Below are 60,948 nucleotides of genomic sequence, written 5' to 3' on the forward strand. Positions count from 1 at the left end.
ATTATTTCTTGATGCACTTTTTTTCAAAGCGTGCGCTCCTGCTACCGAGATTCCGGATAACGGGAGGTTATTAAAGATTTGTTTCATATTTTAACCATTAATACCCTCCACCGTTACCGTCACCGTTACATTTTAGATTATGAGACTCAGACGGTTGTGAAAAATAGTTGCAATCAAGAGTGTGAATTTCATGGACTGCTAGTTGTGTAGTTTACTTCGTCGTAAAAAAAAAGAAAAAGAAAAGTGAACATGGGTGGAAATCGGCGTAATCGACAGAGACAGTGCAAGTGCAAGTGAATCTGGTGGTGCGGCCATGTCAGACTCAGATAAAGTAGTGTGTTGTGAGGACCCAGCTAGAGATTAGTATCATGTACAATGTTGTCTGTGTGATCGCTGGTTTCACCGCGTGTGTAGTCAAATGACAGAGGAAGAATGGAATGCTCAAAATGAACTTGAGGATGATGCACCCGTTGAAGCATTATGGAAGTGCGGACAGTGCAAACCACACAAGGTGATGGAGAAGGTAGAACGTAGTTTGTCTTTGAATGCGATGGAGCAGATGCTTATCCGTATGTTTGAGAAGTATAATGAAAAGGGACAATGTGAGTTGAGGTCAAAAATCAAGGAAGATTTTCAGATGGAGATTAAGGTTATTCAAGAGGATTTACGGGATAGTAGAGAGCAATTGGAGAACAAGATTGAAGAGGTTAGCAGGAAGTGTGACAGCAAGTGCGCCTCGTTAACTCATCAGGTAAATGAATTGTCACGAAAGATGGACGGAACTCAGCAGAAGATTCAAGATTTGAAGAATACCGTTTTTAAACTCGAGGAAGTGGCAATACTAACAGAGAAAAAGGTGAGTCAGCAATTTGAAGAAGTAAATAGAAGAATCGATCAGGTATCGAAGACCTGTGTAGCAGGTATGGCACAATGTCAGGACAGGATGCAGGATGAGATTGAAGATGTGAAGCATGAGGTGTTACAGATGACTACCGCGCAGATAGAAGATCGTTTGGCCAAAGAAGAGTTAAAAGTCATGCAGAAGACTGATGAATGTAGAAAGGTGATAGAAGAGGTGTCTGGGAGAATGATTAGAGCCAACGCGGTGATAAATAATCAACTGCAAGACTGTCGCGCGGAAGTGAGTCAGTCGAAGGCTGTCATGTGGCAAAACACTTCGGAACTGTGGAAAGTACAAGAGAAGTTGGCTTGTCAGGAGGTAGCAATGGCGTCACTTCAACAAAGGATCGAGGAGGAATGGCGAAGACATAGTTCAGGCGTAGAAGAGGAAACAGAAGTGAAGAGGCCATACAATCCTGTTCAATCTCCAAGCTTAGATGGAAGGCGCAATAGAAGTGATTCCAGTGGTACCTGCTGTGGAAGAAGTGCCTTCAATAGTACGGCGGCTTCTCGGAGCAAGGAACCTGAGGTGCACCCAAGTTATCGAAGAAGACGAAGGAGACGGATCAAGACCAGTTCGTCTGATGAGAGCGGGTATTCAGAAGATGGATGGTCCCCGAAGACGGAAAGAAAAAGGAACCGACAAAGAAGACAGCTTTCTTCTAATGGAAACGAGAATGGAAACGCCAGAAGGCTAACGAACCGTCGCGGAGCCTATTCGGAAGCAGTTCAGGACTACAGGGAGGAAATGGAAAAGGAAGAAGACGAAGAGGAATTGAAATTGCGATTAACGGATATAAAATCGTTCACGCACTATCCACCAGAGAGAGGTGATTTGTCAGCTCAAGCGTTTATCGTACAGTTTGAACGAGAGTGTGCTCTTATGGGGGTGCGACCTAGTCAGGCGCTTAAGGTATTACCGTTCGTACTAAGAGACGCAGTGCTGTCATGGTATTACTCCAATGTGAATAAGTTCCTCACGTATGCCGACTTCAAGCAAATGTTCTTAAGGCACTATCATTCAGAAGACGTGACATGTGCTAGGTTAACGCGCCTTAAGACTGTACCATTCAACCCTAAGGTTGACGGGAGTGTTGAACGTTTCGTTACGAATCGATTCTGTCAGATTAGGGACTTGGATTCACAGAGCAGTGAAGCCCAGATTTGCAACACTATCATTACCTTGCTACCAGTTCAGTATCAGAGACAGTTGGTTTCATCACGAGGCCAGGAGTTAGCAGAAATTCTTGAAACAGTCCGACGACTTGAACTGATTCATGACACATGGGAAGCAAGACGAAAGACAGGAAGAGATGGCGCTAGAAGATGGGAAGACGGTGAAGAGGTGATTACTCGTAAAGCTAAGGTAGAAGCTATATCGAAAGACCAGGAGGATAACAAGACAGAGCCTGCGAACAGAAGAGAAGAATCACCGTACGAAGGACGAGATGGTGCAAGAGGACGCGGGAACTATCGACGCGGCAGACGAGGTGGTCGTGCACGTTCTTGGAGAGGAAGAAGACGGCCAGAAAGGAAGTGGTCCACACACGAAGAGTATGAAATAGATGACCCGAGATCCTCCCAAGAGGATATTCAGCACCGTTGGGATCCTCGGGGAAGTCCAGATTCAAAAAACTAAATGAAGTATCCACCTCGCGGGTCGGAGGTAGGTGCGATTTGTGTTGTGAGAAGACCCATGAGAAAAGTGTAAGTGAGGATATACCTGAGGAAGTGTATAGTGATGTATATAGTCCTTTATGTGTACGTGAGTTTGAGTGTAGGAATGAGGTAAATATTTTTGAATTAAATTTCAATGTATAGCTGGACAAGAGTGGGAGTATAACACAGATTGTGAGAATATTGATGACGTGAAGACTGACTTTGAACGAATAAAAGAATGGTCTGGTATCATACGAGTGAGTGTGTTGGATGAAGTTGTACAAGCACTTCTTGATAGCGGTGCTGAGGTGACATTGTGTAGTTTAGAGTTCTGGAGAAAGGTTACGAAGATTATATCACATCCGAAATTGAAACCAGCACCCCACGTAGTTCTTGTCGATTATAGTGGAACCAGGAAGAAAATGGTAAAAGGAGAAGTATATCTTCCTGTGACAATTAACGGAATACAAACGGATGTTCGAGCTTTTGTGGTGGACGGGCTCAACCAAGATCTTTTACTGGGTCGTGATTACATGAGCAAGTTTCAAGTCAGAATGAATTTTGGAAATGGCATGGTAACTGTTCAAACTGGGGAACAAGAAGTCGTAGTACCCATGGTTCAAGCGAAGGAGGAAGAAAATACGTGTAATAATATGATTAATGAGTTGAGTGTGGATGACCATCTTCCTGGAAACGTCGTAGAAGAATGGAGTGAATGCGAATGCCATCCAGAGAAAGTATGCAGCTCACAGGTATGTGGATGCGATCATGAAGATCTGAAAGAAGTTTTTAATCAGTGGAACAGCGTATTGATGCAACAAGAAGATTCGTATGATGAAGCTAGGTCAAGGCAAAGAGATGATTGCAACCTGAGACGAATTACGCTGGCACAAATACAGGATCAAGCTCTTGTGGAATCCTTGTATGACCCGCTTGTTCAGGAGATTCAATGTTCGGCTTGCTGCCCAAAGAGAGTGGAAGTCAGGGAAGAAGCGACTGAAAAGAGTCTGTACGCTACCCTAGAAGAAGTGACAGAAGTGAAAAAAACTCCTATTGCTCCGGAACACAAGGAATTGTTGTTCAATGTGCTGATGAAGAGAAGAAAAGTTTTCGCCCATTTCCCAGGAAAATGTAACAAGTTTAAGTATACAATCCAGGTTACCACTGAAGATCCAATTGTGAAACGACCTTACCCAATTCCACTGTGTTATCGAGATAAGGCAAGGAAGCAGATCCAAAAATGGTTGCGTCAAGGTATCATTGAGCCTGCAGTGTCAAAACATCATCATCCGCTGGTAATAGTCAGAAAGAAGAATTCGGATGAGGTTAGAGTCTGTCTTGATTTGGTCCAACTTAATAAATTCGTATCGTTAATAAATCTGAAGGTCGAACGCCTTGATGACCTCTTTGCAAAATTTAATGGAATGACCTGTGCAACGTCCCTTGACTTGGTGCATTCCTACTGCCAGATCGAGTTAACTGAAGACTGTAGGGATCTTGTAGCATTCTCTTTTGAAGGCCAGATGTACCGGCATTGCAGAGTACCCTTTGGTTACAAGAATGGTGGAGCTTGTTTGATGGCAGCGTTGCAGAGGGTATTGGGAGTTGCTATTCTTGAAAAGATCTTACTGTATATAGATGACATTTTAATTCCAGGGACTGATCCAGTAGCTCATATTGAGTTGTTAGACCAAGTATTGTATAAGTTAGAGGAAGCAAATATGACGGTCAATTTAAAGAAATGTACATTTATGGTATCTGAGGCAAATTTCTTAGGTTTTGTGGTAACACCTGTAGGGATAGCGAAAAATCCAGAGTACGTGGATCTAGTAAAATCATTGCCACGGCCAACAACTATAAAAACATTGCAAAGGACCTTAGGATTTTTTCAGTGGTGCTCCAAGTTTATACATGATTTTGCTCGTAAGTCAGCACCATCATACCAGCTGCTTAAACAAGGGAAGAAATGGACCTGGTTGCCTGAACATACGAATTGTTTCGAGGAAATAAAACATGAGATCTGTAAAAACATACTTTTGGTGCATCCAGATATGTCAAAAGACTTCATTATCATAGTCGACGGCTCAACTATTGGGACTGCTGCTATTTTGACACAAGATTATGAAGATGGGAAACGAGTTATTGGTTTCACTGGACACATACTTAAGCCTTGCGAATCTCGCTATACCATTACCGAGATAGAGATGTTGGGTGTTGTGAAAGCTATTAGAAAATGGCGTAATCTATTAATAGGGCATCATGTGATCGTACAAACTGACCATCAAGGTTTAGTGCATTTTAAGAGCATAAAATATTGGAATACCAGGTTATATCGGTGGTGTATTGAAATGCAAGATGTGGAGTTGGAAATCCAATACATACCTGGAGTAACCAACGTAGCAGCGGATACTTTGTCTCGTATTACCGTATGCCAATCACCTAGAATTGTTACAATTTTGAATTTTCATGTCCTTCCAGGAGATTTAGCAAATATGACCAGTGAAGATTGGAAGCAATACCAGCGTGAAGATCCACAGTTAATGAAGTATATTGATGCTCTGGAGCAAGATCAGACCAATGTGCCAGAAATAAGTTGGGGTAAATCTGTACGTCTCTATTACAAGATCCAACAAGGTGTGCTGTTAAAACGTGATTTTCATTTGAAAGATAAATGGAGGATAGTTGTACCCAAAAGTTTAGTTAGAGAGTACTGAGATGTTACCATGACGACAGGGGTCATTTTGGATATGCGAAGACACACACGATGCTTCTAGAAAATTTCGTTTGGGAAGACATGTATACTGATGTGCGACAATACATCCGCAATTGTGTATTGTGTATGAGACACAAAGCTGATCCTCATCCTCTCTCAAGGAAGTTACAGTCGGTCACCGTCTCGAGAGCCCGAGAGTTACTATCAGTTGATGTGGTAGGGAAGCTTCCAACAAGCAAGTCAAACATGTCATACGTGTGCACGTGCATGGATGTGTTTACCAGGCATCTAGTAGCGTATCCAATGAGACGAGCTACAACTGCTGCAATTCTGAGGTGCATCGATTTGTATTTTATGCATCTAGGTATTCCGGACGCCATTATATGTGACAACGGTCCATGTTTTGTATCTAGTAAGTTCCTAGGATCAATGGCTAGTAAAGGAGTTAAAGTGTTCACCCCACACCATACCATCCTCAAGCAAATCCCGTGGAGATGATGCATAGAGAAATGAATAGGCTTTGGAGGTTGTATTGTGCTGGACAACATGTGGATTGGAGTAAGCACTTGTGGAATATCGTTATGTTACTGAATTATACTATTGTAGAGAATCTGAACGTTGCTCCAGTCCAAGCACATCTAAACGTGAAGGATGTAACGCCTGTGATGAAACGACTGTTCCAAGAGGAGACTGATGAAGACGGAAATTCGTGGGACAACCGGCTACTTATGATTGCACACCGTAAGAAGTCTCAGATGGCGAAGAAGAATCAACGTACCAACGAAAAAATGACATCGGATCGGCATGCTAATGTAGGCGATCTTATATTCCTCAGGGCACATCCCATCAGTGATGCAGCAGCACAGCAGATAGAAAAGATGTTCGATCTGTACTCAGGACCGTACTTATGTGTTCGTAAGCCAAGTCTTAAGGTTGTGGAGCTGATTGACCCGAACAATGGAAAATCGATAGGACACCGATCCGAACACCAATGTAAATTATGGAAGCCCACTAAAGAAGAATACTGGAAATGGCGGAAGAAGGCAGAGGAGAATTGTGCCAGTCAACTTTTGAAGGACTTGCCTGATGAATACTGCGAATAGATTGCAGACTGTACGTATTTCGAAATATTGTGTATATATGTATATAAATGTATGTGTCAGGTTTCATTTGTTTGTGTATTATCTTACTTCTATAAGTATCTGTGGAACTAAGAAAAAGTTAATCTGTGAATGCTTTGTGACGGCGCAGGGATCAACCTATTCGGACGCCATATGTGACAGGACACGCTGCCCCATCAGCATTTGTGCACCCGTTGTTTTCGCGAGTTTTGCGTTTCGCTCACTTCAAGCGGTGTGACTGAGCGCTCCGCTCAGTAACCTTCTGAACTCTACCTTAGCTGTCTAAACTTTACTGGCAACATTGACAACACATGATCGGGGAGCAGCAGGTTGAATCGACAGCAGGAGGAGCAGGTTGCAGGTAGACAGAAGAAGAAAATGCAGTGTAATAAGAACAAGTGGGAACGTATACAGAGGAGAATAATAAAAGAAGAATGCAGCGATGAAGAATTAAGAATATAGAACAAGAATTGTTAAAGGACTTGTTTTGTTTTAACCTGCCGGTAAAGGTAAGAAAACTGAATGTGCTCGAAAAATAACAAGTAAGCCATATTTGTGAAGAAGCCAGCCACTGCAAGTAAACATCGCATGTCACGTACTAATGTCAACGAAAAGAATTAAAACAAGTGATATGTGTATACGATATACGACACATTAAAGCATGCTTTGCACTCGTAACATTATAGAATTCTTTTGACATTACCGTAAAAACATATGCGCATATAAAATGTAAATCTACAATATTGATTCATTATTTAAGCCGGTATAATATTATTCATTTCAAATACCTCACTCATAACCTAATCTATTTTATTGGATACTGCATATAAGTGCTACAAAAAGTAAATATAAAGTTTCTTGCGCCAGTCAATCTTAGTAGAAGTTAATAATTTGTATACACTCTAAAGGATCAGTAAATATAGAACGTCGTGTATATAATGAGCGCACAATATGAACGTATTACTTTGCATTGAATTCTTTTATCCTTAAGCTCAAGTTTGAAACATATATCGACAAAAAGCGCTTGAAAGAAAATCAATCTATATTTGATATAGGCCTATATAATAGCGGAATATTACTTCAAATTATAGCTATAAAAATATCTAACAACCACAGTAGTGATATAACATCGTTATATAACTGCATTATTTCTGAAAACTGTGCTAGCTAACATATTTATCTGTGAAGAATGTTTGAAATATCAGTAATAAGTCGAATTCAATCTAAATAAAAGTTCGTCAGTCGCGACTATCAAGTGTCAATCAGTTAGTCACTTTGCATTCAAATTAGTATTTCACTAGTGAATAATCTGTTCAGGCAAAGACAGAACTGAAGATAGAAACAATTATACCAAGCGGCAAGTATAATATAATAGTTTAGTGCATCCGTAAAAAGGAAACAATTAAAAATATTAAATAAATAATAAATATAAAAATAAATGAGAGATCAAGCTTCTCTAAAACAATTCTTTCTGGACTTATGAAATAACATAATTTGCTACTGTCGTCTGGACTTTCATTTATTCTGAAAAGACTTAGAAATATAGTAGAGAAACCTTATTGCATGTATTATTATTATTATTGTTGTATATAGTATTTTGTATGTTTCCTTGTTCTAAATATCATGCTTCTTTTAATTACTTGTCAATCTCAGTTTTATGTTGAACGGTATCAATAATTAAAGTGAGTGACGTTACCAAGTCATTATTGAAGCGACTATTTACGTCAAAAGATTGTTTATTTGTGGCGAGCATTATCTGTTGTGTATATGAATACTAGTTAGTGATAGAATGTGGTATTATAGAAACAAATATAGTAAATAAATACGTATGGTTTTTAATAACAAGTTTACGCAAGTGTATTCTGAAACTTTTGAGTCTAGATTTCATCATCTTTCTACGTCCACGCTACGTCTGACAACTTCGTGAATCACAACATTGTGAATATTTGTATTGAAGGCTCGAATGGTAAGTTGCCGATTACGACCCAAGAGTGTTGTAGTACTAATATTGGTATTCTTATTTGAGTTCATTATTTCTTGATGCACTTTTTTTCAAAGCGTGCGCTCCTGCTACCGAGATTCCGGATAACGGGAGGTTATTAAAGATTTGTTTCATATTTTAACCATTAATACCCTCCACCGTTACCGTCACCGTTACATTATTTTGCCATAACTTCCGGTCTTTACTTATTAATTATGTTCCTTGTTATCCCACCTTAAAGTTCCAACTGTGTGAAGCATATATATCAACATGAAAAATATGTATAAACGTCTCGAGCCACGCATGCATATTCAAAGGATGAATAATTGGTTTAATTTTAATAGGATACTAATGAAAAATGTAAACTACTTACATCGGAGAATCTTTCCAGCCCCGAAGCAAATCCTGAGATGACATCACTGTGTTGTGTTATAATATTGTTGTGATTTCGCATTTTTATGATTTATGAATTATTGTGATGTTATGTATAAAAATGTACCTAAATCAAACCTAAAAACTATTGCCGCACTAACTTCAAAACACGAGAGAAAGTGACCGATAATGTTATTAAATGGCTGAGAGGCGATTAACTTGGTTTCTCATTGTTTGCGACTAAGGACAAATAAAACATTATAACCGAATAAAGTTTTTCTGTCTTTGAAGTTCTCCATTGCGTTCTAAATCTCTCATCTGAATTGAATAACATCCCAAGTCTATTGAGTTCCGATGTTATTCTATTCAGCTGAAATTATTTTATATTAAAAATAAGATTTTGAGTTGGACTTAGGCTGTATTATTATGCAGGATGACTTTGGAACACAGGTGCTGACGAATAAAAAACTGAAAAGACGAAAAAAGGTGAACTTGGGATGTTGTTCAATTCAGATACTGTAGGTAGTCTTTAATGACATTTCTAAGTTTGATTTTGTAAGCATATTATTAATAGTTAAGTCGAGCTTTGTCTATCACTTAGTTGGCTATATTATTAGACACTCTCCAAAATTCATCTCGTGCGTACTTTGCAGCAGATCTGTCTGCAATGAAACACCAACAAAACTTGATTCATCTTTTACTAGGATAAAAGACAGCGGATCTTGCAACGATTCACTTTTAATTTATCCTTCAGAAAGTATCTATCATAAGTCGTGCTTTGTCTATCACTTAGTTGGCTATATTATTAGACACTCTCCAAAATTCATCTCGTGCGTACTTTGCAACAGATCCCTCCGCGGTGAAACACCAACAAAACTTGATTGATCTTTTACTAGGTTAAAAGACAGCGGATCTTACAACGATTCACTTTTAACTTATCCTTCAGAAAGTATCTATCATATTTTCTTACAACTAGAAAGTAAAATTAAGGAGAAGTTGAGTGTTGCCGATGCTCTTTGGGGTTACATTTTTTACAAGTGTCTTGATAACATAGACAATATTTTTGTAGAAAATACTACAGGATTGTGATGTTGTCTTGACCACAGTGTGGACATATTACCTAAATTGTTGTTCCATTATATGAAGTATAGAATCTTCTTTCGCACAAAAGAAATTCGGAGAGAACTAAAAAAAAATCGAAGCTTTGTGAAGTCTAATCGAAAACTTTCTAAGATGGCAGGAAACTAATTGTGGTAAGTGTCTTTTATTATCATTAATAATTATTAGATTTAGGTTTGTTTGTCTTTATAATTGTTTATCATTCCTAGTGGCGTATTTACGATATTTTCAGAGGGGGATTTGCTAACTTTATTACTGGAAACGTGAAAATTCTGCAAGATATTTAATTTACTTTAATATAGAAAATAAAATTTCGAGGGGCTTCAGCCCGGAATCCCCCCTTAAATACGCCACTTTCATTCCACACAGTACCTTGTTAATATAAAATTATACGTAATATGCAAGTAGATTATTGAAGCTTTCTGTTACTAGATGAGTAAATTAAAATAGAAGCTATTTCCTTATACTGCATACGGGTTCGACAGCTACATTGAGGCTACAGCGCCGCTAGTGCCATCTTAGCGACGGCCCACAGAACTACGAGGAGTAATCACACTTTTTCTTCTATTCGCTATGGTTTCAGCATGGTAAAAACCTCGCTTTGAAGTATTAATGAGCTCGTGTAGCTTCCAAACGGGAGAAAAATGACAAAGTGTTTCCACTCCAAGTTGTTCAAAATTTAGCAATTGTTTCAATGGTGGAAAAATAAATACATGTTTCCATTTAAAAACTTGAACTTGTCCCCCCGTAGAGGAATTTCTGAGACGCCCTGATGTCAGGAACATCACCATGTGAATTCGGCATGTGCACTTTGGTAATATTTTTCTTGTTTCAAAAAAAAGAAAAAAAAATCTATGGACTAAGACCTGAGTTAAGGCACTGTTGCGGATTTCGTGAATCACCCTGTATAGCCTGAAATTGGTGTCCCGGTTTTTCGTTTACAAAATCTGGCAACCCTAATCATAGGGAATTTTGAGGGGGTGCCGGTTTTTTATTTTCCAAAGTTGTCAACCCTAGTCCCATAAATGGTAATAATTCACATAATCTCTAGATTCTTAATAGATTATTTTATTTTTATTTGTCAGTGTTATCCTGTCATAAATCTGTATTAAAGTAAATAGATAAAAATCCCTCCATGGTTTCCACATCAATTCCACATCAATTCCACATAAATACTAATACCACATCAATTCTATACGCGGATGACACTACGCTACTTAACATAAATACAAGCTTTGAAGAAGTGTATATAGAAGCTCAAGGCGCATTAAGAGAGGCAGCGACCTGGTTTAAAAGAAATGGTTTTGTGCTAAATCAAGATAAAACAAAAAAAGTAACCTTTAGTCTCAATCACTGCAATGATAGAGGAAACTATGATGTATCTGAGGTTAAATTTCTTGGTATACATATAGACAGCCAACTAACCTGGGAACAACATGTCAAATATGTATGTACAAAGCTCTCCCGAGTGCTCTTTCTGTTAAGAAAATTGAAAGATACAGTTCCTTATGAGTATCTGAGGAATTCATATTTTGCATTTTTTCACAGCATAATTGGATATGGGATTTTGCTTTGGGGTAACAGTAGCCAAGCACATGATGTTCTAGTTTTGCAAAAGAAAGCCATCAGGATTATTGTTGGAACACATGATAAAGAACACTGCAAACCACTATTTATCAGGCTTAAGATAATGACAGTAGTTAATGTATATATTTATCAAGTGCTACTTTACACTAAGAAAAACCTGGCAAATATGACACTCAGAGATGAAGTACATACATATAATACTAGATTGTGTAAGAAAATTGATATACCCTTCACTAGATTATCGAAGATCAAAAATAGTTATTTAGTTATAGGACCAAAGCTATTTAATAAACTAACATCCTCCATACAACAGCTGCCATTTAAGGTTTTTAAGAAAAAGTTATATGACTGGTTAATAACGAATCCATTTTACTCAATTCAAGAGTTTAGTGAATGTCAAGACATTGTGTCCTAGTTTGCAGTATCACTTTATTTCAAATATTATTAGGTTGTTCATAATAATATTAACCAATAACTGATTGTCTGTATGTAATGATTATTTTATATATATATTTAATATTAACCAATACTGATTGTCTGTATGTAATGATTATTTTATATATATATGTAATATTAACGAATAACTGATTGTATGTAATGATTATTTTATATATATCTGTATCTGTATTTTATATATCTGTATCTATATGTATATTTCATTCGGACGTTGTCTATTGCTTGTAAAGCTCAATGACAATAAAATATTCTATTCTATTCTATTCCTCGAAGCATAATCTCACAATTTTACGTAATTCCCAAGATAATGATTTGCAAGTAAACTATAACAGCTGATTCAATGACAAAAGAAGATCATACGCGTAACTCTTTACGGTCCGACGTGCAAATACCCTGGACGCTGGAATTAACCGTGGACCTGGGTTCGAATTTAAATACTTTTATTGTGGTATAGATGGAAAGTGTTATGAACTACAATGCGTAGATGAACGTTGTGAGTCTTCTTTTGTGAAACTTGGATCACGATTAGTTACTTGAGAAACTGTTTTAGTTTGAATTAAAAGAAAATGTCACTGTTGTATAAGAAGTCAATGGCAGTGTTGGACAAATATGTCCCACAGAAATTTCAGCCGTTGTGGAACCATCCTGCAGGTACATGTTTTTACAAAATAATAGCTGTTTTTCAATAGACATAAGAAAATGCTAAATATCTCATTGTTCATTTAATGGAACTGAATTAATAATTCATGACCTTGAATTACCGGTTCTAGAAGACTAAGCATATAACCATAAACGGTAAGGAACTGTTTATGGTAAAACTTTACATATGGCACAGTTCTTATGAAATTTACGTTTCTATATCATATCTTTAGTCGTGAAGTAAACTTTAGGCACTCCACCTGAAAAAATAGTTGAAAAATTAATTATTTTAAAACTAATGTCCTTTTTATTGCCCATCAAAACATTTGCGTTGAGTGACATAACAATACTCCACTTTGCATTAATAAAGTTCAATAGGGCCACCAAAAATAATACCGGTAGTTGAAAAACAGGCAGGTTAACTTTTGGCGCTCCACTCGAGATAATTGTTGAAAGCTTAAGATTCTTTCACTGATTTCCTTCTTATTGTTTCCTAAATAATTTGCACTAGTTGACATGAAATTATCTCACGTTGCATAGATAAAACTTAATGGGGCCATCATAAGCAACTGTTGAAAAACTACAATTCTTTCACGATTTGTATATAAAAGGCGCCTGTATGCTAAATCCTACAGTGCAAAAAGCAACAAACACCCTGTATTAGGTGGCCACTAAAAAAGCACGAATACTACCTAACCGAGTCAAGGCTGAGCAAAGCTAGGAGCCCGAGCGTTAGCGAGGCAGTGCGTTGGAAGGGAACAGGCGCGTCAGCGGTGGGCATATGCGTAAGCGAGGGTATTGAAAACTAGTTGATTTTGGCAATGATACGAGTTTTAATAGCACTTGTCATTGTTTCATACTAGTAGCGCTCCACTTGTAAACATACAATACAGCTTCTGTACACTGCAGAAATACGCCGCCAGTGGAAAATAGTTTCCAATATAGTCATCTTTCATATGTATTCACTTATTTTATCCGTCGTAAAGCACTTGTAATGATTTTATACTACTAACCCTACACTTGTAAATATAAAATATAGATGTATTGCTTTGTATTTAATTCTATCGCTTGCAGAAATTTATTCTTTTTAAATATGTATTTTCATGCGAAATATTGAATTTTACCTGTGAATCTTCCAAAATGTGGTGCTCCAAAAGTAAACCAGCACCAAATCAGCCTGTGTTAGGTGGCTACCTATAAGCATGTTCACTATCGAACCGAGTCAAAGTAGGGCGAAGCTGGTAGGCCCACACGGGGTTAGTCCAAAGGGAGCAATCGTGTCATCGACGGTGTATATACATTTAAACAAAGGTGGTGGGATTTTCGCAGTGATATGAGTTCCTGTAGCACTTGTAATGGTTTCGTATAACGCTACACTTGTAAAATTAAAATGCAAATCTCGTACACTGTGCAGAAATACTTTGCCGGCGGAAAATTGTATCTAATGCAGTCATGTTTTATATGCACTCACTTATTTTAACCGTTGTAAAACACCTATAATGATTTTACAGTAGTAATTCTACACTTGTAAACATAAAATACATCTGTAAGAATTAGTATTTAAGACATTACTCGAGCAGACGATTCTATCAAATTTTGACACATTTCTTACATTTTTAGGTTAGGTTAGTGCTTTGTATTTCTTTTTGCAGTGTGACCTCAGGACGTAAGGTTGCCAGATTTTGTAGGCGAAAAACTGGCACACCAATCTCAGGCTATATACATATAAAGTACTCATTTGGTCAAAATCTCAGGGCTTTTACTCATTGGGTCAAAATTAATTATCTGTCTTGTCCAGGCTACTACTCACAATTTTCCAGTTCATTCTATACACAGTTGACACAAATGAAGCCTCACAAGGGATGTATAAAGAATGTGAAAAGGTAAAAGAAGAACTGTCTCGCGTCCCTTATTTCAAACTCCGATTTGTTGGGTTTAACAGGTCCTAAATATTATGTAATCGTGGGATATAAAACTCAAAGACTTCATTTCATTTTTCCTAAATATTGCGCCAATTACGACAGATCCTCCTATTTATAATTGAAAAGAGACTTTTTTCTTTGTTTCGTAATCATCTGAGTCAGAAACTACCCTAACAAAAATACAAATTTATCATTTAGCAAGAAGAAATACATTTACACTAAATTCAGAACAATAAACAAAAAGTAAATATCTCACGAGACTTACGCAGGCCCTTCAAAAGTTTTGTAGATCACAAAATCGAGTATCAAAGTTAAACAAGACACATACCTTTATGTGTTTAACTGCCACTTCTTGTGCCAGAGTAAGTTGTTACGGAATTTTAACCTAAAAATTACTGGAAATTTTATCAGATAAAGTAAAAACATAAATTCAAAACTATTGAATGCGTGCACAGCACCTATAGAGATATTTATCCACACATGGAAAAACATATTAAAAGGCAACTCAGTTCTGTAATCGTTGAAGTGGGGTTTAAAATGAAACTTAGATGTAAGACTACGGATCTAAATGCGACCGGCACTCAGATAACCTTCCATATTATTATTATTATACGTGTGTCAAGTTAGCATACACACATTTAGCCAACACGACCAAAAGTATACAATGGTTAGTGCTACGTTAGTGCTGGTTAGTGCTAGCTTCCCAACGTTAGTGCTGCTATACATAAAAAAATATAGCAACTTTTTTTGTTGTATGCCAACTTGACGTCAAGTTAGCATACGCATACACAAAAATTAATGCACTAACGAAAGTAGCTATACCAATCGTTAGTGCTACGTTAGTGCTGGTTAGTGATAGCTTCCCAACGTTAGTGCTGCTATACTTAAAAAAATAGAGCGACTTTTTTGTTGTATGCCAACTTGACGTCAAGTTAGCATACGCATACACGAAAATTAAAGCACTAACAAAAGTAACTATGCCAGTCGTTAGTGCTACGTTAGTGCTAGTTAGTGCTAGCTTCCCAACGTTAGTGCTGCTATACTTAAAAAATAGACCGAGTTTTTTGTTGTATGCCAACTTGGCGTCAAGTTAGCATGCGCATACACGAAAATTAAAGCACTAACAAAAGTAACTATACCAATCGTTAGTGCTACGTTAGTGCTGGTTAGTGCTAGCATCCCAACGTTAGTGCTACTATACTTAGAAAGATAGAGCAACTTTTTTGTTGTATGCCAACTTGACGTCAAGTTAGAATACGCATGTACAAAAATTAAAGCACTGACAAAATTAACTATACCAGTCGTTAGTGATACGTTAGTGCTGATAAGTGTTAGCTTCCCAACGTTAGTGCTACTATACTTAAAAAATAAAGCGACTTTTTAGCAAAATTAACTATACCAACCATAAGTGCGAATACGAATCTGATATTCTCTAACTTTAATAGAAAGTTACTTTTTGATAGGTGAAATTTTAAAAAATAACATTTTGTTAGTTTGTTAGAAATGATTATTTCATTTATTAAATCTAATTGTTGAAAGAATGGTTTTATAATATCTTATTTTTGTCAAATTTCTAATGCTAATTAAATTTGAATGTTAGAAATTTGAATGATTCCCTGGGTTATAACAATATTTGATTGTTAAATTTTTAGTGTAATTAAGCAAAAATCGCTTTGTTGTGATTATAAACAAATGAATGGTAATTAAATGTATTTTAATTATGACAGTTATATATCGAAGCTGACATTAATAATATATATCATAACGTAAATAAGTTGGCCCAGACCAAGGCGATAGTTTTAGCGTAAAATCAGTATTTTAAAAATATAAAATATCCATTTTTGGTTTCTTTATTCCTGGTGGACAGATTTACCACACACATCTAACATAAAGTTTGCATAATGGTTTAGTATTACTGTGAACGGATCATTTTATGGAGATTGAAACAGTCTCGTGCGATAATTTGGAGAACGATCATCACTAATCTAAAGCTTATTTCTCTACTCACGTGAACTTGATCTCCACATGCCACACTAAGGATCAAATTAGTGTCAATCGTTACTGCTTCTTAGTGCACCAATCTCTAACGTTAGTGCTTCATTAGTGTAAGTGGTAGAAGTAAAAAATCTTTGTGAAGGCACGTTCACGCTGCCACCCACTTCATGCATTAATGGAAAATTTAGTGCCAGTCGTTAGTGTATCTTTAGTACTTGTTAGTGCACCAGCCTCTAATGATTGTTTGGCTTCATTAATGTAGCTGGTACAATTAAATAGCTTTGGGAAGCCAGCGTGAACTTAAACCTCCATCTTAACCCTTTCACAGAGGAAGTCGACTTTTGTCGACAGAAAAAAAATTCGTTAACATGCGAATGTCGACTATAGTCGACGTGTTAAAATTTGTTTGTCCGTATCTTGGCTTTGTCGAGAGTACTCGCCAAAGTTGTACCGTTCAATTTTTTGTGTTCTATTGTTTTCGATAAACAATAGACATCACACAAAAAACCTTTGGCGACTACAATCGACAAAACCAAGATACAGACAAATTTTAACACGTCGACTATAATCGACATTCGCAGGTTAGGGAAATTTTCTTTCCGTCGCCTTCCACAGTGAAAGGGTTAAGCACTAACGAAAAAATTAGCGCCGTTCATTATGCATTGTCAATGCTTCTAGAAATCACTGATAGTTTCATTAGTGCTTCAGTATTGATGTAGTTATGGCAAGTTACACGTCACGAGACACGCATAAGAGATACATGGGGTAGTTATCATTGTGTCAAATCCCCGCTAAATTCAAAAGTACTAATGACCTCTTCTAGTGCAATCATTAGTGAATCGCTACTTATTGTTAGTGCACCAACCCCTAACGTTAGTGCTTCACTAGTGTACGTGCTACAAGTAACAAACCTTTGGGCGGCCAAGTTCACGCTGGCCCCCTACTTCAAGCAGTAACGAAAAATTTAGTGCCATTCGTTAGCGTATCGTTAGTGCTTCTTAGTGCACCAACCCCTAACGTTATTACTTCATTAGTGTAGGCTCTAGGGCCAAAACAATTTTACGCGCTGGCCCCAACTTCAAGCACTAACGAATAAATTTGTGCTAGTCGTTAGTGCATCGTCAGTGCTTCTAAAAAACACTAATAGTTTCGTTAGATATTCACTATTAGTGTAGATATAGACATTTATGTCACGAAACTCCTATAATAAATACATAGGAAATTTTTCATTGGGTCAAATTCCCGTCAAATTCAAAAGCACTAATAATTTCTTCTAGTGCAGTCGTTAGCGCTTTGTTAGTGCTTCCTAGAGCTCCAACTCCCAATATTGGTGTTTTAATAGGTTAGACGCTAGAAGCAAAAAGCTTTAGCCACCAAGAAAGCACTGACGATGAAACCTAGTGCAATCGATAGTGCTTCGTCTAGAAAACACTAATAGATCAGTTAGTGTTTCAGATATTGCCAATTATATGCCACGAGACTCCCATAAGAAAAACATGGGAAATTTTTCTTTGGGTCAAATTCTCGCCAAATTCAAAACTAGTAATGATCTATTCTAGTACAATCGTTAGTACTTGCTAGTGCATCAACTTCGAACATTATTGCTTCTCATCGTGAATGCTTTTGTGGGGAGGGGCAAGCGTGTAGTTAGCTTCCCCTAAGTTTTATTTTCTAGCGTCCATAGTATTGAAGCATTAATGATGGGAGTTCTGCAATAAAACCTACTAACGAAGTAATAACCATTTTACTATATATGGTCATTAGTGCCTTTAAATTTGGCGTGAATTCAAGTTAGCCCCGCACGCTTCTTAAATGCTATTTTTTTTACATGTTTAATGCTTCGTTAGTGCACATTAGTGCACTAAACACTAACGTTAGTGTTATGATACTTTAGAAGTTATTAGTGAATAACTCGGACGGGGCTAACTTTTGATTTTTTAACTTTTATACAATTTTACATAATTGTGGCACAAAAGTGAGACAACCACCAGCGATTAGTGCATTGCTAGAGCTCTATGAAACACTAAGCTCTAAGGTTAGTGTTGTCATAGTTTAGGAGTTATAAGTGAATAACTCACTCGTGGCTAAATTCAAATATATATTGAATTTTACAATAATTTTCACACAAAGTAGGAATAAACGTCAAAGGCTAGTACTTCGTTAGCACTCCAAAAAGCTCTAACGGTAGTGCTATCGAAACTCTAACGTCAGTCTATCGTAGTTTGGGAGATTTTGATGAATAACTGGTGCGGAGCTAACTTGAGATCTTTCAAATTTTCTGCAATTTTACACTAATTGTCAGACAGAAATAAGATAATCACTAGTGGTCAGTGTATTGTTGGTAATAAATAACTCGGCGGGGCTAACTTCAGGTGTTTCAACTTTTACCCAATTAGTGTAAAATTCGATAAATTTTAATTGAGATACCTCCTTTTTAATGTATCACCTACACTAACGAAGCACTAACATTTTGGATTGGTGCACTAAGAAGCACTAACAAGTGTCATTTTATCGTTAGTGCCCTAAGTGAGGGCCAAGTTCACAGACGTAGAAAAATACGTTTTGGATTCGTGATGATCGTTCTCCACATTATTGCATCAGGCTGTTTCAATCTCCATAAAATGTTCCGTTTACACCAATACTAAACCATTATGCAAATTTTATCTTAGATGTGTGTGGTAAATCTGTCCACCACGAACAAAGAAAAAAAAAGAATTTTTTATTTCTTAAAAATAATTATTTTAAGCTAAAACTATCGCCTTTGTCTGGGCCACCTTAATTTATTTATGTTATAATAGATACTATTACTGTCAGCTTTGATATAACTGTCACAATTAAAATATATTTAATTACTATTTGATTATAATCACAAACAAACGGATTTTTGCCTAATTATTTTACATTTCAAATTAAACAATCAAATATTGTTATAACCCACGACCTCATTCAAATTTCTAACATTCAAATTTAATTAACTTTAGAAATTTGACAAAAGGGATATTATAAAACCATTGTTTCAACAATTAGATTTAATAAAATAAATAATAATTTCTAACAAACTAACAATATGTTATTTTTTAAAAAAAATTCCTTTACCAAAAAGTATCTTTCTACTCAAGTTAGAAAATACAAGATTAGGATTCGCACTTACGGTTGGTAAAAAGTCGCTTTATTTTTTAAGTATAGCAGCACTAACGTTGGAAAACCAGCACTAACGACTAGTATAGTTACTTTTGTTAGTGCTTTAATTTTTGTACATGCGTATGCTTTGGTATAGTTACTTTCCTTAGTGCTTTAATTTTTGTATATGTGTATGCTAACTTGACGTCAAGTTGCCATACAACAAAAAGTCGCTCTATGTTTTTAAAGTATAGCAGCACTAACGTTGGGAAGCTAGCATTAACCAGCACTAACGTAGCACTAGCGATTGGTATAGTTACTTTCGTTAGTGCTTTATATTTTGTGTATGTCTATGCTAACTTGACGTCAAGTTGGCATGCAACAAAAAAAGTCGCTATATTTTTTTGTGTAGCAACACTAACGTTGGGAAGCTAGCACTAACCAGCACTAATGCAGCACTAACGATTGGTATAGTTAATTTCGTTAGTGCTTTAACTTTTGTATATGTGTGTGCTAACTTGACGTCAAGTTGGCATACAACAAAAAAGTCGCTCTATTTTTTTAAGTATAGCAACACTAACGTTAGGAAGCTAGCACTAACGATTGGTATAGTTACTTTCGTTAGTTATTTAATTTTCGTGTATGCGTATGCTAACTTGACGTCAAGTTGGCATACAACAAAAAAGTCGCTCTATTTTTTAATTATAGAAGCACTAACGTTGGGAAGCTAGCACTAACCAGCACTAACGTAGCACTAATGATTGGTATAGTTACTTTCGTTAGTGCTTTAATTTTCGTGTATGCGTATGCTAACTTGACGTCAAGTTGGCACACAACAAAAAAGTCGCTCTATTTTTTAAGTATAGCAACACTAACGTTGGGAAGCTAGCACTAACCAGCACTAACGTAGCACTAACGATTGGTATAGTTACTTTCGTTAGTGCTTTAATTTTCGTGTATGCGTATGCTAACTTGACGTCAAGTTGGCATACAACAAAAAAGTCGCTCTATTTTTTAAGTATAGCAACACTAACGTTGGGAAGCTAGCACTAACCAGCACTAACGTAGCACTAACGATTGGTATAGTTACTTTCGTTAGTGCTTTAATTTGTGTGTATGCGTATGCTAACTTGACGTCAAGTTGGCATACAACAAAAAAGTTGCTCTATTTTTTATGTATAGCAGCACTAACGTTGGGAAGCTAGCACTAACCAGCACTAACGTAGCACTAACGATTGTATACTTTGGGCCGTGTTGGCTAAATGTGTGTATGCTAACTTGACACACGTTATTATTATACTAGCTGTGAATTTTTCTAAATCACAAATCACATCAAATGTATGAAACACGTAAGAGATCTTTCGGACTCTTACATTAATTTGCGAAAGTAATATAGCGAGCAGAAGTTTAAAATACTCCTTTGCAAGAAGACTGGTTTTGCTATTACACAATATTTTTCCACTGGTGTAAATTTCTGCTGGCAAAATTTACGGTAATGTTCGCAATTACCCTCCCTTGCTACGGTAATGTTCGCAAACTTCTTGAACTCTTTTCGCTAGGTTGGGGGCCGTGGTGGCTCAGTGGTAGAGCGTTCACCTCTGGTGCTTGGGGTCTCGGGTTCCAACCCTGCTCCCGTTAAGTGATCTTTGTGGTGGACAAACACCGTGTGCGTGGGTTTTCTCGGGGTTCTCCCGTTACCTCCCACTTTATTCATTCCACCATGTCATTCATCTCTCATCATCACCGTCTCCTTTAGCCTAACTGGCATAAACGTGGGACGTAAAACTCAAAAATTTCATTTTTTTCTTTTCGCTAGGTTGTAATATACAGGCGCAGTTAGTGAGATTTCCAAAATAAAATTCTGAAGCTAACGATGTTTTTTGTCTCTGTAACCACTGCTGGAAAATAATAATGAAAGTAGAAATTTAAAACCACGAGTCCACCTCTTTTAAGCACGTCTTATAAAAAATGTCTGATGTACAAGAAGCAGAATGAAAGTTTAATCGAATATCATATGAGTTTTTTTCAAATAACAAGTTTAAAGAAACAACATTACACCATCTATAATAAAGTCAATAAGCTACTCACAGTCAAGTTGTTACTCTCATTCGAAAATGGATTTTACTATCGCTGTTCTTTAGTTCTTCCTAAAGCGAAGTTTAATGCTGTTTTGGAATCACTAAAAATTTTAAATTTTAACTTACTAGTGCAATCCATAGATATAAATGACATATGGTGTTATTGTATGTAATGTTTCATTATATGGAAGCACATTGTTAATCAGCTGCTCATACCGATTTTTCCTGTTTGGAAGATTTGGGAACAAAACTGTGCAGTCTTTTTGAAGTGCTAGCAGAATGCTTTTCGCATGCTATGTGATCTTTAATACCCGCTCTTGTCTCGTGCGCTATATTAAGGCAACACTTACACATTTTACACTCCACTTCATGGTCAAATAGGATGTGATTTTAACTCCCTGAAAAGAATAGATGTGATGTTTAAACTCCCTTGTTGTTTGTTTAGTAAAATAAATTGGCTACACAATTGTTAATTCTTTCATTGAAAGCCGGGACGTCTGGCAACCCTACTCAGGAAGGCTCAGTTTAAATACAGTGTAGACGTATGGCATAAAAATTACTGTGTATAAAACGCGAACCAACTTGTGCTTGGTGGCCACTAAAAAGCACGGATGCTATCAGGCCGAGCCAGGGAGCGAACGTAGCATGGGGGCCCGAGCAGTAGCAAGGGGGGGTGTCCTTAGGGAGCAGGCGCGTCAGTGACAGGGGGTATACGCATAAACGAAGATAGTGGAAGAGCACACTTACACATACAATACTTTCACTATAAATCAAAATTCATTTCAATATGCTGTGCGCTGAGAGTGATTGCTTATATTCGCACTCTCGTTCCTCCACAAGAAATGTTTTACGAGGGTCACTACAAAAGTTTTGAGATGTGAAATGACTTACATACTTAAAATCAATTTAACACTTACATTTTCTCAAAATATTCACCATTACACGGTACACATTTTTGCATCCTCGAAAACCACTTTTGGAAGCAGTGTTGCCAGTCTTTTCAAGTGTTAAAAGTTCATTCTCGTGAGCCACTACAGCTTCTTCAGGGCTGCAAAATCTCTTCCCACGCATGCGATCTTTGATCCTGGGGAGCAGAAAAAAATCACACGTGGCCAGGTCAGGGCTATACGACGGATGAGTCATAAGTTTGACCTCCGTAGATTCTAAAAACTGAATTGTGATGTTGGCCGTGTGTGCGGGCGCGTTGTTATGATGAAGCAGGACCCTACGCAATCCAGTTCTTGGACGCCGTTCCCGAAGCTTCTGAAACACTTTTGTTAGGCAAACAGTGGTGTACCACTGAGCAGTAACAGTCCTTTGTTCTTCAAGTGGAACAGTTGCAACATGGCCAGTTTTGGAGAAGAAAGTTGCGACCATCTTCTTCCTCACACTTCGCGGTCGCTTCACTTTCGTGGGTGGATTTTCGTCTGGAAAGATCCAAACTATAGACTGGCGTTTATTTTCAGGGTCAAATTGATAGATCCAAGTCTCATCACCAGTAACAATGTCAGAGACGCGTCGAGAATTGCGTCCATTAAATCTTGCAATCATTTCTTCACGCCATTCCACACACATGCGCTTCTGCTGTTCAGTGAAAGTGTGAGGCACCCAACGAGATGAAACCTTCCTGAGCCGAAGATGATCATGAAGAATTTTTGTTACTGCTGGCGATCCAATGTTCACTGTAGATTCAATGTCCTTGAAAGTTGTTCGAGGATTTTCTCGGATCATTTGTTCCACAGCAGCAATGTTTTCATCTGACAAAGCTGTTGCCGGATGTCCAGCTCTCTCTTCATCTTTAAGCGATGTCCGGCCTCTTCTAAATTCACCAAACCACCTAAAAATTATACCACGGGAAGGAGCAAGGTCCCCAAATGTCCCCTGCAAACGGTCAAGGCTTTGTGTCTCGTTCAAACTACTTTTTGAAATCGTAAAGTACAACAGTACGTCTGATGAGGATCTTGACTAGAAGATCGAAACGTCACGTGTAAATGTGTTTTTATATTAAATAAGTGCAGTTTTGTTCAGCAGTGTATTTACTTTTCTGTTGTTTCATACATCGCGAATACGAGAAAAAGTTTTAGTTCGAATACAAGCAGTACTGAGTTTTATGTGCTCCCGTAACTAATAATTGGCACTGGTGCTCCCGAAACTAATAATGCTGGTTAAGATTAGCCCGTCAAAAAAATTGTAATTTTACGGTTAAAATCAGTGAGTGCACATTAAAGAGGATTGTATAGGATATCAATTTCCACTGTCGGAGCCTTTGTGCACAATGTAGGAAATCTGTACTTTTATGTTTACAAGATTAATGTTTTAGTGTCAAACCATTAGTATTACCCAATAGTTATAGTAAGGCTATAATGAGTTGTGTTTCTTGCATTATCCTTGTTTATACTGTAAGGATCCCCACATCACTACACAAGCACATGCTCATAACGATACGTGCTGATATTTACGAACAAGCAGACGATACACTAAAGAGGAAGACACGAAGGAAACTGAAAGGAGACGGACCACACGAAGGAAACCGAAAGAAGACGAGCCACCCGAAGAGGACAAATAAAAGAGGGACCACGGAGGAACCAGACCACTGATCAAATAACCAATACCTGCTTCGAGGTCGCACTGGACTAGGGGTACACCTTTTCCTAAACCTTATATCGCACTTGACTAGGGATCCTAACTACAACTAAAACCTCGCGAAGCTGCTGTGAGCTGACAAGTCTCACCTAAACCTCGCTGATGCTCTGGATACTTCCATGAGTTAGGAGGGGCAGCGAGCAAAACACCTATCTCCATCATGTCACTTAGGAGAAAAAAGGCACTATTGAATTAGTCTTTCAAAAGACATTGTAATAAAATTGGTAAAGGAAAAAAAAAAAAAAGACACCCGGACCGTTATTTGACTCTACGTATAAAACATCATTTCAATATGAATACCCTCTAACACTGACGCATCTTCTTCTACGTAGCCACCCGAGCCTCTCCCCTTCCCTTCCTTTTTTGCCATGACTCGGTTTGGTAGCATTCTCGTTTTCAGTGGATACTTAGCACAAGTTATTTTGTATTTCTTGCAAAGTCTTTTTTAAGACGTCTGGGCGCCCGTAAGGGCAAGTCCTCTTAAAGTGAATCTGCACCTATAAAATTCTACTTCTGCTCTAAAGAACAACTTCTAAGGCACTAGGAGTGAATTTTATGATGAAAAAAAAATGCATATTATCAATGTGTGCACGATTACTTGGGCATGCGGCAGGATATTAACTATTCAGAGCGTTTTACGGAATCATTTAAAGAAAGAAACGATAAAACTTATATGTATGTATGTATAAAGTTTCATGGACTATTCTTAACCTTCATCCATACGTTGTTGCCATCCTAGAGCAACAGTTTGAGGGGTCTAGTTGAATATTGAGTCAGCAGCCTATATTAATTGGTACTCAAGTAAAATTTAAGTAGGATAAAATTTGGTGAGATTAATTTATCGTTGAAAAATTATTTATAGAGTTTCGTATTTCGAATACTTCAATAGCAGCCAATTACTAATATCAAAATTAAGAAGTACGGTGTTACAACTGTTCACTGATTGATTGATTTGTATTGTGTCGTAAGGAAAAACTCGTATAAGGATCCTGTAATCTTGTACAAGTAAAAGAGAAGCCAAACAATTAGCACTGTGAACTAAAGGAATATATTACCAGTGGCGTAATGCTAGAATTTTTCGCAGGTATACGCTCGATCGTATAAAGTATAGCTTATAGGCAAGACTACTTCGAGTATTTATTTATTTATTTATTTATTTATTTATTTGCCTGTTTTGCATACAAATGAGAGTATTCTCGAGCACGCATACAGTTGTCAAAATTACAAAATAATTACATATATGGTATAGAAAAAAAACTTAGATAAAATAATACATACATAACTATGACTTTTATAAGCTTATACAATCATAATATAATTAACAAAGAAAAAAAACATTTATACATTATCTTCAAAAAACTCATTTACCGAGTAGTAACATTTATCTACTAAGAACTCATGAAGATCCGATTTAAACATAGAATATGATTTGTTTTGTTTTAGAAAGTCAGGTAACTTATTGAAAATTTTTGTACAGTTAATATATACGCTTTTTTGAAAAAACGAGAAATTTTGGGGGATAACATGCAAATTATTAACGAATCGAGTATTGTATTTATGGACGTTACTGTTTTCTATAAATAAGTGTTTGTTACTTACGGTAAACAAGATAACTTTATATAGATACGCACAAGGTAATGGTAATATTTTTTGTCCTCGAAAGATGGGCTTGCAAGAAGATTTTGGTGACAATCCAAACACAACCCTTAGTGCTTTCTTTTGTAAGCGAAACGTGCTAATACATTCAGTAGAATGACCCCAAAAAATAATACCGTAAGTTATTAAAGAATGGAATTTTGCATAGTACACCGAAACTAAGGCCTCTGTTGTGACATTACCTCTTAGTCTACGGAGGCCGAAACAAATACTACTTAATTTTTTGTTGAGTTGAGAAATATGCTCATTCCAAGTTAGTTTCGAACTTATGGTGACACCAAGAAATTTAGTTGAAATAGAAAAGTCGACTTTTTTGTTATTTACCATTACGTAAGGAATAAATTTATTTTGAAGAGGATAATAAAAATTTAGCAAGGAAGTTTTATCATTGTTTAGAACTAACTTATTGTTACTTAACTAGTTACTTAATCGTGAAAACGCAGTGTTTAGATTATATTCAATATCATGTCGTGAGTTACCTGTAATAATAACATTGGTGTCATCAGCAAATAAAACACATTTATTAGGCAACATTTCATGTGTCAAATCATTGATGTAAATAAGAAAGAGCAATGGACCAAGCACTGATCCTTGAGGTACACCAGTTAGTATTGTACCTTTATAACTACTAAACTTACGCATTTCGCCATTATTTTCGTTCGTAATTTGAACTATCTGATACCTATCCTTCAAGTAAGACTCGATCCATTTATTGGCAGTTCCTCTTATACCATAAAAGCTTAATTTTTTGAGTAAGAGATCATGATTTACAGTGTCAAATGCTATAGTAAGATCAACAAAGAGTCCAATTGCCCATTTTTTATTATTTATTGCATGCATAACAGTACTAAGAAAATCGAAAATTGCAGAATCAGTAGATTTGCCACTTAAAAACCCATGTTGAGATAATGATATTAGATTATTGGAACGTAAGTAATTCCTTATCCTATTTGACATTACCGTCTCAAAAATTTTTGAAAATACAGATAAAACCGAGATAGGGCGATGGGTATATGCCGTATACTCCCGTATACACCTTCCTAAATCCCTGTGTACTCCAAAGGAAAACTGATTATTACCGATTATATGTGGTAAGCCCTCTCACCTTTCTCAGAAAGAAAATTAAAGAATAGGAACTGAAAAAACACCACAACATGTGAAGAATTTATTAGAACAAGGATAAGCATTTGTTTCTGAACAGAGGTAACCCTTTTCAGCTCGTCGGAAAATAGCTCAGCGAATTCTGTCGGAAATAAGTGTTTTCAGCTAAGAGATCAGTGATAGATTATACTAATACTCATACGCCAAACGTGCTTTGCGCGCCAAATATCATACATGAATTAATGACGTCTTAATTTGGATCCGCTTGTGCTTATATGTATTTGTGTTGGACTGACAAAAACATTTTATGAAAAGAACATGAATTCCACTACATATTCGCATACTCTAGAATGATTTTGCAAAGAATTTAGCAAGAACATTTTGAAGATATTTAGCAATAATTATGCTATGTATTCTATCAATATAGTAAGAATAATTCTAATTTTCTACTTTTAGGTCCGAAGACGATATTCTTCTGGGCGCCAGTTTTCAAATGGGTTAGTATTATTTATACGTTACAGACAATATTATGTTAAGAACGTCTTGTGTTAGCTGTCATTTCGCTACTGTATATTTATTTACTGTACGTTAGATTTGCAAGATTTTCATCTCTTTTTTTAAGTTTTTTTTGTGTAATATTTGATAGTTATAAATCTTTTCAACACGGAAGTATGGTTAGTATGTGACTTTCGGAATGAATAGAATGTAATGGAAAATTTGAAACTAAATGGAAGGTGACAACAATTAACGGGAAACTTTACCCGGTTTTCCAGAACAGTTTTGAAATTTTTCCTGATATGTAATTAGCCACATAGACTTTCCCATGTTCATGGAAAAATAAGACCAGGAAAACATGATAACGATCATACATGAGTAATATATTTTTAGCTCTTAATCAGCTAGAACATGAATAATATACAGTGAAACCTGTCTATGTTGGCCACCATCGGTTCCATTGGAAAGTGGCCAACTTAGACAGGTGGCCAACTTACAGAAAATAAGTGTGATTGGTGTATTTTTAAAATAGAATTTCTAATATTACTTGATTGTAAAATTTTAATAAGCAATGGCACGACAGCTAGTTTTATATAATGTATATACAATAATCATAACAATATACAGTACTAGAAAAAATTACTACAGTATGTTTAATATATGTATACTTTTACCTTCCTGAAAACTAGTCTGGTACACTTAGTTATTCAGATTGAAAACACAATACAAACAACCATAAAATAGCAACATATGTAGGCAGTTTATTGAAATTGATATTGTAGCACACTGAGGTATTCAGACTGAAAACAGAAAAGCAAAATTATAAACTGAACAATTTATGTGCAGTTTATATGACTTTTTTCGACAGTAACGAATATTTTCTGTAGATACCTTTCAAAAAAATAGCAAATCAGTTATTATACAAATTTATTCATGGTGGTTCATTCTAAACGTACTTCTTTTATTCCTTTTGGCACATATGCACATTCTAATTTTGTAGTTAACTATCTTTTGTTAATGAGCTACAAGTGTTTCCCTTGGATCAAAGTATGTTTTGAGGGAATTCATATCTCAAAACCCCCGCTACCTTTCGACAAGCCGTCAGGTGCCAATAGTTGGCAATTGACATGGTTAGCTTTAACCTTGAAAATTTTCCGGAATTACTAAAGCTTCCCACTGATGAAAGACGCTGATATAGCTAATGGTTTTACCAAAACAGACTGGATAAACAAATACGTATAACCATTTCCTGAATTCCTGTACGTGCTTTTTCATATTCACATCTTCTTTCACCACCCCTTTATGAGGATAATCTTCTGGTCATTGACCTCCAAGAACAAATCGTGCGAATCTATGCTTCTTTGTGTTCAGTCACAAATACAAAACATCTGCCTCTCATATGGGAACACGAAAAAGTTAAGAAAATAACAAAACGGTATTTTGCGTGGCCAAGATACGCAGGTAAATTTATCATTATCATCATAGGGTAAACATTGCTTCAATGTGGCCAACTTCCAAGATAGACAGGTGGCCAACTTACAGAGTAATAAGTAACGAATGTCTTATGGGAAAATGCAGGTTCAACACGAACTAGGCCAAGATAAGCAGGTGGCCAACTTAGAGAGGTGGCCAAGTTCACAGGTTTTACTGTAAAAACAAATACAACGTATTTTATTATGAAATTACGGAACACTTACGTGATAGAAATTGCTGCACAAAGCAAAAAATTAAGTATCTTTCGTGAAACTTTAATCTGTAACGTTAATCACACGATAAAAGTTTCTTCATATGTGAAAGGAAGAAATCACAGTGAAACATTCAACGAAAAAGGGTGGTTGTATGAACATAAAACTGGCTGTTATATATTATCGACATATCTTTAGAAAAAAGTCGATAGTATTATGTCATTTCACTTCTCCAAACGCTTTATTTCCTCATCAATATTGCGCATATCTTCCATTATTGTAATCTTCTTAGCTTCAAACTCGATTAGATTGATCCTTATTTTCCTGTCTTTAGTTCTTTTTGTTTCTTTTCTTCTTCTCGGCATGGATTTGTTGTTTTTGCAAAACGAGTATGAGCATTTCGTGCGTAATGGATCATGAGTTCCTTATGAATAGTTTCCCAAGATCACCAGAAGGTGATATATCGTACGCAAGTCTGCGTGCTACTATAATTTGTTCTTTTAAGTAATCTGCTAACCATTGTGCACTGATTGAAAATCCTTTTTCTAGATCTGAATTTTCATGAGAGATCAAGACCATTTTAACAACTTCTCATAAATTATTGTTCTCTGAAATATCCAAACTGTTCAGCCAAAAGTCATCCAAACGCTAACCAGTTCTAGAATGCTGACTCATAATTGTTTTACAATATAGGTTCGAACAAAACTCTGTGAACTCTCACAACTCCATTTGCCCTGGTGCCATCTAACTAATTATTTTCAACTAGTTCAGCTAAGAGACTACATGCGATTCACTCCATCAAATCCTGCAGAAACATTAAAATTCGAACAAAGAAGGCTCTAGTCAAATAATTTAAAGTTTAGGATTAAGGGGATGTCTACCCACTTGCAAGTGTTTCAGGATCCCTATAAGATAACACGTAGATATTTCTATGTGAATATTTAACAAGATATTGCACTTACCGTCTCAAAATTTTCCATGATATTTTCCAACAGCAATACCTATATGTTCATGGTTTCTGTTTTTGATTTAATGCCCCAGATCAATTTAGATTAATTATAATGTATACTTCCGTTTACACTTGGCAACGTAGAGGATAGAATTTCTCCAGGAATTGAGAGCTCTCTGCTGAACCTCTAGCCCTATAGTCTTCGCGTCACGTGGTAGTGATTTATGAGAGCTTCTGGCTAAAAACAAATGTTGTCTCTGTTTCTTCCTTTTTTTTTTTTGTCAAAAACTTGTTTTGGGCAGCTTTGTCCTCAGTTTTGTCCACTGCCTCTATCGAGATAGCAGTTATACAATGGAGATCGTTTGCAGATCTCATAGCAGATAATGTAACATTCTTTGAAGAAACTCGAAGACTGACATACGAACCGCGTGACAATTTGGGTAGGGAATCTGGAGCGTTGCAATTTTGTGTTCTGAAGTCCGCCTTATCACACAAGACGAAATGACCATAAACAAGAGACTTGTGAAGGAAGAAGGAAAATGTTCTTAGTAATTGTATCCAATTGTTTCCACATTTTTCACCTTTCCCCCCGAAAGATCCCTTCGAAAAGGGAAAGAGGGGAGGGTGATTTTGTGACCCTTGAGTTTTAGAATAGTCTTGAAACAAACTGCAAAGTGCACTTACTGGAAATTCTACTGTCGTTGTGCTATAATATCTGTGTTGCAAGAAGTGTGACAAAATGAAGGAATCAAAGAGGAAAAGAATTTGGTACTCTCTTCTTCCAAAAAAGAAGTCTCGCCAAGCTAATTCATATGTGTGGTCGATCTCAGAGTATGGAGTTCAGAGACTGGATAGTTAATATTTACCATTCAGGATTACCTTACAACCAATTAAATTCCATTTTCACCTAGCTTGGGCTGGGTTTGGGCAACTCCCTCTTGTGCAGTCGCCTGGACCCAGATCAGGCTCGTATTTATGGACATGTGTCTATTTCCGGATCACTTCGGAATTGATCCTTCGTTAATAACCATTCAAGTTCATTACTATATTTCCTGAATTATCCAGTAATCCTTTCTCCTCCAATCCTTTATCTTTCTTCATTCTTTCTCTTTTTCTTTTCTTCTCTGCCTCCCTCTGCTACTCTTCTTTCTCACTCTTCTTTTTCCTAACACTAACAAAACTGAAAAACGGTGTCGTGACGGGGAGTAGTCGCTATCAGCACGGTCAATAAGTTGTTTCGATAGTTTTTTTTTTTTTCTTCGGGAGTCCGATATGGAATGATTAACTCGAAAATGAACATATACAGAAAGAATAATAATAATAAAATTTATTCATGATTTCAATTATCAGATAGGAGAGTATTGTATTTCTTCCTTACTTCGGGCGACTCCTCCTTCCACCCGCGAATAAAATTACCCGTATACATGACAATAGGAAGGTATTTCGTTGAAAAATATGCTTTTTGTAGGATCATTTTAATTTCAGGCATATAGTCATTCTACTCCTTTTCATTTAATATAGATGTATGCACAGTATAAATGTAATGTGTTAGAGATGTAATAAACTATTTCGTTGATAATTGTTTTTGGTAGAATCATTTGAATTTCAAGCATAACGTCATACTAAGGGGTTCCATAGTCTTGTGGTTAGAACTTTTGACTCCTGTTCGCGTGATTCTAGGTTCGATTCCCTACTAGAATACTCAAATCATTGGCGTTTGCTCATCGTTGTGAGGCAAGCTGGGGAGCCACGTGATTAAAAGACGTGACAGTCTATAGAATTAATATAAATGTATACACAGTACAAATGTTGTTTGACAGTAGTAAGGTATTTCGTTGATATGTATATACTATTTCTAGGATGTATACATTTCTTTGTATACGACTTTTATAATGTATAATGTATTCTTATAATCAAGAACGAAATTTTAAAATTATTCTTCTTCTTATTATTATTATTAAGTATTCTGCCTTTTGGCCGGTCCTGGGACTGATGAGATTTTTTTCGTTTCTTCTTAATTTTCAGTTTGGACCTTGAAATATTTCTTCCATGTTTCTCGATTTTCAGTTTCTTCTTAATAATAAGTAATTATTAATGCTTAATAATAATTAGGCATAACAATGTTAGAAAACTGAAATATTTTAACAGAGCAGTTGATTTCCACGAATGTCTAATAATAAATTTTACCACCCAAGTGAGATTTATACCACTTGACACTATGATTCGGAACTCATGACTATCATATTTGTGTTACAATGTTATTTTCTAAAGACAGCTGTTTATTAGTCTAAAATCTAAACTCAGCAATACAGCCCATAGGGGCCTGGACATGCCAGCTGGTAAACATTCACAACCTAGAAGATCGTGATCAGTGCAATGACATCAAACAATCCTTTCGTCTTTCTTGGCCAGAGATCGCTACCACTTTATTCGGATAGTTCTCCATTTCTTTCACGATGTTGACTCAACTTCGGAAGTTGTGAGCTTACACTGGCAATCGAATCCTATTCTACGTACAATGGAGACACAATATAACGAGATTCAGCTAAGGAAAAACTCCTAAATAGTCATTAGTAGGAAAAGAAGCTGAGTACTATTCAGGAATGAATTGTTGATCATCTCTTAGGGGGAGGATATTTTCGAGAAAATGTACGCATGGAAAATAATAATAATAATAATAATAATAATAATACAGCTACACAAAAAGAATAAAAGTTCTGTGCACCAGACCCAAGGGTATGGATTCAAAATATTTTGGTACCCAGAATCCAAATTTCGAAACCCCAGGACGATTGACCGTGATATTTTTTTAAATGGGCGATAAACATAAGCAAACGTACAACAGCACTTACGTTCTTCGCCCATAAAACAAAGTTGACACGGTCAATCGTCCTGGAGTTTCGAAATTTGGGTTCTGGGTACCAAAATACATCGAATCAATACCCTGGGGTCCAGTGCACAGAACTTTTATTTATTTTGTGTGGTTGTGTAATAATAATAATACTGTATAAGGAAAAGGAATGAAGACGTACTAAAGGAAGCTAATGAAGGAAGACAGATCATGAAGATAATAGGAAAAAAAAGAAACAGCATGCTTGGACATCTTATTCGGCACTCCGATTGGATCACCGTGCTGATAGGGGAAAAGGCAGAAGGAAAACCAGGAAGTGGAAGATCAAGGATAGAAAAATCTATAAGTTTTACGTCCCACAGTTATGCCTGGTAGGTTAAAGGAGCTAGTGATGTTGAGAAAAGAAGGAAATGCTGGAATGCAGAAAGTGGAAGGAAACGGGAGAACCCCGAGAAAAACCCCACACATGGTGTTTGTCCTCCACAAAGTTCACTTGGTGCGAGCTGAGATCGAACTAAGGACACCATGCATTAGAGGTGAACGCTCTACCACTGACCCACCGCGGCCCGATCAGGGATAGATGCAGTTACGAAGAAGAGACCTTATCAAATTATAAAACAGCTCTCCCAGGGGAGAGAAAAGTTTTAAAATTTCCTTCTTGCGCATCAACCTATGATTGAAGTGAGAAAGATTATTATTATTATTATTATTATTATTATTATTTATTATTATTATTATTATTATTATTATTATTATTATTATTATTATTATTATTATTATTATTATTATTATTATTATTATTATTATTATTATATCGAGAATGTACTTCTGGGTTTCCTCCTTAAAAAATACACACACTATTTCCAATTATGGTTATCCTACTTTTTACAAATTTGTCGTTTTTTCCTCTGTCTTTCATTCCCATCATGCGATGGGTGGGCCATAGAAGGTGACGCCTTTTCTGTGGCCAGAGTGATCAAATTTGTCTAATTCAATATTGGTTTAAATAGTATTAGTTTTCAAGCTACATATATGAGTTCTTTGACTAACTGAATAGTGCACGCCCCTTCTGGCTCACTCGCCACTATTTAACATTAAATTTCAGATGCCTCGATATACTTGCACAAGTTTATTATTTGTGCCTAAATCGATTTAGCACTCACTTTTGTCGATGCAACAATAGAAACAAATATGAATTCGGACTTAATTACAGAAAAACAATACGCTTCAAACTAACTTTTCATCTATTCGTATATATTAGATCGCTAGCATACGCGACAGGCGGCGAGTTTATTTTAAAATTGCAATAATGAATGTGTATAAGTCTTTATCGTTGAGATGAATTGTTTTCGATAAATTTTATTATAATTAGCAATTTTTAAAAAAGGGGGCAGGAAGGACTCGTAAACCTTATTCGCCTTCTGTGCAGATGGTATGGTAAAAATCAATACTGGATAATGAAAGTGTAAGTGTAAAGGCTAATATGGAACAGAGAAACAAAAGAGAACTTCTTCAGAAGGGAATTGGGAGGGGAGGGGATGAGAGTACAATGCTGTGACACTTAAAATGCGTCTTGATTTGTGTACTTCAACAAACTTTTCTTATTAGATTACGCAATTTCTAGTTTCTTACTCCGATTATTCAAAGTATTCAAATGTTCTCGGAGGGAGTGACCGCCCCTCCCTTTAATCCGTCCGTGGTGTCATTGTTTGGCTTTTCGCTACTAATTCAAAGTGCTTTCCGAAACAAGTTGTCTTCTTGTGACAGCAGGGGGTGGAAGAAACAAACAAACCGTGAAAGGAAGAAAGAAGAGGTTTTGGGCTCTTCCAGTCCAGACCATTCTAACCACTGAGAAGTGAGAATCACAACGTGATTTTTCTGGTAAGAGCGTCCTTTTAAAAGCAGCTAACAAGCAAACAGATGGTCAGCCCTCTCCCCTCTGCAGCATACTTTTTATTCTTTGTTGCCAAACTTACTGAAGAATATATTGCAATTAATCTAACGCATGTAACGTAAATTGGAGACCGTGGTTGGATTTATATGGGTCTTGTGTATTTGTATTAAAAATTTCAAGTTATTACCTGCAATACTTTGTTAGAAATTACCATATTAAATTTTACATGTTATCAAATGGAGAGTTAGAAACCTAAACGGAGATGGTAGAAGATCCCCTTAAGAATTAGATTTCTGAGCTTTAGACCTCTATGTCATGTTAGCCCATCACATATGAGAGATGATGTCTCAAGGAAATTGGGGAGAAACGAAGGGAGCCTGGGATCAGTATGTTAGGTACCATCCCGGCATTTGCCTGATGTGAATGAGAAAAACCTCTCAGGATGGCTGGTCTGAAAAAGCTTTTACACTTTTTCGACCAAGTGACCCCACCGAATATAATTTAAAAATGACTTCTCCAGAAGTTTAAGAACAATTTTCTGCAATTTCGACGAAAATAAAAAAATATCCGAATCCATCATTGGTTCACATTTCTTAAATTCAGTATGTGTAGCAAAAACCAGTGTCATCGTTTTTTCACAGGAAGATTTTCTTTATTTTCCACATCAATTCGTGTGCACGAACGAAAAGAACTAAACGCTTCTAGTTTTACAAACTTTTTCTTCACATTTTTTATCACATCTGTTAAAATTGTGAAGAAATGCACTGAGATGAGCGTTGTCTGAAATTGAGTACTGAGAAGTTCTCTTTCTGAAGCAAATGCTTTTAAAAAATATAAGTTTATAATTAAGCATTTTATTTTATTTCAACACGCCTGACATGAACTGACAGCTGGAAGAGCTTGGGACTATCGTATACTTCCTAACACCTTGAATATACAACAGAAGATGTCAGTGGCTCGCTGAGCAACACTCTATTTTCAAGCCAATACTGAACAAAACTTCAATGGAAAATCTTATGAACCTCTGTAGGTTACTCGTAGAACATCCTTAAATAAGTTATGCAGAGCTTTTTGAAATTCAGTGCTTTTCCAGTTCATTGCCTTAATTGCAACTTTAAATGCTTGCAAAATAAGTAGCCACAGCTTCTTATATCAAGTATCACAGGGTCATTTGGCGATGTGTTGATATCTGGCTTGAAGGTATGCACACATGCAAAGTTTACATTGGGGCCATCGATTTAAATTCAACGGTCAGAAGCTGTAGAATTGTGTAAAAGAGCTTATGTCAAATAATGCGTGCACACTTACCCTTTCATAGTACTCCAGAATCGCCCATTTATGTTTACTTCGATAGCTGAATTAGTTCACTTCTAAAGTATAGTGATAACCCATAAAAAGAAGAAAAAAAAAAAAAAACGAAAGTGTATTTTGTCACATTGAACCTGCATTTTCCTGTCAAACTCAATGTCTGGAAACATAAGTTTGAATATTTTGACTTATTTTGGCAGTAGTGAGCATTGATCTGTCATTAACTTGTGAGTACATCTTAGTAATTCTGTTTTCGTTATGGGGGCCGCGGTGGCTCAGTGGTAAGAGCGTTCACCTCTGGTGCTTGGGGTCCCGGGTTCGATCCCAGTCCCCACCAAGTGAACTTTGTGGTGGACAAACACCGTGTGCGTGGGTTTTCTCGGGGTTCTCCCGTTTCCTCCCACTTTCTTCATTCCACTGCTTCACTCATTATTCATCATCACCGTCTCCTTTAGCCTAACCGGCATAACCGCGAGACGTAAAACTCAAAGATTTCATTTTTTCATTTCTGTTTTCGTTATTCCATTTTTTTTTTTTTTTTTTAAATAACTAAGAATCCCTGTAAACTATTTTGTTTCTCCCCGAACTTGTACTCACTTGCATCGATAATCCACAGTTTTTGAACATGCAACGCCACTAGAAGCCCAAGTTGTACACAGATGAGGTAGAAATAGGATGTCACTCCAAGTAAGAAGGTGCAGCTTGTTTTCTTGATTCACACAGGCATTAACTGTTCTCAGTATTGAGATGGACGCGGCAGTCACTGCGTGTGGTTTTTATCTTTCATGTGACCATTTACCGCTTCCCGTCCGATGTTACTCAGCGAAAAGATGTTCCGGAAAATGTAGCGAGCAGAAAGTATTTCCCGAATCATGATAAAAGATATTCAACAACCAGGAAGAATTGAGCGTAGTCTTAGAATGCTTGGAAACTAACATGTTTGTTATCTGCACAGGAACACTGGATACACTGAACACAGCAACTACAATACGTTTTCACTTTCGATCCTGTCTCTGCAACTTGAACAACCACGCTAAACAATCAGAAAGCTGTTACTATGCACTCCCCATCCCGCTTCTCGATCGACTTCCTATAGAACAATATGCTGTCGTAAATAAAAGCCTGTTGTTGACGATTGTGTAAAATATTTTTCATTTGCCACATACGCTGCTTCAAATCAACTTGCATTAGGTACCTCTTCTCCTTTTTCGGCCGTATGCACCAACGAAGTTCAACTGTTGAACGAGGGTCATAACCAAGGTCAATGTAAATGTCTGTTGCACCAACAACGTTCATGGTTAAGTCTCGATCAAATGGTGGATAAACTTGGTTTTAGTTTGAACGGTCGAATTTGGGGGTTTAAACTTCTTTGATCCAAGTAAGTCCATTAACATCCAATAGTGTCTTTGTATTTTTCCACTAATGAAATTAAAATACATTCCCCGTGTTCGGAAAATTTTTTTGCTCGTGGTTTCATTATTTTTTTCCTAGATACAATGTGCAAAAAATAATAATAAAATAAAATAAACGGTGTAGATTAGGAATACGGCTTTTTTTTTTTTTTTTAATTTTCAGGTAAAGTGTTAACTCGCAAAAAGAAATAAGGAGGATATGGAGGCAGAAAACCTGCGAGGCTGTAGCTTTACAATAGAGAACCCACTAGAAATAAACTACATATACTGTGCGTTTTTTTTTTTTTTTTTTTTTTTTTTTTGACAAAATCAGCTCATAGTATTTTCGACAATGTATTTCCTAAACAATTTTCCAGTAAAGGTTAGCCTTAGGATGGCATAAAAGTTATGTCTGTAAATACAGTGTTTTCTTGTCAAAATTCCATGCAAACAGCGTAAAACTTATTATCCAGTTATTCATAATAAAACTTAATATCTAGTTACTCCTCGAGTGGTATCAACCAATTGCGTACGATTGTATAAGACACATACAAACTTAGCTACATATAGTAAAAGCCACACGTCTCAAAACCATGCACCAAACTTTGCAAGCTGCTCGTTACAAGCTATTTTTGAACCTTTTAAGGTTTACGCCAATGTGAAGCTGGAGGGCTATAGTCGAAGAGCGTCCGTAGGGAACAGGCGAATTTGCGATGGTGGGTATACGTGTAAACAAATGAAGGGTTCACTCGAGCAGACGGTTCTACCAAATAGAAAATTCATAGGTAAACTACGACGTGAAATATTTTTCAAGAAGGATGAAAGTGTGAATATAAGTAATTACCATCTATCGCATCATATTGAAATGAATTATTAGTGATATACAGAGTAGTTTTTATGCTGTACGTCCACACTTTATTTATACGATACTGAGCCATCCTGAAGTCAGTTCGCAAGTAGTAATGGAGCTCTTCATTTAGTGCATGCTCTGCTAAAAGAAAGCTCTAACCTAATCTGGGAATGTAAGAACGTGTCAAAATTTGGCAGAACCGTCTGCTCGAGTAATGGACAAATCAGAACAAAAAATACGTACCAATCTGTAGTAGGTGATCACTACAAGTTAGTTTTGCATTATAATTGTATAATTATGAATCATAAATTTTAATGCCATTTATATAATCACATATTACTTACATGTGTAACCAATGTATTTTCGGAAATTACACCGGAAAACAGGAGGAGGTTAGTTTCCACGCTTTTCTTTCCTTATGCAAATACCATCATCGCTGATGTGGCTCCTTTCTCAGACAAGATCACGAGAGATTCCTCAAATTGTGCAGTGCTTGGAATTGGAATAGATCAGGTTATGTTGGCCACTTAGCACACACGCGTGCATATTTTTTTGCAGGTATTGTATTTATAATATATAAGATTGCAAGCATATTATAAATGTATACGCAGCTGGTGGACAAGTGAGAAACTAAGAATGCAGAAGACGTTAGATCATAAATGAAAAGAATAAATGGTAGCGTTCCTCAACTTTACCTATGCTGACTGGGAATTGTAGGGAAACGCCAACAAGGAAAAGATGTAAAAGACATTAGAATAACATTTTCACGATGAAATATATATAACTGTTAAATCAATTTTTCCCATCGGTTGATTCGAGAAGTTTTTATTTATTTATTTATTTATTTATTTATTTTCTAGTGGTGGCGAATTTCAGTATACTGGGGATGAAATGTATTAGTAACGAAAATACTGGGAATCCACATTGAGCATAGGATATATGGTCCCGAGGGAATATCATGGTTCTCGGGGAGAAGTTTTCTCCGACCAATTCCTGAAATCACCACTGGTCCACATTATATTTGTTCTTTGTTATAAGTTTAGTGTAATCTTAATGGTGCAGTTTTACTATACGGATCACAGATTGTGAAATATACAGAAAAAATTTGCAGAAGTCTTTAATTTGTCAATTTTATGTCGAGAACAGCGTGAAGTTTTACTCCACGTATCCATAGTATAAGTAGTAGTAGTAGTAGTAGTAGGGACGGGTTAGAAGCTCCGCAGGGGTTAGTTAGGTTGTGTTCTGGACATAAAATGAGCAAATTAAAGACTTGCCCATATTTTTCTATACATTTTACAATCTGGGTATCCGTATAGTAAAACTGCACCGAGAACAAAACCTAACAAACTCCTGCGGGACTTCTAATCCTTTCCTACTACTAGTAGTACTCCTACTTATACTATAGACCCGTATAGTGAAACTACACGCTACAATCTAATCTAAAATCTACTACCAATATTGCAACCCCAAGTATCACTCGTTTATTTCATTACAGGTATAATTATTATTCCATTCTTTGATGTATTCAGTCGAGATGCACACAATCTCGAAAGTCGAAAACCCCGGCACGCGGTATGCTTTCTTCATTTGCCACTTTGTTAAGCGAAGGTTAGAGACAAAAGACGACAACCAATCAGACTCGATTTTACAAATTGACCGAAGTTTACTTAAACGAGGTTTACTGAACTTCGATTTTCAATGCTGCAACAAAAGTCCGGGAACCACGTTTAAACTTGAAAGTTTAATTTTTAACGCGTTTAAGTGAACGCTCGTTTAAACTTCGTTGGTGCACACGGCTGTTTGAAACACAGTCAGTTTTTGTGTTAGGTATTCAAGCGTTGTTAAGTTTCTTCTTTTTCTTTTTGAGACAGCCAGCTTTTTGAGTAGGCATATAAACATTGTTAAATTTCTTAAGAAATGAAAATGACGAACTAATACATATAAACAATGAAACACGACTTCGTTCGTAATAAATGAGAATAAAGCATATACACTCATTCTCAGGTTGCTAGCTATTCATTTGGAGTATCTTGTAATAATGTATTTATTACTTTGTATTAACTATGAGTTTGGCATATTTGAGAATTTACAAAATTCCATTTTCAGCCACGAACAGTATCGCGAAAGTAAACTAAATTTTTGTGCAGAAAGTGAATAAACAACAGCTTATACCTGAAAAAAATAAAATCTTGCCCCGGAACATTATTTATACGGGTAAAAAAAGTCAATCATTGCATGAAAGAAGTCAGTCATAGCAAATTCTAGTTTCACAATTCCCGAAGGCGTTTTACAGTTGTTGATCGGCGAAAGCTTGTCGCTTAACATTTATACTTCACATTAAATCATTAATTTAACGTCGCAGAAACGAAATAGCAATTACTGAGCTAATGATGTAAAATACGAAAAAATTGCAAATAGGGGAGGAACCTCAAGACCGCCCGTTACGTAATTTTATTTACCACAAAACCAATATCGCGCACCCATGGTTTGAACGCAGAAACTTTGGCGCCAGACGTGAACGCTCTACCGATTATGCGACAGAATTGTGTTTTAATATCAACATGCAGAATATTTTAAACCCGCATAACATGTGAAACATGCTCGTTATCTTAGATCAGTTGCGATAATTCCCCCTCCTGTTTCGCATCTGTCTCAGATTTTCTTGGCCAAACATAGCATTCCCGTCATGTTCTATATTCCCCTGACATGGTGCTGTGTGACTTTTGGCTCGTTCCTAAGTTGAAAGTGCCGTCGAAAAGGACCGATTTGATACCGCAGAAGACATTATGTGGTCCAGCTATATACTATTCTGGAAATTTCTGCAACAGTGGCAAGACCACTCGGTTAAATGTGTGCATTCCCAAGAAGGTTAACTTTAAAGGAGATTAAATTGTACAAAGGTATATAAAAGAACTGTAGAAGATTTTTATACTTACATATGCTCTTAGCTTACTCATTTTGGATTAAGGTTAACGTCCAGAAGTTTGTTTTTAAATTTCCAATGCAAAGCATACATATCGGGAATGTTACAGAATGCCTGTTTACCGACAGAGCAAAAACTGTAAGTGAGATCGAGAAGCAGGTTTTTGGAATCTACTCCGGTCCAAGAATAAGTTTAATCTCATCTGTTAACCCCTTTATTCAAACCGTAAGTGGTAGGAATAAAGCATTTCCGTTCTCAACGTTGATTGCTATAGAACAAAAACGGTAACACACAGCAACAAGGAGCTTTTATAAAATCGATTCAGCATCTTAAGAAAATATATCATGTACACCCCTCTCTTTCTACTAAAACCGGAAGGGATGTAAATGTAATATTATTTCTGTAAGAGATAGCGAAAAGAGGTTTCTTGGAATTAATTCAGCGTCCCAACAATAAGTTCCATTGTTAGGTAGAAGGCGGAAAGTATTTCAGCGTTTCACACAGGCTGATCTATTATTTTCTGTTGCCATTTGTTTTATTTTTTGTTTGATTGAAGAAGTAAATAAGTTACATTAAGTTAAATGGATTTTTTGTTCTTTATAGAAAATGAAAATATTTTATATTAAAGGTTGACCTAGGAGCTCTGTATTATTTGTTGTAGATTATTGAAAAGAGTAAGATCTCGTCAATTATCAGGATAGGTATGTAAAGTATACGGATAGAAATGAAGAATAAATGGAAAATACAGAAGTTGACAGAATTATCATCATCTTGAAGATTAGTGATAGTCAGTAAACCTATTTTACGACGGTAATTAAGGATTTACTTACCTTAATGTTATAGCGAAAAAGATTCTTGAGACACAGGTCGACTTCAGTAAGTCCAGGTTCAGTCTGTATAGTAAAGACAGTGCTACTATTGAATTAATGAAGTTAGCCCAGTTTACAGTAAGATTGCAAACGCTAACGTGCATCTCCTCCGTTAACCCCTAGACATCGTAATCTTATGCTTCAACAGAGACGCGAAAGAGGAGTTGGTATATTTGATACATGTAAGAGACCGTTTTAAAGAAGAAACCATGTTAGGGTGGTAAAATAAAATTAAAATTACATTTATAAGGAAGAGGAAGGAATGTGAGGTTTTTTATAAAAAAACGAAATATAAGTACGATATCATTATTCAATGCAGATTTTCTTCAGTGCAGCCCGAAAATCGGAAAGAAAGTGGTAGACTTGAAATTGTAACTTGGGCTCCGTAACAAAAATGCTGTTTCAATTAGTTAACAAGAAATGGAATATTAGATTTTGATATTACCAGGTCTGTGAATGAATGATAAATGCTGTCGTTCCTAATCCCCAAAAGGTGGTGTTTTTTAAAATATTGTTTCAGCAGTTATAAAATTAACAATATTTGGTGAAACATATTAAGTATCACTAAAGTGCGTGTATGGACTGAAAACGTAATCTCTAGAAAATGTTACAAAATAATAAGCGAAGTATATTCTACTACTTATATTGCAAATTTTAGTATATATGTAGAAATATGGAAGTCTTTATAAATGGTTGAGCTATGAAAAAAATGTGCCTTAGTGTTCCATAACGAATACTGCATGAACAAATAATGCAAAACAGACTGAGAAAAAGAAACGTTGCAGATGATGGCGTATGTGACATATATGTATAATACTTGCGTTGGTATTCTTGTGATTTACACAGTACTGGCATATTTCTCTTCCGTTTTCATCCGATTTTTAAACCACAGTAACTGTCACAAACGTAAATGAACCCATATATTAGACGTAAAATGTCATTCTGCAGAAACTATCTTGTGTGTGCAGTAGCTTTAGATGCATATACGTTGAGAGTGAGAAGCATTTAATAGATTAATACTGGCAAATTGCAAAGGAAGAATAAGGTTTATGAAAAATATAATATATATATTCTTTTTTCTGGTTTCAAGATAGTTGATGCAAGTTCGATTTCACTGGACTTATTTGAACGCTCATTCCCGTTTTTTCCTTTGGGATCACATCTGGTAAAATTCAATGGAGAATATTTACACAAAATTTCAAACTTCTATACCAAATAGTTTTAGAGATTTGGAGAACGAAAGAAATTGAACCCCCCCTTTTCTCCCGTTTGGAGGTCGCATCTCATAAAATCTCGTCTTACTTGCAACCAAGGGTGCAAGGAAATTATTATTTTCGTTGGAAACAACAATGATTTCAGTTTATACTCTGAAGAAGCGCTTACGAAAGAGATGGAGGAAGGAAGGATCTTCGGTAATCTCAGCAGCTCTCTTGTCAATAGGGCAAGTGAGCTCCCTCGTGTCTATGTAAATAGCGTACGCTCCTTTGGCGTGGGAGACCCGGGTTGATTCCTGGTGAGAGCCCATGTGATTCGGATCCCACATTAAGCTGTAGGTCCTCGCTGCTGAACGGCACGCGAAACTCAAATTCAATCCAATGAGCAAATGTCAAAAACCTCAAGAAGTGAGGAATAAAAACGTGAATATATCTGTAACAGTCATGACAATCGTCCAAAACTGTAAGTAATAAAGACATGTTCCTATATCTGTTGGCGTCTGATACTGTTACTTCTTCCATACGTAAACTTAAGAGAAAAAAATCCCTTTCTCCCGATGTAATTGAGGGGGCACGATGGCTCAGGTGTAGAGTGCATAACTGGTGTGTGGGGTCCCTAGTTCGAGTCTCGGCCAAGTAAGTTTGTGGTAGACAACATCGTGTCCATGAGTTTTCTTGTGGTACTCTCACTTTCTCATTCCACCAATTCCTCCATTTATTCACTTGCCTTAATCATCAGTCTCCCTTAGCCTAAAGGGCATACACGTGGCACGTTAAACTGAAAGATTTCATGTCATTTTTTCCCCGATGTAATTGATAATTGATCTCCGGAAACACTATTATCTGCAGCCAAATTCCAGAAATATTCAACGTGCAGGGAGCTTATTTCTCTGAATTAAGGGGATCTTACGATGATGATGAATATGGCATTTTTAAGGGAGGTTAGCTTTTTTTCATTACATGTGTGGCTTACAAATGGTTAAGACTTCTGTAATATGTATCGGGTTTCCAGGAAGTCTGAGTACAGATTTTTATCTCAGAAATAATTGATATTTGTGAAAAATGCTAACCCGAATTTGGTTAATTTAAGGGACTGATTTTGCGCTAACAAATTGAGCCAAAAGTTTTGCAGATATCGGCATTTAGAGCATAATAGAAAGGTAATATTATGTTAATTTTAATCATGATGCTAGTCCTCGTATGTATCTTTGTTTTCCTAAAAATATGTGTGAAAATTAATTTCAGCAAGTATAAGAATTTAAAATTAATATATTTTTATTTATTTTGTGCGCAAAGACTAAGGACTAGCAGTTGTGGTAAAATGCCATAAATGCCTTATTTTGCAAATTTTACGAGAAATTATGAGGAAATGTCATTTATTATAATCATTTGCCATTTTGTATTCGCTTCTTAAGTTTCGTTCATCTTTCTACCGGAAGCACAAGTCATACTGGTCACAATTGTCGTGGAAATATATCTCATCTGTGAGATATGGAATTTAACGATCCTCACTGATGGGGATGAATCATTGTTGACCAGCCAAATACACGGAAAGATAAATTGCTGTGAATACCAAGGTTGTGACGTGCTTCAAATATGAACTTTCGTATTGGTAGATATCGAACGATCGTTTTTCAGGTCTCAAACGCATCTTAAAGAGCAGACTACATAACTTGTGTATGGACAGTCTAAAGAAAACAATCATAATTTCATGCTGTATGGCATGACTACTTTATCGAGTCAGGGCAGAGTTTACCTAACATGAGTTTTTTGATGTAGGTTTTGATCTCTGTATTCATTAGTGTATTTTCCGTGCAGTTTTATGTTTACGATAGTAATGTTTCTATAACTTGTGATTTACTGTCTCTCTCTCTTCCTTGTAATGTGTTTTGGTTATTGATACTAGCGAACTTAACTTATTATTTAGTGCTATTTGCAATCCTAATCCTTAGTGTAAATTACGTACTTAATATGAGTTCTTGGTAAATTAATTACGTACATAAAAATACATTGAATATATTCTTTTTGCAATATAAACTTCCATTTTTAAAATTTATTTTATTATTTTGCCTTCTATTTCTTGTTTTATTTTTTTACTAATGACAGTTGCTTCAAATATCGGTAGATATCGAACATATAGAGGGTGTTTAGAAACAACCAAAAGACTTTGAAAAATGAATCATCACTCGAAAACATGAAAATCTTGCCAATGCCAAGTGCGCTTTGTAGTAAACAAACAGCGCGTGCATGAGTTTGATCAGTATTCTTCATTTCCTCTTACTTTAGTCATTCCACCATTATCATCCATCTCATCATCACATCTTCCTTATACTCGGTTCATAGCCGTGGGACGTTAAACTAAAAAATAAATAAGTAAATAAATCAAATAAAAAACGAAAACAAATTATAGGCCAATATGGGTGAACAAATGCGTCGTTTGGGAGGAGGCAAAAATTTGTCGGAACGATAAAATGAAGAATCATAGCTCAAGAACGAAATGTCAGGTAAAAGAATATATAGTTCTTATTTTGAGCCTAGATTCCATTAATATACCAGTGGATGTGGAAAACGGGTGGACAAGCTTAACCTTGAAGCATGGGAAGAGATTCATTAGGGCTTCTAGAAACGAAAAAAGATAGCTCAGCAGCTGAAAACTGGCACTCAGTCCACATTTACTGGCACACTAATGGATCTTAGGGACAGAATAGCTATGTTCTTTCACCTGACCCTCATATGACATTTTGTTCTCGAGTTACGACCCATTTATATAGTTTCGACCAATCTTCGGCGGGCTATTTAACACTGACATGACGCATTTGTGCATTCAGGTTCGTGTGAGGATTCATTTCCTAAAGTGTTTTTGCTTTTGTTTCCGAACTCTGTATAATAACATATGTACAATAGAAAGACGTTGAAACCGAAAGGAAGAGAGACAGAGAGAGAGATTCAAACAAAATTAAATAGTTATTTTTGGGATATGATTACAACATTTTCGTATTCAGCGAAAGAGATGTTGTCCTCCTTCAGTCATTCAGTTGAATGACAATTTTCTATTTGAAATGGTAGAGCCTTTTCAACACCCTCAACAGTAAACATATTATTACTCTTTGTTACGCTGCTTATCTCAAACGTAATCCCAAATTCAATTAAGATATTTTTGATTTTGGACATAATCATATTTGGAGATTATAAAGTTGATGAATGTTCTCAAAATAAAAGTTCACTCAATAGCGAATGACTTTTCTGTTCGCTAAACTATTATTATTTTAAGATTTCCTATCAGAAAATGTATACATAGGTTGTTGTCCATTTCTAATAATAATAATAAAATTTTTAAAAAATTAAAAAATCCTTGTCCTGGCACCACTGGATGCCACTCATTTTTCTTCACAGAAGTGTGTATCTTTTACAAACAAACAAATATTTAAAATCTGTAAAAATTAGTTGTGTGGAAAAAATGGTGCCTATTTTTGACGATTGGCCTCATTTTTTGGTTCATAGACTGGTTGTTTGTATTTTATTGTCTCCTTCATCACCGAGGCTATATAAAACATAGATCTACAAATTTATATGGAATCCGAACCACATAATTTTCTGCCGGGAATCGAACACGAGTCTTCCTGGCCGAAGACACGTACACTAACTATATAACCATGAGGGGGCTCTTTGGAAATGGATGTATCATATATATTTTGCGATTTTATCATACCTGATTAAGTTAAAGTGACAGTGTCCAGTCGTAAGTGGAAATAGTTTACAGTATTTTAATTTTCTTTGTTTCGCAGGGTTTGGTGATTGCCGGGATAGGAGATTTAACACGACCAGCAGAGAAGCTCAGTATCTCTCAGTCCGCAGCACTCGCAGCCACTGGAGTCATCTGGTCAAGATATTCTCTTGTTATTATTCCTAAAAACTGGAGCTTATTTAGTGTGAATGTATTTGTTGGTATAACAGGAATTTATCAAATGACTAGGGCTATCAAGTAAGTGAAGTACGCCAAGATAAGTATTATTGTAGTAATATCTTTCTGGTTAATTACCACAGAAGCACAAATTCGAAGTTTTGTCTATACTGTGTAGATTAGTCCAATCAGTGTTACTATCATTTGTCTAAGATCCATGTTATATTACCCACCGATTTGCCGATACGTATTGGCATAACCGAAGTTCCTGGCCTCGGTGTGTGATCGTGGTAAGTAAATTTGGGCGAGGTCTTCTTTCATAGCATTTGCCTCTTGCTAAAGAAGTTTACTTGATCCCTCTTTTTCAGTATAGATCTACATTTTTTTCTTATTATTATTATCATTTGAAGAAAAGTTTTTAAGGTGTTAGTCATGTTATGTTATGTTAAAATATCAAAAAATATTGGGAGAAAACTTTTCTCTAATTATTTTGTTGTGTGTATTCTTTGGAAAGAAATGAGCACTTTATACCTAACTAACTAACTCTATGGCCTATGGGACCCGGAGGTTCAGTGCCGCGTTCACAAAAGCTCTCCACTGACTTCTATTCTTAGCTAATTGGATCCAGTTTCTACTTTGTATTCCTATCTCTGCGAGATCCATCTTAATATTATCCTCCCATCTGCGCCTAGGTCTTCCTAATGGTCGTTTTCCTATGGGTCTACCAGTCAAGACTTTGAAAGCGTTTCTACTTTCTTCCATTCTAGCTACATGACCTGCCCACCTAAGCCTCCTAAACTTGGCGACCCTAACAATGTTGGGTAAACCGTATAAACTATGTAGTTCCTCGTTATGAAGCTTCCGCCATTCCCCATTCTCGTTCCTCTTGGGTCCGAATATTCTTCTCAGGATCCTGTTCTCAAATACTTTCAGTCTATGTTCTTCCCTCAGAGTAAGCGACCATGTTTCACAACCATACAGAACAACAGGCATGGTTATCGTTTTATATATTTTAAGCTTCAAATTCCTCGACAGAATTCGCGACGACAAGAGATTTTGAACCGAATAGTAACACGAATTCCCTGCTTTTAGTCGACATTTAATTTCTTCGTGAATATGATTTTCGTCTGTTAATATTGATCCTAAATATTTGAAAGTATCCACTTTATCAAAAGTATTATTTAATATTTTAACGCCTCCACAATTTGCCGTATTACGGTCCCGACGCACTTCCATGTATTTAGTTTTCTCTGCATTTACTTCTAAACCCATGTCCCTGCAAGCGTTTAATAATATCTCTGCATTTATTTCTACTGTTCTCCTATCATCCCCTATTAAATTTACATCATCAGCATATGCCATAACCTGGTGAATGCCGTTCAACTCTAGGCCCTGGTTGCTATCTTTGATTTTCCTTATGCCGTATTCCAGCACAAAGTTAAATAATAATGGCGACAACGCATCTCCTTGTTTCAGGCCATTTTCGACGTGGAAGCTCGTGGACAAAAATTTTCCTACCCGGACTTTACTTTGGGATTCACTTAAACATATCTTAATTAATCTAATTAGCTTTCTCGGTATTCCAAGCTCTGTAAGAACGTTGTATAATGTTTCTCTCCTAACCGAGTCGTAAGCCTTTCTAAAATCAATAAATAGTTGATGTACCGGGGTATTGTATTCCCACTTCTTTTCGAGTATTTGGCGAGCGGCACTTTATACCAATACATATAAGTAAAGAAATTGCTGTTTAATATAAGTTTAGTTATCTTTCTGTCTAAATTCAAGAGTATGTTGAAGTAGTATTTATGTACGAACATTGTAGGTATTGGTGAGTGTCTAAACTGTCAAGAAGAGCCCTTTTATATATACTCTTAGTTTCTTTTGTTTTGCTTGGTTAGTATATGTATATTCTCGTTCTTGTGTCTTTGTTTTTTTTTTTTTTTTTTTTTTTTTTTTTGTATTGTTTCTTCCCTCGAAATAATTTCTCTGTTCTGCGTGGTTGAAAGATGTTACACACATAGACTGGATACACATGCCTCGTTCAAAACTTTATGCTTCTTTCAAATTGCACATTAAACAAATTTTAGAATAAATAAATGTCCAAGCAACTTGTGAATGACTGATTTTCGTGATAGTAATATCGATTATGTGTGATATTTATACTCATACATGTTACAAACTATATGATATTTACTTATTAAGTGAAACGCCCATTGATAGGGTAGGCGCTGGTATCACTGCCAGTTAATCTTAAACTTTCGTCACACCTGTTGCTCTTGGAATAGCAATGGTTATCTAAGGATAATACAGTCTGAAAGGAAAAGCGCAATTTTTCATTGTTGCAAAGAAAAACAAAAGTTTGGTTTTGATTATGCAAGTTGTTAATTATATATATATATCGGGTGTAGCAAAATAAGTGTTACAACTCTTGGGAGGTAACTCCTGCCACTGAGACAAGAAAAAAAGTTCGCTTGAACTTTCGGCTATCGGACATAGTTTCCGATCTACAAGGTGCCGAAAGCGTGGGAAAATGACTTTCGGACGCCAATAGTTCGGAAACTATCCAACATAAAGAGGGCGGGTAAAAAATTCACTGAAGAAGTCATACCTGCTGTGTTGAATTTTGCATGTTTCACAATCCTACCATGCACGCGCAAGGGATTCCCCAAAGGAACGTAGGGAGTCCCGGATAATCTGCCAAATGAAACTTGGTCTAAATGGATATGAATTGATAGGATTTCTACCAGGTAACAATAATTCGTTTGTATTAAGTCGATATCTGGAACAAATACAAAATGCGGGAGCTCGTCCGTGGCTAAGCGGTTAGCGTACGCGCCTTTGGCGCGGGAGACCTGGGTTCGATTCCCGGCGGGAGCTCATGTGGTTCGGATTCCACGTTAATCAGTAGGTCCACGTCTCATATAGCCTCGCTGCTGAAAAGGGACGTTAAACTCAAAAATCATCAATACAAAATACGGACACCTTCATGCCCGTTGTGTGGTTGCATAATCGCCAGGTACGGATGCTGGCAACAGTGACGTTCTGAGTATTAAGTGTAGCAAATTTGTACTCAAATGCTCTAGAAAGACATCTGGAGTGTCGGTAGAGCACACCAGATGAAGCAGGGTGATTCACATGTGTGGAAACACTTAAGTTAGGTTTAAAGGGACAAGTTTTGCCGATAGATGTTACTACAGTCTTTCTGTCCCTCTCATATATTTTTTTCCTTTCACAAAAATTCACGATTTCTCGTACAAATTTTAACCTAGAGATTTCAAATTTTTAGAAAAGGAACTTCATAACCTATCGAAGACAACAATCCGTGCCAATTTTTTTTTTATTTAGAATTTTCTTCATTGTTGAAATGACTTGATGGTTGAAATGGATATCCAAATCTTCAACAATATAACTTTTAACAATGAAAAAAAGTACCAATAAAAAATCGGCACGGATTTTACCTTCGATAGGTTATGAAGTTCCTTCTCTAAAAATTTGAAGTCTCTAGGCTGAAATTTGTAAGAGAAATTGTGAATTTTCGTAAAAGGTAAAAAATACATAAGAGAGATATGAAGACTGTAGTGACATCTACCGGCAAAGATTGTCCCATTACACCAACCTTAACGAAAAATGCCTAGAAATGCACTCATACTCAGTAAACGTGAGTTCAAAGCGTCGGAAATGTAAGGATTAGCGTCAAGAACTTGAAAGCCATTGCCAACTCACCAATAATATTCCCTCAAACCGATGCAATTTGATGTGCACGGTTGCATACCAATAAGGATGCAACAACTGAGGCCAAGTTGAAATTGTGCAAAGGGACTCACTAAGAAACTGGGTAAACTAAATTAATGTCACTAGTGGGATCGCATAATCGATATTGAAATGTGACCCTAGTAGTTATTTTCTCATTGGCCACATTTCAATATCGATCATGCGATCCCACTACTGACATTCCTTGAGTTTACCCAGTTTGTTAGTAAGTCCCCTTGCACAATTTCAACTTGGCCTCAGCTGTTGCATCCGTATTGATATGTAACCGTGCACATCATATTGCATCGGATTGATGAAATATTATTGGTGAATTGGCAATGGCTTTCATGTTCTTGATGCTACTCCTTACATTTCCGACGCTTTGAACTCACGTTTACTGAGTATGAGTGCGTTTCTGGGCATTTTTCGTTACGTGTTTCCACACATGTGAATCACCCTGCTTCATCTGGTGTGCTCTACCGACACTCCAGATGTCTTTCTAGAGCATTTGAGTACAAATTCGCTACACTTAATACTCAGAACGTCACTGTTGGCCAGCATCCGTACCTGGCGATTATGCAACCACACGCAACGGGCATGAAGGTGTCCGCATTTTGTATTTGTTCTAGATATCGACTTAATACAAACGAATTATTGTTACCTGGTAGAAACCCTATCAATTCATATCCATTTAGACCAAGTTTCATTTGGCAGATTATCCGGGACTCCCTACGTTCCTTTGGGAAATCCCTTGCGCGTGCATGGTAGGATTGTGAAACATGCAAAATTCAATACATCAGGTATGACTTTTTCAGTGAATTTTTTACCCGCCCTCTTTATGTTGGATAGTTTCCGAACTATTGGCGTCCGAAAGTCATTTTCCCATGCTTTCGGCACCTTGTAGATCGGAAACTATGTCCGATAGCCGAAAGTTCAAGCGAACTTTTTTTCTTGTCTCAGTGGCAGGAGTCACCTTCCAAGACTTGTAGAGGGTTGATTAATTCGTGTGTCAATTTCATTTGTTCAATGTGTGCAAAAGAGGTAAAGCCGTGCAATTTGCAATTTGGTGTAACTTTAGACGAAGAGCATAAGTTTTGTTTCGCCATAGAAGCATGTCACTTCTACTAAAGATTGAAGAGATATAGGATCAAAGGTCAAATTTCGATTTTCTCCTTATGGGACTGCAATGGTAAGTTCTGAAGGAGTCTGAAAAAAAAAGTAAATCGAAGTGATAACAAAGAAAAAGCTGTATGGTATGATTCTACGTCGCAAGTCGAGAAAATGTGCGTTAGTCAAGGTCAGAGGTCACGGTCAGATTAAGGTCTCAGGTCACCTTGAGAACCCATTTGAATACACCGGAAACAACGCAATGTCCGTATCAAATCATGTTAAACATCAAAATGCAGCAGCGGAACAAGCAAAGAAAACTCAATAGTAGTATGAGGTCAAAGGTCACAGGCAAATACAAGGTCAAAGGTCAACCACAAAAATCAAATAGTCGCTGGGAAAACAGCAGTTGCTATAATAAAAGGGTATGTTGAAGGACGAAAGAAAACAGTTGAACAATCAAGGAACAATCCGTACTACGCTGAGGTCAAAGGTCACAGGCAAAATACAAGGTCAAAGGTCAACCACAAAAATCAAATTGTCGCTGGGAAATCAGCAGTGGTTGACCTCATACTACTAGTGAGCGTTCCTTGCTTGTTCCGCTGCTGCATTTTGATGTTTAACATGATTTGATATGGATATTGCGTTGTTTCCAGTGTATGCAAATGGGTTCTCAAGGTGACCTGTCACCTTGATCTGACCGTGACCTCTGACCTTGACACTTGATTTACACATATTTTGTCGGCTTGCGACGTAGAACCATACCATACAGCTTTTTCTTTGTTATCACTTCGATTTAAGTTTTTTTCAAGCTCTTTCAGAATTTACCATTGCAGTCCCATAAGGAAACAATCGAAATTTGACCTTTGACCCTATATCTCTTCAATCTCTAGTAAAAGTGACATGCTTCTATGGCGAAACAAAACTTATGTCCTTCGTCTAAAGGTACACCAAATTGCACGGCTTTACCTCCTACCACTTTTGTACAGTGAACACGAATTAATCAACCTTCTGTATATAATATATATATATATATATATATATATATATATATATATATATATATATATATATATATATATATATATATATATATATAATATTCACAACTGGAAGTTGTGAAAGGCGGCTCGAGGCATAACTTAAGAGCAAGTATCGGTTCTTTCTAAATATCCATGTTTCAGAACTATCCGCAACTTGCGGAACGAATTTTATGAAGGACATGTTTGAAATTAAAGGTGTGCTTGGAATTCGAATTTCCTCTCAAGGAAACGCGTCTCGCAGGTAGCAGAGGATTCTGAAATATGGATATGTAGATAGAAACTCTACTAGTTTCTAAATAATTCCTTGAACTTCATTGATAGGTTCTATTATTTTCAAACAAGGCATTTTAAAAATTAATTTTAAAATAATTTTGAAACGACGCGATTTTCGACCTATTTCACATAGAATTTTCTCGTTTTAATATGAGTATTTCAATAGAGAATTTTCTTTATACATTAATTAACGCCTTATTTATTTTCCTGGAATTCGGTTGTGTTCATTACACAATACTTCCTTTGATTTTCTTGTTCAGTAATTATTACATATTTATGTTGATATCCTTCTACATCCGTAGGTTTATGAATATCAGTTGCAGTCGTGTCTGTTTTTTCTATGTTACAGTTGTAACTAGGGCGAGGAGAATTGTACACTGACTATGAAATCCGTGCTAAGTGCCAAAATGAAAATGAGTAAAAAGCCCAGATTTTACTTCAGAACTGGTGGGACATACACCCATGCGCATTCTTCTGCCGATTATTTGAATTATTTCCACAGTAAATATAGATAGCCCGTTGTTTACTGAGCAGTGTTAGGCACATAACCCACATTTTGATATTAATCCGAATTTTTGGCATTTAGCACGAATTTTATTTTCAGTCTACAATTGTATTTGACGAGTATGGTTGGAGAAAGAAATTTACTCTGTGTCAGAATGGCTCCGAAAAGTACCAAACGACAAACTCTTAACTACGATTTGTGTAAGCAAAAGTTTGCTATAAGCAGTGTGGGAGAAAACTGAATTTTTTTTGCATGGCAATGGGAAAAACATTGTTAATTATATGGTACAGAAAATAATTTATCGGTCTTGACATATTGATGAACATGTCTGGAAATCAGAAAGAACTCAATTCCAAGAATTTTGTTGTAAGCACGTTATTTATGGATTCTGCTTTTTAAAAAAATGTCTACAGAAAAATCCTCTTAGTGATAATAGGGATAGAACTATCCACAAATTTCTTTGCAAATACGAAGTTATACGTGCGAAAATTTTTGTGACATCTGTATTCAATTACAACACATCGATCTTTATAAGAGCAGCAGCTAGTTCAGTTACTTTGTTCACGTATATATTTTCTGGTAGTATGAAACTTCAACAAGAAAAATTGTCATATATAGTTGTTTTTGGATTAGGAGCTTTGTTCCACAATGAACCTTTGAGAAGCATCTCTGGGTACATATTTAGATGAAACACAAAGTGTCATGAAAGAGACAGTTGGACATCAGCTCTGGGACACCAACGAAATTAAGTCGTCACCAGGTACTTAAATTCAGTTTTCCTAGGACATACGAGAGCAGACTAGGTGCTCGTTGTCTTGGAAGAAGGTACCAAAAACAAATTTTAAAAATATCAGATATTCATGGACGGGCCAGCAGTTAATTGGAAATTCTTTAATATCGGTAAGTAAAAGAATATTTGTCAAGCAATGATCCAGAAACAAAACATTACTTAAAATTGTTAACTATGGCCTTCAAAGTGCTTTTAAAACATCCTTTCAGAATTGTGACTAAGAGTATTGGTCATAAGATCTTTTTATAACTTATCAACGTGTGACAACTTTAAAACTATTCAGTAATGTTTGAAAGATCCTTGGCTAGGAGCTAAATTGGCTTTCTTCCAAACTGTTGCCGCTGACATTTAGCTAATCTTTATTTTTTTAAAATACTATTTATTAAATTTCAGTTTTTTTTTTTTTTTTTTTTTTTTTTTTTTTTTTTTTTTTTTTTTTGTATGGTGAAACTCTTAAGCTTCTGAGTGAGAACCCTCTTGACCAAGTTTGTAATGAAAATTATCTTGATTAAATCAGTTAGTTCTGAAGACCTTATGAAAATCTGCCGAGGCACTGGTAGTAAGGATTTTTGATCAGCAAAACGTGTTGATGTCGGTTTTGCAACTCCGACATCTTTAGGGTCAGAAGTTTTAGTAAGGATTGTTTGTCTTTTAACACATTTGTGCAAGAACATTTCTTGTAAGTTGCCGTTAAAATACGAACTCAACTATGGTGCAGCAAATCTGTTTCCCAATTTAGTCTTCGATAGGAAATGTGAACAGAAACAAATAAATAAACGTGGCACTAGAAATGTTTGTAGAAAGCGTCATTTGTCTGGTCTTGGTGCTCATACGACTTTACAACGACATTTGTACCCAATAATTATTGTCAAGAATGAGTAATTTTGACATGACTACCAATCGTCTGAGTCAGTAAGTATGCCAGAAATTTTTACTTGGGGGGGGGGGAGGATGTTCAAAATAAAAGGGGGTGTTCGCAGAATAGTGATATATATTTTTAAACGAACTCAAAGAAAACCGTATATTTTGTTACGCAGCTATTAGCGAGAGTAATTGGTTCCATGTTCCCCCTCCCTCGCAGCTTTCGTTTATGGAGCTCAATCTGTTGAAAAAAAAATAATAAAAAAAAAAACTTACACTTTGTAATGGATTAATTTCTGAACATTGGATCATTAAAATAAGATTTCATATTAACACGAAGAGGAAACTAAGTTCAAAGATTTTATATTAATACAAAGAAAAAACCAAGTTCAAGTCCGTTATTTTTTCCTCCTAAATAACAAACCAATAAAAAAAATTGTCTCACCTGATCTTGAGTTATGATATTCCCCATCTCCATACTTAAGCAAGTTGTACTCCACACTCAACAGAAATATCATTTCGTCTTAATTTAAAGACTGTTTCTTGAAGAAAATACAGAAATATTTCGGCACTTTTGGTAGTCTCACTATTTACACTAATTATAAATAACGTCAATTTTTTACTAAATCTTGCAACTTTTCAATTTGATTATCTTGCATATACACTATTTTCCACACTATATTGTCACATTTTTCCTTATTGAGAAGGAGGTAGGTGAATGACCCCTCAAGACGTTGCCAATTTCAGTCAACTGCATCTGTCCTTCAATCTCTTTTCTCCGAAATGACCGCGGAGCCCAGGAGGATAGGTGTGAATGGATCTGTTTTGTCTATTGTTTTGATCGAAACAATGAGGTCATGTGGTTCTCGAAGCTGTACATGAGAATGAGGTCGTTTCGTATTTTGAAGTGAAATAAATAAATAAATAAGAATATTGCTTTCTTTCCTAAACGCTAAACCTTTTTTAACTTGATGTAATAAAGAACCTATATGATACTGATTGATACAGTTGGATTTAAGGGAGTATTCCTTTTCCATCCAGGGGTGTGTGTAAAGAAATTTGTGGGGGGGGGGGAGTGTAGATTACTCCCTGGTCTGAATCACTTTATGGTTGTCTGTCCTCTGTGAACGGTAAGAAATATCAAGAAGCAGTTCTTTGCAATCGATTCAGTCGCAAAAATAAGGTCTATCTCTTCCATTAACTCTCTATTCAAAGTGTAAATAGTAAAAACCAACCATATCTAGTTTCAACGCTTATCTTCATAGAACAGAACGGTAATAGATAACGACAAGGGGTTTTTACGTAACAGTCTATTTTTCAGTGTCTCAAGCGAACATACCATCTCCACCCACAACTTTCTACCAAAAGCGAAAAGGGTTGAAATTTACTAGTACTTCCGGCTTCAATACTTATTTCTGTAGAACAAAGATGGTAAGAAAATTCAAAAAGTTGATTTTTGATACAGATTCAGCGTCTCAAGAATGAGTGTATCTCGACTTTTATTTATCTGTTGAGAACGGAAGTGCTGAAAATGTACGATTTTTCATTTATAACTAGTTTTCCAAATTTTAGGCACGAAAAACTTACGTTTTAGGCGCCTAAAATAGGCTCTACGAATACGAAAATAGGCGCTAAAAATTAAAAAAGTAGGCTCTAAAATTTCAACTGTAAATTTCCCAAACATCTTTATTTGTGTCTTTCCACAATACATATACATATCACAGTAAGATTTTATTCATAGTTCACGGAACAGTAAATGACCAAATGTCTTTCCAAGTTTTCTATAGTCAATCTGTGTCTTTTGTCTGTTAAAGTGATTTTCGCTGCAGAGAATGATCTTTCAACTGAAACGATGTTATAGATACACATTTGAATTTGCTGGCATTTGATAAAAGTACTTCTTCCGGAAGCATCTCGTTCTTTCCCGTCAAGATTTTGCCGTGCGATCCAACACACCAAATCCTCGGTTTTTCTTAATCATAGTTTCCCATTTACACTTCATTTTTTCCTCAGCTTTTCCCGTAGCACTTTGAACTTTTCTTTTTGCTTCCTTTACCATTGTCACCTGCTCAACAAATGTTCTTTCCTTACCTTCCAATTTGGCAATTGTTACAGGCAAAAATGAAAAATTTGCTTATATGTACTTAAGCTCTCTCTTTACTACTCAGTCCTTCACAAGCTCCTTCAGAGCTGTGAGACACGCACTACTACCCTCACCAGGAAGTTTCTCAACAAGAGGCGCAATAGCTACGTACATTTTTAACGTAGTACAGAGCTGCCTCAATCCATGTTCGCCAGCGTGTTGAAACAGGTTGTGGAGGAAGAGGGATGTCGGGAAGTTTTCCCTATAAAAAGCAATTCTGGATGGAGCTTTACAGAAGGTTTTCTTCATGTTTGAAATGAAATTATTTACTTCAGAGAATTCACTTCTGATGGTTTCAGAAATCCTGTGAAAAGTATGTGCCATACAGGTAACATGAATTAAGTTGGGGTAGAAGGTTTTCAGATGTTTAGAGGCAGCAGTCATGTAGGAGGCAGCGTCGGTACAGAGGATAACTTCGGAATTATCTACACCACCGAGAATTATCTACACCACCAAACTTTTGTTTACAACGTAAGCAATTGACTGGGCATTTACTTTCTGGATTTCCTTACTACTAATCAAGTAAGGAGGTGAAGTGCCGTAAGAATATGTTTCACGTCTTATTTTGTTCCTTTACTGCAACAGGAACTAATAGACGTTGATTAGTATTTCCAGTTTCAATGTTAATCTCCATTGAGCCAAAAGAGTAAGATAGCGCGAGTAATGGCTTTCGCAGATTCAGCGTCCGAGGAACAGATTCTATGTTTGATCATATTCCAGAATTCCTACGAACTGGAGAGTTGGGGAAATTAAAGATAGTCAGGGAAGTCGATTGAATGACAGGAGAAAATTTTTGAAGTTTCTTCGGGCGGTTTTCTTTTATAAATGGAGAAAACTTTAAAATGTCAGAAATATCTTTAACATAACTTCAAAATTCTTTGCACATAATGTCACTACTCAAAGGCTCACATCTGTCATCATGAATAGGAACTGTGCAGAGTGATAAGTTTAAAGCGTGTTGTAAAGTGTGTGAAAATATTGCAAATTAAAGCATAGAAAAACAAGTTTTACAGTGTCACGCCAAAGAACCAACTTACTTGAAAAGTATCAAGAGGAAGACTTTACAAATAAAGCAAGTGTGTCTGTTTCTACAAGCTCAGAATATGAAACGGGACTTATCTTAAGGGCTTTTAGCATCTATTAGAGAAACAATTATAAAGAAAACCAGGAAACCGTATTAGTTTTATTATAAAATATGGAATGTGCAAAGCTAAAATTATTTGGATTCTTCAGCTTGTGTGAAAAAAAAAAAAAAAGTCATGTAATTGGTGCAACAACTTGATTTCAGTGTTCAAGATGATCGCAGATAAACAAAAATTTTCCATGCGTTCATTATTGTACAGGACAAAGTTTCGTATGTAATTATTTATGGATTGGGATAATTTTTTCAAGAGCAGTTACTAAAGCTTGTGAGTTTCGGATCTGCTTCAATGCGGCTTTAAATAAAGTTATTCAGAAGGGGTAAATATATGTATGTGCAAAGTTATTTGGGACAAGTTATGCATTTCGTAACCAGTGTGTTGCTGACGAGAAGCTGTATAGAAGAATTGTTAAACCAGTTTCTGAAAGGAATTTTCCGTTTGCCACTGACAAAATTGTTACAGGATGGTGACTATACCAACGAGTGGGGGCATCAGCTTGCAAGGTTTGCGTAGGGAAAGAGATTAAAAAAAAGGAACTCACGCTTACTCCAGCAATCCTCAGTTTTATTTGCTTCTTTAACAAAATTACACATTTTGGGGCAGTTTTGTTATTGATTGGTACGGCCATTCTATTAATTCTAATTCACTTCTAATATTTATAAATATAAAACTTTTCATATATGTAATATTTATACCATAAAATTGAATTAAAAATCTGAATAAGTTATTATTGCGTAAACATTTTATCAAAACTTGAATATTAAATAACGATGCACAGTTTAAATTAATGTATATGTTTTCGTTCTTTTCTGTTTCAGTTATCAAAGAAGCCTGAAGGAGCAAAAAAACTGAGTAGAACATTTATTTCAAGTGATGTTTGGTTTTAGAAGACAGTAAAGGAGTATATCTCCAATGACGAGTGCTCAAAGCAACACTAGATCTGTTGTCTCACAATATATAGAATTCTTACAAATTAATATATATATGTGTGTATATACTCTCTATTAATAGCGAAAGAATCAACTGCCTAGCTCAGATCACAAATAGAATTGTGTATGTTTTGTTGAAACTGTTGTTTAAAAATGAAAATATTTTTATTGAGCAGTTACTGTCCATGTACCTCTGAATATGTACATATATTTTTAAGAGAAAAATGATTGTTGAAAAAAATACAGGGTATAATTATTATTTTCATATTAGTGTAAAAGTCATATTTAATCCATGATAATACAGAAATAAAAGTTACAAAACAAAATTGCATAATGGAAGTCCTTGTAAAAATTACTCTTTCAAGCTTTCATTTCAAAAACCTTCAAAATTTATTAAAAGTAAGGTAAACATAAGAAAATTCATGGAACAGATTCACCTAAAACTGCACCCATCGTTAAAATATATTGACAGTTGCAGTTTTAAGTGAGTTTGTTTCATTTTTAGCTGTCCTTGAAAACGAAACTCAAACCTGGTCCTCTATTAGTTTTATGCTGTTACACAAAGAACTTTTGAATGTTAAGCAATAGAGGAAAATCGAACTTGAGTTTCGAAAACATGATAATCTGAGGACTCTCTGAAAGGGTCATCTCTGCTCTAAGATCTCCATTCCGATGTCTCGGAAAATTAAAACTGATCCGATAATTTAGTCAAATCTGTTCCGGAGTAACATTTTTTTTTTTTTTTTTTTTTGGCTTGCGCGCTCGAAATATACCGTAAATGAATTGATTGGTTGATTTTAACGTTCCTTTTCAATCTAAGAAGGTTACAGATGGAACGTACTGCTTAAATGTGGACTCCGAACCATTATTCGGAATTTGATGTTAAGACTAGGATTCTCAACGCACAGAAATTATAGGTTTGGCCACGAAAGGACACAAACTCGAAATAGAATTTTGAAAAAAATACGGGAATTGTCAATAGAGATAACTAAGAAAGTGCTGACTGAACTCAA

General features: G+C 36.2%; 1 protein-coding gene across 1 annotated transcript; it reads left to right on the forward strand.

Moving 5' to 3' along the window:
* Window positions 1–12,253: 12,253 nt before the first annotated feature.
* Window positions 12,254–60,075, forward strand: LOC145661882 (mitochondrial pyruvate carrier 2-like). Its single transcript, XM_081727225.1, has 4 exons — window positions 12,254–12,559; window positions 27,519–27,559; window positions 47,277–47,473; window positions 59,825–60,075. The coding sequence occupies exons 1-4, from the start codon at window positions 12,475–12,477 to the stop codon at window positions 59,856–59,858; spliced, it is 357 nt and encodes a 118-aa protein (XP_081583351.1). The 5' UTR covers window positions 12,254–12,474; the 3' UTR covers window positions 59,859–60,075.
* Window positions 60,076–60,948: the final 873 nt, after the last annotated feature.

The sequence above is a fragment of the Thermobia domestica genome, chromosome 1 (assembly GCF_964235325.1).
Source record: "Thermobia domestica chromosome 1, izTheDome1.hap1.1, whole genome shotgun sequence".
In the NCBI taxonomy this organism is placed as follows: Eukaryota; Metazoa; Arthropoda; class Insecta; order Zygentoma; family Lepismatidae; genus Thermobia; species Thermobia domestica.

Coding starts and splice junctions, on each gene's coding strand:
- LOC145661882 (XM_081727225.1), top strand. CDS start 12,475: ATGTCACTGTTGTATAAGAAGTCAATGGCAGTGTTGGACAAATATGTC. Junction 27,560..47,276: donor GGGCGCCAGTTTTCAAATGG/GTTAGTATTATT, acceptor TTTGTTTCGCAG/GGTTTGGTGATTGCCGGGAT. Junction 47,474..59,824: donor CAAATGACTAGGGCTATCAA/GTAAGTGAAGTA, acceptor TTTCTGTTTCAG/TTATCAAAGAAGCCTGAAGG.